The 72089-nt window shown below is 42.2% G+C and overlaps 2 protein-coding genes across 2 annotated transcripts in view; one reads left to right on the top strand and one right to left on the bottom strand.

Moving 5' to 3' along the window:
- The window catches only part of LOC139727736 (spermatogenesis-associated protein 17-like), an 8335-nt gene extending 2559 nt beyond the window's left edge, over positions 1-5776 (top strand). Inside the window, 6 exon segments of the mRNA XM_071638714.1 lie at positions 346-449; positions 1982-2105; positions 3092-3280; positions 4044-4192; positions 4990-5119; positions 5693-5776. Coding sequence (XP_071494815.1) covers positions 346-449; positions 1982-2105; positions 3092-3280; positions 4044-4192; positions 4990-5119; positions 5693-5776 — 780 coding nt within the window.
- Positions 5777-39131: 33355 nt separating this feature from the next.
- Positions 39132-39860, bottom strand: LOC139727735 (craniofacial development protein 2-like). The gene has a single exon (XM_071638713.1). The coding sequence runs from the start codon at positions 39858-39860 to the stop codon at positions 39132-39134; it is 729 nt and encodes a 242-aa protein (XP_071494814.1).
- Positions 39861-72089: the final 32229 nt, after the last annotated feature.

The raw sequence follows: 72089 nt of genomic DNA, 5'->3' as shown, positions 1-72089 counted from the left end.
TTTTTACCCCATAGAGATAATAACTGTGGAGTGTCTTTCATTTTGTACGTGGAGAAAGAGATGTGCATGTGACTTTGAAGGCTGAATTTACATTGAGAGAATGTTTGCAATTGTACAGCAATATAACATTGTGTAAAGACAACCAAAGAAATGAGAAGTGAGAGAAACAGCAAAAGTGTCTTTTTAGTCATACAAATGATATCAAGTGCCATCTACTGACAGATATTTGGATGTTGTTATTATTTTTTTTTTATGACATGGTGAAAATGACCCATTTCTGGAGTTGTTGGATATCCTGGCATCCCTTTATTCTATAAGCTGCATTTCCTCTTGGTTTCAAATTAGATTCAAAAGATGTGGAAAGGCTATTACACCAGGAAATATGTGGCAAACTACTATAGCAGAAAGAGATACCTTGAAGGCCTTATCATCAAGAATGAAATCATAAGGTAAGTGCACACATATTAATGTAACATAACAGGGTATGATCCATTTCTTGTTTCTTGTCCATAATGTTCCACTCTTATACTTTAAGTTCTGCTGCAAGCCAACTTTCATCGAAACTTATCTTGCTTGCTTATTCAATTGTAATCAATTATCTTCAGAAAGTAGCTGCCTTCTAAGCTCTTTGATGGAGTAAATTAAAGGGATGGTAATGTATGCACATGAGAAGTGATAATATTCTCAATTGTACTACACTTGATTTAAGAAATCCTTAGTATCCATGTACATGTACAACGTGTAATGAACACATGTATGCACTTAACCAAATTATAATTTTGTAAGCTGTGAAAACTTTAAATCATGCCAAGTGTATGAATCAATATGCAGGGAATGCGATAGACAAAAAGGTTTGTGGAGCAAATACCAAATATGGGTCTATTCCAGATATTGTTAATCATAATCTACATCAACATGTCATGGCATGACATTAACTGGCAAACCAAAGTGACTTTTCAAAGCTTTGACATGTTTGTGACTCATCAAAGGACATCATTGAGCAAGGCTGACATATGACCTTTATATAGGCAATTCTACCACCCATGTGCAAAAATTCTTTACTGTCTGCCACTTGGACAGTCACACAACACAACTTACTAGCACTATGATCATAGAGCTATAAACTAGAGCAATGAAAATGTCAACTCCACATTACCCTCCCTTGCAAATGCTCTGTGAACACATGGAACACAATTGGCCATTTCTGAGGCAAAAAACATCCAGACCTCTCATGCAATGCTGAGATATTGATACAATGTGCTGCTCATTTTGTGCATTAATTTAACCACTTCTTCCATGTGAAAATATTGTGTCAGTGATTCCAGATATAAAGCTAAGAAAAAAAAATGTATTTGTATTTGTTTTGCTGTGTTTTGTATGAGTTCATCATCAATTCACTATGTGTTGTGTACAAAATCCTCTCAGTTAGGCAGATCAAATACCTATTTTATTAAAGGGACTGTCCAGTACTGGTTGAGATGGGGATTCATGTTTAGAACATTCCTATGTGAGATCATGAGAAACCTCTTATGAAATATGAAAGAGCATGTAATTTTAAGAAGGATTCAACGTTTATTTGATGAAAATTGGTTTTCAAATGGCTGAGATATCCAAAATAGTGGTAATAATAAAAGGGGACAGGCCACTCCTTTTATTAGGATCTCTATGTTTCACCTTGTTTTTGGATATCTCAGCCATTTCAAAACTGATTTTCATCAAATGAACTTTTAATACCCCCTAGAATTGCATGCTCTTTGACATCTCATAGAGTGGTTTCTGAATATCTTGCAAAACGTTAAAAGCTAAATCCTCACCTCAACAAGAACTGTACACACCCTTTAATGGTGTCTACTATGATGGCAGAGCAATTTGATGAAGTCTGTCCTCTACAAGTGATATATCTCTGTGACTATGATCCGTCTGTCGATTCAGCTACACTGACTCTATGTTTTTTCCCCTCTTCATATATGTGTTTATGTAGGAGGGAGCTGGAGGAGTACAAAGAGCAGCAAGATGCTGAGAGTGCCCAAAGATTGCAAGCTGAAGCTAAGGAGAAGGTTATTGAAGAGGCCAGGCGGAATCACTATCTCCTCAGTACAGAAGTGGTAAGATTTCACTCAAAAGAAAATAAATAGATAAATAAAAGAAGACATAAAGAGAAAGAAAATTATAACAGCTTTACACTTCTCAGTGACGGGCTATGCCAGTGATATCAAGAAAGAAGAAAAAAAAAATTGTGTGGTTAGCTGAGACCAAGCACTGGCAAACAAAATTAGATAGGTCCTCAATCAAAGTGAGAACATATCATGCAAGGCATTACAGAATGCAAAGGACTTATCACTGTTCTGGCTCATTAATACTTAAAGGGCAAACCTGGACCAGTGAACAGTTAGTCTGAAAATAGAGAGTAAAGTTTTATAAGCAGAACAGTAAAATTTGATCAAAATCAGATAAAAAGTAGGAAAGTTGTGAAATTGTGAAGTTTTGCTAATTCTTACCAAATAGTTCTCAAACAGGGGATGAGAGTAAATGTGAGTACGCCTATAGTATCATCACCTTGCACTTTTTTGATTGATCATGTACAAAAAAAAAGAAAAAAAAATAACCCTGACAAAAATGTTAATTTTCTACCACAGAGGTGTAATATCGGTCATACCAGGCTGAATATACTTCAAATCAATGAGCAGTCAGATATATCAAGATTGAGATAGGGGCATAATTGCATTTGAACACAAAACTGAAAGTTTGATTTTGTGTACAAACTAAATGGCAAGTTGTGAGGTGATGACATTGCCAACTCGCTCATTTGCATGTATTCATATTGACTGTTTATTAATTTCTTTGCAAAAATTACGAAACTTCACAATTTTATAACTTACCAAATTTTCTCAAATTTTGATCAGATTTTCTCTGTTGTGCTTCTCAAATTTTACTCTTTCTTTTCAAACTAACTTTTAAGTGCTTCGGAATTGCCCTTTAACACCATGTATTTATCTATGTCTGCTGTATATAAAGATCCATTCTTTGTAGGGCTTTTGAATCAGTATGATCATGTCGTGTTTGCTTGTGCACTCCTTCGTTATGTCTCCAGCTACCAGGGATATACAACTCTCCCTTCAAGCCATACCCTGATGAAATGGAATTCCTTCTGAGGAGTGTCAAGCCTCGCCCACCACCTGGTCCAAAGCAGAAGCGAGAGAACAGATCAGGGAGAGTGGTAGCTCCAAGCCCACCTCTTCCAACCACAGTGCCCTTGCCACCCATCGGTCAAAAACCACAGGTATATTTTGACCCTCCGTTGGCAAAGCAACTTAATTGGAAATCTAAAGCGTCAGTCCTTTTAATCACGTCCATAGAATTGTGCATTACCTTCACAGAAACAATACAAAGAGTGTTCAAGAATTTGCTATTGCACCTTCAATTGTTTTATAAGTACATGTATTCCCTAAATATTTGTTCATTCCTGCAATTTGTTGAAATTATGGAGATTTGGCAAGTTATTTTGTCTATTCTTCCAAATAGTCTTGTGGTTGATCGTCTCTCTGGAAATTACGTCTATTCGCTCAAAATGTGCGATGATGCATAATGTGATGGACACTGTTTAACCTTTTATCTTGACTTTTTCCAAATTTTCAGAATAAATGACCTTTGACTATAATCCTATGGGTTTTTCCCAAGCAACCATTTGAGAACCATTGTAGTACTCCTGAAGATATCCTGACTTGTAATACAGTGTGTTCCCATTATAGCAAACATGATTATAACAAAATTTTGGATACAAGGAAGTAAATTTTAAGTCCCAAATTATTCATTTGGTTGTAATGAAATTTTGATATAACGAAAGAAAACTGACAGTACCAAGGACTTATAACGGGAGTTGCCTGTACATAATTACGGCAGACTGACCACTAACATCAATGACATATGACCCTTTTCCACTGGGACGAGCTCAGAGGAATTCATAAGTTTGAGATAAAGGGAAACTTCTCTTCCTTTACTTTCCAGGGACTTTGTTGTAATGACTTCTGACTTCTTTCTTGTAGGGTCCATTTCGAGAACCTGTGGAGGTTCAGATGCAGCGTTACAAGCCACTGCAGCCCACGCTTAGAGTGGCGACATCATACACATCAGTGGAGGAGGCCAGGGCAGCCATGAGGTCCAAGGAATGGATCATGAGGGTGAATGACAACATGTAAGTTTCCATACAATATAATCTAATGTTTGACTTGTCTATCAATCACTTGCCTATGGGTAAATCTGTCTGTGTGCATCCGTGTGCTTGTCTGAAGGTGTATGTGTGTAGTTAGTTCATTATCAGCACAAAATACCATCATCTCTTCTTTAAATTTATTTATTTAAATACTGTAAAAGTGGTTTCTTTCGCGTACAGATACTTTCGCAGTTTCCATCGGTGCCGACTTTTTCGCGTGTGTTTAAATTCACGGTCGGCAAAATCTGTGAATTCACAGTCAGGAAAAACTGTTTTATTTTGCACATGAAAACCCAAACTATAATCCAATTATTCTTTTATTTATAAAATAGAAATTAAAATCAAATGCAGGCTTACCTGAAATCCTGTCTCTCAAGTACTTTATAACATGCTTGTACCTACATTGCACAGTATCGCTGTGTGTGTGTTGACCATCAATACACTCAATGCGCGGAATCTTCGTGTGTGCATGTGCGCCATAGCGTTGTAACAAGCGGCGAGTTCAAAACATTTTAATGTGATATTAGATTTGCGGTTCAACCTCAAAGCGCGAAAATAAAACCACCGCGAAAGAAACCACTTTTACAGTACATCTTTTTTTTTTACTAGCTGAGTGATAGTTCAGTTGAAGACTAGATTTTCTCATTGTAGTTCAGATAGCAAAAACATGTGCATATTGAGCTTGTTTCGCCATGCATTTCTATTGATTCGTCTTTATGCTACCTTTCTCAGAAATGTATGTCATTTTTTCATTGTGTCATTTTCTTCCTCATACTCAGCTTTGTTCCATTTACAAGGAGAGACCGTGCCTATGAGCCACTGCTGCACACCACCTCTCAGTATGGCCACCTACCATATGGGACACACTTTTACCGCGAGTCAGACGAAAATAAACACATCACCGTTGAGGTTAGCTATTTTCTCAGGAATATGTTGTGCATTGAAACAAAAACTGATGCAAAGATGTACATTCATTATAGAAGGGACCCTCTCTCACAGAATAAAATAAGCACTGCATCTCAAATGCTGAAGTATGATACAATATGACAGTATAATCATAAGCATCAGACTTCATAAAAAAGACCTTGTAGGAAATGTTGAAATTGATGCTTTTGAAGAAATTTAGCAATATGATATTTTTTCATGAAAGTAATGAAGCCAAATCATAAAGTCCCTAAAAAATTCATGTATAACTGAATCCACCTTCTAAATGAATTTTCTGTAAATTTTGCTGAGGTAAGTTCAGATGTGAGGAAGAGTTTGTTTGTTTGTTTGTTTGTTTGCTTGTGTGTTTGTTTTCTTGTGTCAGCCAGTTACATGACATATAATCGTATCAGATGCTTTCATCAAGTTGTAAAGTTGCATCTTATGCAGTGGAATTTTAAAGGTTCTTGCTGTGTAAACTTTTTTGTTTTGGTTTTTGATAATCTCCCTCTCCGTGGTGACTAATGGATTTGCTTCTCTTGTTTCGATTTCCAACAGAGATTTCAGCCAGTGGTTTCACCCATTCCAGTTTTCGAGAAGTTGAATGACGCCTATTCAAAAGGCACTGAGACTGTGCCTTAGCGATGGAACTCAACTATATCCTCTGTGCTGAATATTTAAAAGGACTGCAATACCTAGAAAGCAGAGTGACTGTTTTCACATTGTGCTTTTCCTGCACAACCATCTCTCAAGAGTTGCATAAACAACAATGGAATCATCATTTGTTTGCATTGCATATTCTTCAAAGTGTTATATTTAATGTGATGTACATATGTACATATGAGATATATCTTTTTTTTTTTTTTAATCCGACTTTGAGATAAAGAGAATGTTAGCTGAAGGCTAGCTGAAGGCTATCCTATGATGATACCCAGTGTGAATTGGTGTATTCCAAAAATGAACCTTTCACAATGTCGCACATATTATTATACCATCCTTGAAAACATGTTGATCATGCCCAAACCGTCATTTTGAATTGATTTGCTTTGCTGTCTGTCTGTTCTCATCTGTAGAAAAGTTCAGAGGCAAAGCCGATACTGCTTCCCAATGAGAAACCTAATCTAAGTTTCACACTGTCACATGATATAACAGTTTGTTGCTGTTATCTTTATTCTTTTTTATTTTATGTCAAAAAAGTGTATTGAGCTCATGTATACTATCATTTGGCAAAATCTCTAAGCTTATTTGTGTAATGTTTCCAATTGTAATTGTAAAACATGACATTTTCAAGACATAAACAGGGAAACCCCATGAATATAAGCTCACTTACAACAAGGTACCACTTCTTACAAGGTGAATTCAATGATCCTTATTTTCCATTTCTGTATTTAGCTGATGTGTTTGTTTGCAATGATGTACCCATTATATTGAAGTAAAAGTGGTGGTCCCAGCCGCCACTGCATAATGAGGATTCCATGTACACACAAAAACCTGTTCACTGAGATGCTCATTTAGATGTTCTGCTGATCAGACAGGATGTTACCAGAAGAGCAATATCCGAAGACAGGCAGGATATACAATTATAAGAACAAGCTACTGTTTGCCATCATTTTAGAGTGCATGACGGCAGTCACTGCACGCTCAACTTAGTTTATATCACATGTCCATACCTCATAGTTTTCGTTGGCAACTGCTATGTGTGAATATTACTCATTTGCCGTGCTTGATTCAGTGCAGGATCTCAAACTGAGCTGCAATCATATTTCTTTAATAACCACTCAAAACAAAATATATATATTCTTTTAGAGGGCATCATGTAGTGATAAGTCAGATCCTGCCATACAAAGCCTGTGAAACAGTTTTTCCTAGAGAGGGATTTGATTGAAAAATTGTGGTGAAATAAAAGCAACAGATCAGTTAAGAATTTGAGCAACATTTAAGCAAGTAAGAAATGTCTGACCTTTTTGATTTCAGTTTATCTGCTAGCACAAATCTGTGTGCAATTTTAAGTAGCTGTCTACGCGACGTTGCTGTTGCTGCGGTACTTCTTTGTATTTGTGAAAAGACCAAACTATTAGCATTGCTGGAATTAGGAATTTACATACAATGTCTTTAGATTTGTCTTTACACATTGTTTGGCAAGAAACATTTGTGAGAGTTGTTGTTATTACACCTTGAAAGTGTTGACACAAAGCATGTCAGTAAATAAACATTAAGTAAGGGTTTGAATCAAGGGATATCGTTGACATTGTGACCATACTGGCTTTGTCAAATTGAGTTCAGGATGTCATACTATTAGGCTTGTTGACCTTCCATTGCTTTAATGTGTTGTTCAAGTTCACTCTGACTTACCTGCTGTTTCCTTTATATCACTGCTTTAACTCTGAAAATCAGTGTAGAAGACTTAACCTAATCCATAATAATCCTCATTATCTGTATGCAGTTTTGGTTCAATCTTCAGCATTTTTCTTATAAATACTGTATCAATTACATGAAATGAGATACAATGACATAATGGATGGGGGTGTATGCAGAACTACAGTATGGCATGTGATGATACATTTGAAGCATGGGGGGGGGGGGACATTGTTATTCTTCCTTGAGAATTCGCATCTGTTGTCAGTATGTCATGGTAGAAGAAATAAAGGTGATTGTGTACATTCAATATAATGTTGTTGTGCCCGGTGTGATGTTAGCCAAGCAGCTGTTCTCCTTTTTTTTATGATGGTGAAATCCAGAACACTCCATGTACAAATGCAACCTTGGCCAATTTGATGATTCACAAATGTCTTCAAATGTAAGAATATTTTTCTTCTAGAGACATTGTAACAAACTATTTCATTCACCTGAACAGGCAAGCTTTCTGGCTGCCATGACTAATCACAAACAACCTTCATTATTTAATTATTAAGGCCTGTATATATGCAGATAGTTATGCAGATAGTGAAGTGATGATGTCATCCCCTCACAACTTGCCCCATAGTTTGTAAAATGTTGAACTTTCCTGTTTTTCATTCAAACGCAATTAAGATACATATGTGTGTCTATCTGGGGGGTGTTTCATCAACGTTTGTCGGCGCTGACAACTTGAATCACCATAGTAACAGTCAGTCACCAGAGCATCTCGGCCAATCAAAACCAAGGATTTTGCTGAAATTGGTCAGCGCTGACAAGCATTGATGAAACACCCCCCCCCCGATCTTTATTCTAAAGTTATTCAACCAGGAATAACATCATGTTTTACAAGAACAGAAACATTGAATTTTTATCATTTTTGTTTACACTATCAATGGAAAATTGTGAGGATTGACATTAGCTCATTCATATGCATATTCATATCAACTGTACGAGAACTGTTTTGCAGAAATTAGTGAAAAATTCATAATTCCGTTAACATGATTTTTATCCGATTGTTATCAAATTTTCATTGTTGTACTCGTAAGATTTTACTGTTTCTTATCAGACTAACTTATGGCTGGACTGAAATTCCTCTTTAAAAAGCATTTTACAACTAAGCTGCTATGGTTAGGACCTAGGCTATACTATATCCCTCAATAATTATTTTCTTACTTTTTGAATTAAAATTCCACCAAAAGTGTGCACCAGAACGTTGAATTTCAATTAAAAAATAATAATAATAATCCTTCCACCTCCATAAACGTATACAGTGAAAAGACGCACACGAAGAATACCACAATTTGGCCTTTCACCTTGTCCTGAATATTAATTCCTCGCTGTTTTTGATTAAAAATTGTCTGAATATTTTCTAAAAAGTATGCTCCAGATCGTTGAATTTCAAATCTTATATGCAAAAGTCCCCTCTGGTGGTATTCCCCGTCACACATCCTCCCTTTTCTGTCTATCTCCGAAAACTTAAAGGAGCGGCCTACACAGAGACGTGGAAAAGTAGCCATTCACAGTGTCTTAAATGCTAATTTTTCTTTCTTTTTGATTGGCAATTTTCGAAATACTCCCCTAAAAGCATGCACCAGATCTTTGAATTTTAGTTCTAAAAATGCCAACTCCCTCCCCCTTCTGTCCATTTACGTAGATGTAGTACACAGTAAGGAAGACGCACACGAGGAAAAGAGATGATAGATACCACACTTTAGCCATCTGCTATGTCCTTGAATATAAATTTCCTACTTTTTGATCGAAAATTGTCCAAATATTTTTCCCAAGACATCGTAGCACACCACACTGTTGATTATCAGTTCTAAAATGCAAAATCTCCTCAGTGTGATACCCCCTCTCACACCCTCCACCCCCCCCCCCAAAAAAAATACATACGCGATATATATTTCTGCCACTTTTCCTGCGTACATTCATGTGTATGCGTGTGTGTGTGTGTGTGTGTGTGTGTGTGTGTGTTTGTTTGTTTGGGGGGGGGGGGTTATTACATTATACATACATGATTGCCTTTCTCGGACGCAAATCATACCCCCCCCCCCCCCTCCCCCAGGTGTGAGGACTTGTCTACGCCACTGTAGCGTATACCCGATATTTTAATTTCTATATTTCTACAGTTTCTTTTTAAAATCGCCTTGAACAAGAATGTACTTTAATTCATGTCATTATATAGCCTGTAATCATTATCTTCGTGGCTGTAATTTTCTTTATGCTTTAAAAGAGTGGCAGAGATCGGGGATAGGTATGCCCTATATACGTATTAGACGGGTCAGCATTAAACAGGTCATCAGGTCAGCATCTTGACGTAAGCAATTCGGTTTAGGTACTGTTTTTTGATGATTATTTCTTATAACTGGGGGATTCAAGTATGTCTAACAAAGATAATTTTTACGCACTGACCTGGCTCATTGAATAATCCATTGAAAGTGCCTTTGTTCTTTGGAAGTCAACAAATTATGGCCGCCATAAGTTACATTGCTCTGAAGTCGGATTCATCTATGGGTCGACAGTATCCCGTGAGGATATGACACATTTTGTAATAAACTTTCACACTTGCATGTATGGAACAAGCTCCCCTTCACATCATAATCGCTAGATACAATACATGTACGTTTAAGACCATGCTGAAGGCACATTACTGAAGTCAATATAAATTGATAGGCCCCTATGATCTTATGTTTTATACGTTTTCTTCTTTTTGTGCGCAATTAAGCATGCTAATTTACTATTTGATTATTGCTATAAAGCATATTGAGCAACGTGAATAATCGTAGAGTTTGTTGTTATGTTTAAAAGATTATATATGTTTTGGTGTAATCATGATACATGACGTATAAGACGCTTAAACACTTTGTATCAAGCGCGGTGAAAATCTTACTTATTACAATAAATCATTATTATTGTCATATTTCGTGGGAAACGTATATGTTTTACATTAAGCAATGGCTCGTCATTCCTGTCCGTTATTCCGAAGTTTCGTTCGTGAACGTATCCTACTTCCTTGGGGATATGTTAATTTTGAAAGATCTGCATGCTCTCCCGCTGATACAGGAACGACGCGATGTGCTCGATGCCACTGCGATAATTTCTCGGTTTCCGCCAGATTGATCTCCAATAAGCCATTTCGGAGTTTGTATAATAACCAACTGGTTGTTTTTTTAATTCACTGAGATAAGCATCTATTAGGTAATGATTACTTATGTCATCCTTTTTAGGACTCCCAGCACGCAGCCACCTGACAGCAAGCCATGTGTTTGGCAATGTTGATATAAAAAGTTTGTTAGAATAGGCCTACCACATTCAATACAGCCGCATTCACATAAAATTACAATAAAGCGGGATGTCGATCGCGATCTAAGCCTTGAGATTAATTTACTTATTTATTCATTTATGTTTTGGCAAACGTTAACACGGTCTGAAACGGCGGGATAATGATCGCGATCCAAATCTCAAGAATTTTCCCCCTTTTTCAAGCGTTCAGACGGTCAGAAATAGTGGGATTAACGATCGCGATGAAAATTTCGAGATTCGTGTACGTGTTTATCCCACTGTTATGTCGCTTTGTAAACGAGTGAAGTGACTAACCAATTCAGAAAAAAGGAAGACAATTTCTGTATACCAATGTGTATATGAGCTAACCACGAATTGGCTTATTCATATTATTCAACCGATAATTTTGGCCTGTTCATGGCCTCGTAATCTAAAGAGGATCATAGCAACAGATTGTCGAAGGTGATAAAGAAAAGGACCTCAAAGCGTGAAACAAATCACACCTTCTCATTGAACAGGGCCTTGAAGTGTTTGTTGGAAGTATAGCATCAACTTGATGTCATGGTCAATGATAGTTACTGAACGCATATGACCATTCAACTCTAAGATTCATTTATTCAAAGCCACACCGTGCGTGTAATGGTGCTTCAATGAAGTGTACAAAACAGTGTTAATGATTCCATCAATTAGTGATGAAAATAATTGTGGTAAGTTTACATAAGAGGAGGGCTTGGCGGTGCTTTGGAGATTAGGTTCAGTGAAAATTATTTGGATTTCAAAGAGATCAATGAGTTGATGACATCATCACTTATTCATCTGATTTGCATATGCGCCGGTTACGACTGATCCCACTGTTTCTTGAAAACGTGTGATTTTTCAAAGTCCCATTCACACTTTATGTTAAAAAATTTCATGAGACATTATCATGAGAAGATTATCATATCTTCTCGAATTTAGTGAAACCAACTTAAACATGAGGGGAATCGCAAACCTCGTCATTGTGAATTCAAGTGTGTATAGGCCTACCCAGTGAACTTTCTACCTATATAGCTCTAATCTGCATGAGGCTATTACGCATCGTTTATTAATTATATATTTTTATCGATTACTTTTACTGAATTATGTATGCGCTTTTTATGTACGCGCTTTTTATGTACGCGCTTTTTATGTACGCGTTTTAAACATTTCCTTTAAACGAGTGGATGACCCTATAGCGCGAAATTTTCATAATTATCTTTTTTTTAATAAGATTTCTTATACATAGGTTATAGGCCCACAAACAAAATGTTTAACGGTAACAATAAAAGAATCATAAAAACGAGATTACGTATATTTCGAAGTATCATGATTTGATTACATGGGTCATAAGATGGGGTGTTTTTTTAATATAAGGTGAAATAGAAATGGAATAACCAATTGAGGTGATATGAAGCCAGAGATGATAACGCGCACGGGTGGGATAAACAGGATGTGCATAATGTTGTGTAAGTGCGTGTGTATTTGTGCGTACAGGGGGTGTGAGAGACACACCTCCTTGGTGTGTGTATTTGATGTCATGCGCTCACCTGTTAGTGTGTATCGCTTATCGTTGATAATCGTTAATGTTATGAGCTCATGATAAGACTTCAAGAGCGGAAAGATTAGCAACGGGGACGCGGCTTCGGTATATAGAAGTGGGGGGGGGGGGGGGGGGGGGGGGGGGCACACAGTGCATAGCAGCGAATTCAGGATTTAGACAAGATATTTCCTCACCTTCTCCTTGGGCCCGAGAAGTCAAGAAGGCGAGATCCGTCTTTTCAGAACCATGAAGAGGTCGACTTGCGAGGTCTCGTCTTCTCTCCGGTCCGAGGAAGCAAGATGTGAGACGTCTGTCCGAGGTCACGAGGCTTAAACGATATTTCTGGTGCTACTTCCGGGTTTCATCTCTTTTTTTCTTTTTATTTCTTTTGTTTTAACAACAAATAAAAGGGGCGCTCGGTGCGCCCCCCCCCCCCCCCCGAGGGAGATGTGAATATACTTCCAGAAATGTTATCTCCCCCATCATGCCCATCACACGTACGTTTTCCTTGGCGAAAGCAAAATTCTTCGACACACTCGTCATTCTCAACAAGTTTCATGAAGTTTCGACCTTGAAGAGAGATGAACGTCCGAATTGCTGAGTTGGTAGAAACACGCCGGGTATGTCATCAATGAAACAAATTAGTTATGTGGCTAAAGATAACGATTCTATATGCTCTAACTGATAAGGACGAATGTTTGTGAACGTAGCGAATTTTAAGCTTGGTTTTGGTCCGTGTAACTTTAAACAGTATCTGTTCAGCAATCAAGTTCGTTAACAATATTTTTATGAAAATTTTAATGTGCAAGCAGATTTCATTGTATAGACGTAAAAAATTATTCCGTGTAATTTTTGCCGCAAAAAAGAAAAATGTAACTAAGGGGATATCTCACTGAATGCTTACGAACGTTGTGAATTTTGGATTCGCTAATTATTTTGACGAATGCTCGCGAAAATCAGGTTTCGCTTCTGCCATTAACGAAATTTAGCGACGTTTAGCGCAGTTCAATAACATAGCAACATACTATGAGCAAATGCTTGCGAAGCTGACGTTTGCGAAAGGCAGTTGGCGACTATAAAGCGACCGTATATAAGCAAAGGTTAGATACAGTTTTTGCGAAGATTAGCAACTATTTGCCTTTGTGAATATTCGGGAACTTTTGCTAACTACTGGAAAAAACAAAAACCCGACCCTATAAAAAGGGTGAGCAAACCTTCCCCAGCACTCCGATTTCTTCCGACCCCAATCGAAGAATATTTTCGAGATGGATATCCAGAATGAAATGTATTTCTACCAGGGAAAGGCCCAAAAAGTGATGCTGCCCTTGAAGAACTGCTTTGCCTTGCTGCTGCTACAGCTATCGTGCAAAGACGATGAAGAGAAGGAAGAAAGGACGAAGAAAAGAAAGACTGTTTGGGTTAGAGAGTGGTTGCTGCTTGCAGAGAACAGATTTCGGTCAATATAAAATGCTCCTTTTAGTAACTTGTTTCTTCGACATGGCGAGGTACATGGCAAATTTCTCTCAATGGGTCGATTTTATGTTTTTGATGATGATCCATAACATTTGTATAGCGCCATATATCTGTTGTAGAAACATTCAAAGGCGCAGACTCCTCCAAGATTACAGGAGTTGGCAATATTGAATGTCAGATGAATTATATGAATCTTGAGTGAGGCCTTGAATATTTCATGCAGTAACCTGTATGATGGTCACGTGCCAGGTTGTAGCATTGAAGAACTTGTCTTAAGCGATCATACCGTACACATACAGCCGTTTCAAAGACTCGAACCAAGTTACCACTATTTTGCAAATGCTTGCAACTGTTCGATTTTTTTTTGAATATGTTCAAAAATTATTTACGACAATAAAAACTGTTTGCGATAGGGGAGACTGTTTACAAATTTTCTTACAACCTTTAGTGAACCATATAAGGCAAAATTCCAAACTCAGTCGTTATGTTCACAAGCATTTGCTGCTCAGTGAGATACCCCTATAAAAATGTCTTTGCGACACAACACTGTCATTTACAAGTTTTTCCAATTAAAATAAAGTAAGGAAATAATTATTAACCAATAAGAGGGGAATATAAACGTAATTGGATTTGTCCTTGATATTGATCTAATGATAATTGTTCGGCTTCCCGATGAAATACTGATCTCTCATAGTGTATAGAGATTAGTGCTCCGTGGCCAATTATACTTAAGTAACTTTTATTAATTGTACTCGAAAATGCAATGCATTTAATATGCAGTTGACATTTATGGTGCCTTTTAGCCCTTTCCCCCTGGATATATACACAGAGCGCTGAGATGTCATCCCAGGGTCGCCAGAGATAAAACACAATATGTATACAAATTACCAGGCAGTGACATGCAGTACGAATCCAGTGCATGGAGATTTCAGAATAAATGGGTCTTCAAAATTTTGTTTGTGGATTTGAAGCCATATACATAGCCATGTGCCCTTGTAAATCTGCATACATTCATTAGGATTTGAATGTTCTGATAATTATCATTGACGATCTATGAAAATAACCTACAGAGAGAAAGAGAAAAAATAAACAAGTGCGCATAACTGAATACAGGACATGCCACGGATGCGCATTCGTCGAGCACAGAAAAATGCAGTGAAACCTGTCTATAGCGGCCATCCAAGGGAAACGTATAAGTTACCGCGATAGACAGGTGGCCTACTGCACAAGAGAATACTCACTTGTAACTAGAAATATCACTGAAGGTGATTAATACCCCCGCCCCGTGACGACAGTCTTACCCAAGGAAATTACAGCACTTGGTGAAAACATGCATTGAAGACAGTATATGACATGGCATAACACACACTGAGATAACTTATTTCAAAAACAGAATACATGCAATAACAGAGGTTAATGTGTATTGGTAGCCTGCTACGCAAGATTTTTCCAAGATTTACTGCAATAATTTGATGTCACGATGGAAGTAGTTCAATCTGCAAGGGTTTTTCCAGATTTATTGCTATTAAAATGTTGTCACCATTGCAACACAGTTTCTGACACGTCGAAAAATATGCGTTGCACTTCTTCGCTCCAAGACCAATGTGTGTGCCACATTTCATGAGCTTCAGTTGAATACAGAGGAAGTAGTTCAATCCGCAAGATCTTTCCTTGATCTTCTGCCATTTAAATGCCGTTACCATGGCAACGCAGCTTCCGACACGTCCGAAAAATATGTCTTGCACATCTTCCCACCAAGACTATTGTGTGTGCCACATTTCATAAGCTTTTGTCAAAAACTGAGGAAGTAGTTCAATCCACAAGATCTTTCCTTGATCTTCCGCCATTAATATGCCGTTACCATGGCAACGCAGCTTCCGACACGTCCAAAAAATATGTCTTGCACATCTTCCCACCAAGACCAATGTGTGTGCCACATTTCATGAGCTTCAGTCGAATACAGAGGAAGTAGTTCAATCCACAAGATCTTTCCTTGATCTTCTGCCATTTATATGCCGTTACCATGGCAACGCAGCTTCCGACACGTCCGAAAAATATGTCTTCCACATCTTCCCACCAAGATCAAGGTGTGTGCCACATTTCATAAGCTTTGGTCAAAAAACTGAGGAAGTAGTTAAATTCGCAAGATCTTTCCTTGATCTTCTGCCATTAATATGCCGTTACCATGGCAACGTACTTTCGGGTACTGTCGAAAAATGCGTCTTGCACATCTACAACCAAAGGCACACATCTGTACCAAGTTTCATGGAAATTGGGCAAAAACTGAGGAAGTAGTTTGCAACACAAAATTTTCCATCATTTTGGCTCATAATATGTGAGCTGTTACCATGGCAACATACTTTTTGTCACTGTCAAGAAATGTGTCATGCTGACCTATATCCTAAGACAAACATTCAATATGAATTCCATGAGAATTGGAAGAACACTGATGAAGCAGTTTTGCCATGAAGCATTTTGCCCTATATTTTACCAATAACATGCCGTTACCATGGCAACGCACTTTTTGCCACTGCGGAAATATGTGTCTTGCACATTAACATATTCAGATGAACATCTGTACCTAATTTCATAAAAATTGATCAAAAACTGTGGGAGGAGTTCGCGACGCAAGATTTGTACCCATTTTTGCCCATAATATGCCGTTACCATGGCAACGTACTTTTGGGTACTGTCAAAAAATATGTCTTGCACATCTACAACCCAAGGCACACATTTGTGCCAAGTTTTATGGGAATCGGTTGAAAACTGAGGAAGTAGTTCGCGACGCAAGATTTGCAACGGACCGACCGCCCGACCGACCGCCCGACCGACCGCCCGACCGACCCCCCAACCGACCGCCCGACCGTTCGCTGATTCCTATATACCCCGCCCTTCAAACTTCGTTTGGCGGGGGTATAAAAACTAAAAAAAAATGGCGCCAAAAAGAATTTAGACGAACAACCCCCACCCTCACACACACACACACACACACACACGCACACACGCACACACACACACCATGACACACACACATACACACACACACACACACATACACACACACACACACACACACACACACACACACACACACACACACACACACACACACACACACACACGAGTCAGGGATCACATACTATTCGTGGAGTCCACACTTCCGAAATGTAGGTGAACTTTGTGCCTCCTGACAGTTGAGAGCGGGTTGGTGTCTGCCCCGTCTTTCACCTATTTCTATGCATCAGACACTGCACTGAAATGCCACCACATAGACAAATTTAGTGTGACACAGCTAGCTTTCGTGCACTTATTTCTTTTATATGGCGCTTCATATCCATGGGCGTCACCAGGGGGGGGTGCGTTGGGTGCGAACGCACCCCCCTTCAGATCCTTAAAAAAAAAAAAAAAAAAAAAAAAAAAAAAAAAAATCAGTCTGCGAGCGACCTCAACGCCGGACGCTAAATAATTATTCTTTTCTATTTTTTTTTATATTTGACATCAGGGACACACACACACACACACACACACACAAAATCGTCGGCAAAAACAATTCGCACCCCTGGTTCTGGCAGCACTGATTTTATACATATCTATTAGTATTCTACAGTGTTTACTATTTATCGACCGCACTGTACATCCGTGCGATACGGAGCACTTATACACGTTTGCACGTACGTGTGCTACTTACAAGTATGTAGGGTCTATGTACGTTACTTCTGACCAATCCATATTGCCAGCCCAAGAGCGAGCCTTAGCCTCATAAAAAAAAATGGAAAAAAAAAATGGAGGGGCAAGCATATCATTTTGCCCACCCCCCCCCCCCTCCATAATTCCAGAGACGAGAAGATTTTCTTCTTTTTTTTTGACAGAAAAACAAAATGTTACCCCCATAAAAATATTGGAGGGGCAAGCATATTTTAATTTTGCCTCCCCCCCCCATAATTGATAATTCCCGTAATGAGAAGATTTTCTTGCTTTTGAAAGAAAACAAAAATGTTGCCCCCATAAAAATATTGGAAGGCAAGCGCACCATTTGTCCCACCCCACATAATCATAATTCCCGCGATGAAAAGATTTTCTTGTTTTTTTTGTTAGAATTTAAGAAATCTGTCCAATTATTTCACCCAAAAGCAGTGGCGTAACTACGGAGGGGGGGGGGTGCGCTCCCTCCCAATCCGCTGGTTAAAAAAAAAAAAAAAAAAAAAAAAAAAAAAAAAAAAAAAAAAAAAAAAAAAAAAAACCTACCGAAATAGTAGTTCAAGTGTTGAATGAAAGGGTGATCAAGAAATAAGATATTTTTTCTATGATTTCTTTTAACCATAATTAAATAGGTATATAGTGTGAAACATTGTTCAAAAAACCCGAACCCGATAAAAGATTGTGATTTAGCGTGATTCCTGGTTGGCATTCTGCATATTATAAGCAGGATGTGCGCAGTGTACTCAGTACATCCGAACGAAGAGTCGCTACAATGTCGCGCAATGTGATGTAGAATGTACACCTTTGTACCTCACGCTTCGTTATATCAAAGCTAGACCATTGATTTTGCAGTGTTGCTTTACATACTAAATGTCTTGCATTGCCAATAAAAAGACGACCTGGGCTAATTCCTAACTTTCCCATGTATATAATACACACACACAAACAAACACGCACAATTAGTTTAGGGAATGCTCTAAAGTGCAGATTTTGGACATCCTTTCCACGACGCCACCTCGCTGGTCATAGCTCCCCCAGTCATGAACATAAACCCACACCCTTGACTACAGTGGCGGATGCGGGGGGAGGGGCGCACCGGGCGTCCTCCCCCCCCCCCCTTTAATTTCCCAAAGCGAAAAAAAATAACATAGCTTAAAACGACAGTTTTTGGACAGTAAAATGTCAAAGTTTTCAAGCTCGCTCGCTCCGTTCGCTCGCATTTAATGTTTATGCCATTCTTCTGATGTTGCTGCCAGTAATTGCCTGCAGTTGCGCCCGGTGCGCCCCCTTAATTTCTAAAGCGAAAAAATATGGCTAAGAACGGCAGTTTTTGGACTGTAAAATGTCAAAATTTTCAAGCTCGCTCTCTTCGCTCGCTCGCATTTAATCTTTATGTAATTCACCTGATGTTGCTGCCAGTAATTGCCGGCAGTTCCGCCCGGTGCCCCTCCCCCTTAATTTCCAAGACAAAAAAAAAAAAAAAAAAAAAAAAATATGGCTAAGAACGGCAGTTTTTTGACTGTAAAATGTTAAATTTTCAAGCTCGCTCGTTCCACTCGCTCGAATGTAATCATTATGCTCTCCTGATATTGCTGCCATTATTTGCCAGCAGTTGCGCCCGATGCGCCCCCTTAAATTCTAAAGCGAAGAAATATAGCTAAAAACGGCAGTTTGTTTGTTTTTTTACTGTAAAATGTCAAAATTTTCAAGCTCGCTCGCTCGCTCGCATTTGATTGTTACGCAATTCTCCTGATGTTGCTGCCAGTAATTGCCAGCAGTTGGGCCCGGTGCCCCCCCCCCCCCTTCTTTATTTCCAAAGCGAAAAAAATATGGCTACAAATGGCAGTTTTGGGACTGTAAAATGTCAAAATTTTCAAGCTCGCTCTCTTCGCTCGCTCGCATTTAATTGTTATGCCATTCACCTGATGTTGCTGCCAGTAATTGCCAGCAGTTGCGCCCGGTGCGCCCCCCCCCCCCTTAATTTCCAAAGCAAAAAAATATGGCTACAAACGGCAGTTTTTGGCCTGTAAAATGTCAAAATTTTCAAGCTCGCTCGCTCTCTCGCTCGCATTTAATTGTTATGCAATTCTCCTGATGTTGCTGCCAGTAATTACCGGCAGTTGCGCCCGTTGCGCCCCCACCCTTCCTTTATTTCCAAAGCGAAAAAATATGGCTCAAAATGGCAGTTTTAAGACTGTAAAATGTCAAAATTTTCAAGCTCGCTCTCTTCGCCCGCTCGCATTTAATTGTTATGCCATTCACCTGATGTTGCTGCCAGTAATTGCTAGCAGTTGCGCCCGGTGCGCCCCCCCCCCCCTTAATTTCCAAAGCAAAAAAATATGGCTATACAAACGGCAGTTTTTGGACTGTAAAATGTCAAAATTTTCAAGCTCGCTTTCTTCGCTCGCTCGCATTTAATTGTTATGCCATTCACCTGATGTTGCTGTAAGTAATTGCCAGCAGTTGCGCCCGGTGCGTCCCCCTTGATTTCCAAGGCAAAAAAAAAAAAAATATGGCTATACAAACGGCAGTTTTTGGAATGTAAAATGTCAAAATTTTCAAGCTCGCATTTAATTGTTATGCAATGCTCCTGATGTTGCTGCCAGTAATTACCGGCAGTTGCGCCCGTTGCGCCCCCCCCCCCCCCACCCCTCCTTTATTTCCAAAGCGAAAAAATATGGCACCAAATGGCAGTTTTTTGGACTGTAAAATGTCAAAATTTCCAAGCTCGCTCTCTTTGCTCGCTCGCATCTAATTATTATGCCATTCTCCTGATGTTTCTGCCAGTAATTGCCAGCAGTTGCGCCCGGTAGGCCCCCCCCCCCCCCTTAATTTACAAAGCACAAAAATATGGCTACAAACGGCAGTTTTTGCACTGTAAAATGACAAAATTTTCAAGCTCGCTCGCTCCGCTCGCTCGCATGTAGTCGTTATGCTATTCTCCTGATATCGTTGCCAGTAATTTGTCGTTTCACACCGTCATTCCATAATCCATTTATAGGGGGTACAACCCCCTCCGGCACGTCCACACCCTCCCCCCACTCCCCCCCCCCCCCCCCCCCCCCCCCCAAGATGAAATCCTAGCTACGCCGGTGCCCTTTCCCCGCTTGGTTTCCCTAAAAAAACAGTGAAAGTCTCGGGATTGAGAGCTTCCTATATTCCAAATATCTGTCCAAAAAAATCTCGTAAACATTTTAGTGTCAAAACGCACCCCCCTTGAAAAAATGCTGGTGACGCCCCTGGCTCCCAACCCAATATGGACGCGTCTGTTAGTAGTGATCGACGGAGAGGGGAGTATAGGGCTGGAAAAGGGCTTGGCTAGAAGCATGAATTCGTGATGTCCCTATGAGGAACATAGGGGTCTGACCTGCGGGAACATTGGGGTGAGTTGGGGGCGGGAGTTCAACTGGGGATGAAAAAAAAAAAAACTAAAATAGTGTAGCTGCAGTGGCCGCACGAGGCTGCGACAGTCTGCTGCTGGGTCTTCGAAGCTTGCCAGATGGCTCCAGAAGTTGCTGTCATGACATTGTCTTCGAAGAAGCGAACCAGCGCGCGCGTTCCGTACTGCTCCAAGGCCGCTCGCTATTCGACGCTCCACTGGCTGATGGGCATGGAGGGATGGGATCTAAAGGGAGGCCCACTAATACACCGACAAACGAGATGCCACTATTGGCGACCCTCTCGTGCATTGAGGTGTCTGTCCGCTGACTGCCCCGTGAATAAACATAATGTATGACCGGTAAAGTGGTGAAGCTTGAGCGTCAAAACTGCCCGTGTGCGCTTCCCAGAGTAGAGAGCGCCACCCTGCGCCGCTGCTGGAACGCGAATGGGGACGTGCGGGCGACCTGCCCAAACAACGCTTTGGAGACTGAAATAAGAGGACTGATCAGTGTGCAGTCCTCCTGGGCACGTTCGAATCGTCTGCTCGGAGTGACGGATAGAGGAGCGCCAACAAGGGCTGCGTTAATTGACATTCCCATTTCTGGAACGCGTTTTAATACCCACTAATGAAAACGCGTTTGCAAGCACCTTTCATATCGAATTTGTCGAGTTGTTGCTTTAATCAACTCTGTCGTGAGTCGATTGGGAAGCCTTGTCACTGTGCAGCTCCCTTGTGCACTTTGACTCCCAAGGAGGGGAGATGTGCAGTTACAGTGGTTTGCGTGGGCAGGACCGACCTATAAACGCATTTCAAACCAATTTTATTACGTTTATCAACTCTGCAGAAACGCGTTTCTGGTCGCACCTCTTTCGTTGTTTCAGAACGCGTTTTTAACCCCATAATTGAAACAGCTTTGCGTTTATCAACTGCCCAAAACTCCCTGAGAGTTGTTTGGAAACTATAATTCTTCGCCAGAAGTGAGTTGATAAACGAACAAAAAAAAAAAAAAAAAAGACAGCTAGCCGTTACCCTAACCCTAACCCTACCCTATCCCTAACCCTAGCCGATGCCTCTCGAGCCGCGTTCACAATGGCAAAAGATCGCGAAGTCTAAGATCGCGATCATAAAGATCTCAAAGTGTTGCCAGTGTGACTGCAAACTTCTCCCGAAACTCCAGCTAAGAATATTTGCCGGACTCCCGGACCGGACCCCCGCCAATCCTCTCGATATTTGGGCTGTGTAATTACTAGCAACTAAATCTTCGCGAAGCCTAGTTTGTCGCCTGACCAGTCCACCGGTGCTATGTTTGCGGGCAGTGCCTCCGAAGCGCGCTGTCATTGTGATATACACCCCACGTTCACATTGGTCCCCGCGATGCGGGGAAAGTCCCACGCTGTGGGACTTGTCCCCTCGTCCCCGCGAGGCAAGTCGGGTACGGGGACAAGATTTGGAGGGGAGAGTGACCTTGGGGCGAAATTGATAGCGTCCAGCTGTGGTCATCAAATGTGCGCATGCGCTATGCCTAGTTTCAAGTGACAGAGCTCGCCTCAAGCCCCAAATGCCCCCACAGCTCGGGGGCAGATGAGATAGCAGTGTGGACGGTCGGTCGTAAAAAAGATAAGATCTCTTGTGGCTGTCCCCGCGTCGCGGGGACTAATCGTCGTGCGCATGGCAGATTGTTGTTAGCGCACTTCCGTGCGCATGGCAGATTGTTGTTAGCGCACTTCCGTGCGCATGGCAGAATGTTGTTAACCCTACGCGCACTCCCACACCCTAACGACATGTCGTTAGGGTGTGGGAGTGCGCGTAGGGTTAACAACATGCGCATGACGTAATGTGATGTGCATTTTACGTATTCACCAGCTGACGGACGGGACGCTCTTTCTTCTTCCTTGCGCACGCGCGCACCACTGGCCCAAATTTCGAAACATTGAGAAGTGTGGCTGCCAGTGTGGACGGACGACCAAAGATCGCAAAGACTTCGCGATCTATTGCCAGTGTGACCGCCAGCTTCAGCAGACAATGCGCCACCGCTCATCTTCGGGCCAACTTGCGTTATTGACGACATTAGGTTAGATAACGAGTCCCCAAGAGCTATATAAGTTTTCAGGATTTCTTCTCCCCTGCTTTGTATATCTCTTGTTTGCATTCTCTTTAGGAAGAATAGACATCCGCGATGTGGTAACGAGGGGGATGCTCTTACTGGCCTATAGGCAATCCAACTTGTATGAGAATTCAGCAGCTCCATGCAGTGATAACCGTGCTGTCCATCTCGTCAGCTTTCCTGAAAGGGGGAGAGCGCAGCAATTCCGATATGAGACGCCTATTCCCCCATCAGTAGAATGTCGGCCACGGCATAGATGCTAAACAAGCAAGTAACAGCATAGAAGCATCTCTACCTTCGATGCCCCACTGTGTGTAGGCAGAGCGGTTAATTCTTTAGCTCTTCAGCAGCGGAGGCAGACGTATCCAGACATCTCAGACCGTGTCTCAAGTATTTCGGTGAGTGGGATGTCGGCTTGAGGGGTGAGATTTTGTCGACGCTGAGAGTTGGATGCCACAATTTCGTCCGAAAAGGGAAGCGTGGGGAAAGCCAGAATGGAATGGGGCGTCGGTTAGTTCAGTGAGTGCTCACCACAGAATGAACTCTAATACACGTGTTTAGAGTTCTGTGGTGGGCAAGCGCACATCCGCTATTAGTCTGTTTCAAGACCCCTTTTGAAGAAATGCCCCAATCTGTGCCGTCTAAAAAAAACACGCCGTCGGGAGGGCAGCCTAGCTGCTACTGTAACGGAAATGTTATATAACATGTTACAGCCCAGGTCGAAACATCAGTTGGCAACTGGTACCTATAGCTATAACCAATTAAGACAACTGGTTTCAATATGGAAATTGGAATGTGTGGCTAGAATCAACTGGTATCTACTGGTATCTACTGGTATCCATTCAACTGGTATTCGTCCAACTGGAATCAACTGGTATGGTAGGTGTTCAACACACCGACCGGGTCCATATCTACCGACTGCGCATTATAATGGCATTGCGCGTACAGAAAGAAAATGTACGCATGGGACTACGCGCAACGGTGTTCGATTCTTCACTAGGCTACGCTACCGAGTAAAATGAGGCGAAAACAAATAAGTATTCCCTCTAAGTCCATTTAACGAAATTTAGCAAAATCGAATAAGATACGTATTATCAGGGTGGTCGGTTGAAATGAACAGGGCAACTGAGTGCGGAAAAAATGACACCCCACGCGTTCGAAGCGCCATCTAGAGCGCGTACCTCAGATCGCTTTTCAGTGCGCGCTTGTGAATCAGGAGTATTTTCTCCACACGTGAGTAAATTTCAGGCAAATTGTGAGATTTTTCACGTTTCTATTGATAGAAAAACGTTAGGTGGCCGGTATTATGAACACCCAACCATACCAGTTGATACCAGTTGGAATTGAATCAACTGGGATCCAGTTGACAAAATTAATTTTGTGTTGAATTATATTGATGTATAGGACCTGTTGGTGTTTACCAGAACCAGGGAGGTGTTACAGAGATGGAGTGGCAACTCTTCGTAATTCATGCAAACACATGTTTGGGTTCAAGGCGTTACAATGGGATGTCTAGCATTCCACTACGCTTTTAAAGGGGCATTCCAGGCGATTTTCATAATTTCACATCGTGTAGTACATAAATCGACAGCTCCATATGTAGATTTGTGGAATTTATTGTGGTCCTTGAGCAGAGAAACAATACTTTGAAAAACCTTAAACAAATTACACTGAACAATGATGATGACATAGGAGCCTCACATATTTCAGAAATGCAGCATTTTCACTCATTTTGGAGTGACGTCAAGGATCACTCCAAAATCTTCGAGTGATCCCTGACGTCACTCCCAAATGAGTGAAAATGAGTATTTTCACTCAAAATTCACTCCCATTTCACTCGAAATTCACTCTTTTTTGTATTCACTCTTTTTAGAGTGAAAATTTTCACTCGATTTTATTTTAGAGAGTATGACTCAAACTGGTATCAACTGGTGAACAATGAGACTTGAACTGGTATCAACTGGTCAGCTGGTATCAACTTGTACCAGTAGATTGCAATTGGTATCAAGTGGTACCGTGATATACATTGAGGCTTGGACTGGTATCAACTGGGGACTTCACTCCCAAATGAGTGAAAATGAGTATTTTCACTCAAAATTCACTCCCATTTCACTCGAAATTCACTCTTTTTTGTATTCACTCTTTTTAGAGTGACTGGGAGTGACTGGGGACTGGTATCAACTGGGGACTTCAACTGGTATCAATTTATAGACCAGTAGACTTCAATTGGTATCAACTGGTACACTAATGAGACTTGAACTGGTATCAACTGGTAACAGTAAGATTTCAACCGGCAGGAACTGTTACCAACTGGTACAGAGTGATACTTGAACTGGTATCAACTGGCCACCATAAGACTTTTACTGGTTTCAACTGGTAAGCAGTGCAACCTCAACTGGTATAAACTGGTACCAGTAAGACTTCAACTGGTATCAACTTGTACCAGTAGATTGCAATTGGTATCAAGTGGTACCGTGGTACAAATTGAGACTTGATCTGCTGGTATCAACTTATATAAATAGACACATTGACAAGTTGTTGGAATTTGGGTCGAGACCCCCAATTTCGCGCCTCTCAGCTGCCTAACCCAGGCTGGGCGTGCTGGGGGGGGGGGGGGGGGGGGTAGCACGGCATCAAGTGGGGAGAAGAAACTCCTGAGTTGATGTCCACGTATAAGAACAAAATGTACCATGATTAATTCTCGTCACAGCGCGAGCATTAACGGGAGGAGTGAACAAAGACTGACGTACAGGACTATTATAGATCCCATAGCTGAGGTCTATCAACAGAACAAATGTAAGTGAATTTATGTGTTACAATCTTAACGCGCACAAACACACACACATACACACACACAGGTAATACCTTTCACAATGACGGAAAGAACGCTTGGGTTAGAGACGTCAGAGTTCAGAAAAAACAAAACTCGTAAATATAATTTTGGTATTCTGAAGGCTGAAAGGCGTATTTTAGGTGCTAAGACCATATTTTTAACTTTCCTGCAACAGACATGTGTTGTAATTCAATTTGGGAAAAATAGTATTTTCCATGAACCCTGCAGTATTTTTGGCAAAAACAAAAAGTACGAAATAATTAGGCATGGGATGGCAATGATTTCTGTCCATGGTCCGCAACTCAAAACATCAAGAGCGCCATCTACGAATATCTTGCTCATTCTTACTATTAAGCCTCATCGTTGTCCTCCGAGGGGTACTGCACGGCAACATGCTCTTCTGAATGCTAATTGCGGGGAGGGCACGATAATACGCTGTGTGTGTACATGTGCATATGTATCAAGTTTTATTCCCCCACTTCTCTCTGTCACTCTCTGTCAGTGCCGTATATTCAATACGGCACTGCTCTCTACGGCACTGCTCTCTACGGCACTGCTCTCTGTCATGTAACAGCGCCACCACAGCTTAGCCATCTGCTGTCAGCTGACCAAGTTCTATGCGCATGCTGTCCTACAAAACTGTTCCGGAGTTTGCATGATAACTTGTTTGCCATTGCGAGGCTAGCAGTTTTGGCGTGTTTACTTTTGTGACTATGGGTATAATGATTCTAGCTTTTATTAGCAGTGCTTTTCTGCTTGTTTGGGTTGTTAGGGGTTTTTGGTTTTGCTGTTATGAAAAGTAGGACCCCCTACAATTATTAAAACCACAAGGGAACGTGTGAGACGTAACCGCATGATTGGATTTGTTCGACAGAGATTGTCGGGTCTTGTAATAACAGATGAAGGACAGATGCATATATTCGCAGAATGTCGTGACAAAAAGTATCTAAAGGGTATAAAGCGAACAAAATGTAGATCCTCTTCCATAATAATAATCATCTAGCGTACACTTGCGTCGATATACCGCAGCTGGAATGGAAAGAAAAAGGTAGTACAGAGTTATAAAGGTTTCTGGCTGGTTTATATTTGCCCCACGAGTGTTATTTATTTAGTATTATTATTTATTTAGTCATAGATCAGCCCTGCATGCATGCCCACGCTCACCCACTACTGGTAGGCCTAAGAATCGCACCACAATGAAGACATCTTTTTTTTCTCTCGCCTGCACTCAGTTCTGACGGTGGCAGGTTGGTACTAGTATAGGCCTACTGCAGGTCTGCCAACATTCCCACATCAAAATCTGCGAAATTTTCCCACGGAGATACAAGTTTCCAGGGAGATACGAGTATGTTTGTGACCTACATCCCATGGGCAATGTCATCATTGATGATGTTTGTATTCTTTTGCCATCAGGACTCGGGGGAAATAGTTTTATGCATATAGAACAGCGCGAAACTCGTTATAATTCATGGATTGGTAACGATACTCAGTATGCTTCACTTGACGATAACACTCTTAGAACATCCGAGTCAGAACCGAGTCAGAACTGGGTCCGTTGGGGTCACACACCGTTCCGGGTCAGAAATGACAAGGAATGGGGTCAGATATGACCCATTCAGAGTCATGAATTGGGTCAGGGTGACCCCATTCGGGGTCTTCATGACCAAATTCCAAGTCATTTCTAACCCGGAACGGTGTATGACCCCAACGGACCCAGTTCCAGGTCAGTTCTGACTCGGGTTTTTTTTTTAGAGTGTACCACAATGAAAACAGTCTCAAGGTGAATTTACCGCAGCCGTGCCATTTATCATTACAAATGTGGCGCATGATAACAACGAAGGGTACACGTGTGTCGCAGGGAAGGACCAGGTTGCTATTTAGGTTGTTCAGGGAGGTCCTCGATCCTCTCTCCCACGTTCATGGTTGGTTTTACCTTCTGCTTTTACACTTGGCCCTCACAAAAGCTCGACCGCATGTTAATTGTATTTGAGCAAGCAAGCTAGGTGACACCTCCCTGATTTGAGCAACTTTGTCATCGAACCATCGCGCCCGACCGACTAATCTAGCTACAGTAGGTATACCATGGGTTTTTGGGCAGGACTAAGGGTATAGTGCCATAGTGCACCATGTCACGCTTTTGATATGACCCATAAGACCGATTGTACCATACCACATGCAGGGGCGGATCCAGGGATTCTAAGGTTTGGCGCCTTAACAAAAGTAAAGGGGGAGGCACACGAGCCCCCCCCCCCCCCATTTTTCCTTTTTATTTCTTTTGTTTTAGCAAAAAAGAAAAAAAAAATAGGGTGCGCGCGCCCGGTGCGCCCCTCTCTGGATCCACCACTGACATGGTTCCACACCCGGAGAATATAAGAGGCATGGGTTATGGGGGAAATGTGAGGAAATAGTTGAATTTACGCCCTTGAGTGGTAACAATATTAGGCCTACCACTTAATAGGAGCACTTGCTTATTATATAGGCACCTACAGTTTCGTTATACATGTATTTATTTCGTCGTGTACGTGCACGTACTAGTCTTTTCATCAAGCGATGGTTTCACTTAAACTTCAAAATTCCATAACCTTTGTCCGATTTTCCTCAAACTGCGCTAGCGTGCATGTTCTCATATACATTTACTAAATCCATATGTAGGGTCTATATTTGGATTTGATTCCCTTAAAATAATCTGTGAGATCGTCACGATGGGAATGATCAGACCCGCTCCTTCAAGTATACTGCAAAAGAGGCGCGTTTTTCGGTCAGACTTCTGCCCGCCATCGCACACCCGTACATTATTATTGTTACACACACACACACGCATACAGCAGACATTGTGCTTTGAACAGTACGGCCGCACCGCATCATTATGCCCGCACCATTCACCTCGCGAGTACCAACACCTTTTGAAAAAGCAAAGTCGTTGTTACACGTAGGGCTTAATAACCGAAGGCCTACCATGAACGGATCGAGCTGCAGCGCCTTGGTTTTCTGTACCTGTCGCTGCATATAGGGTGCGTGTAGTATTTCATCATAGGTCTATTGCAAAGACCAGGGAGGTGATACGTATAAGACCGACGCACCGCTATGGAACAAGATTATGAAAGTCTTTAAGGAAAATGAAACCCGAAAGTGCAGTTGATGGATCCAGGCGGGGGTGCACCGGGCGCCCCCCCCCCCCCTTCTTATTTTTTGTTAAAACAAATAAAGAAAAAAATGGGTGGTGGAGTGGCCTGCACCCCCTTTAATTTTGTATAGGCGCGCCCCGGCCCTCTTTGCGGGATCCGCCCTTGAAGTAAATTGAGTGGATACAGCAATACATGCAGTGAAGTTTGAGAATTTTAAATGTTAGTGCTTGATTTATAGGTCCTATATACTTATCAACATAGCATTTTCAAATAATACGGGGGGTTTATGCTATTTACAAGTCAAGAGAATGTACTCTTCGTTAAAATTTTGTGGAATTGTCCACTCGATCCATGCATGGCCTCGTTGTCGGGCGTCCTCGTGTGGCCTGATATACAGCCGCCAAGGATTTCCCCCTATATTTGCATTAGATGCACGACATACCTACTACCACAGCTGTTTCCGTCTCAAAATGGACCGACGGACAATGCAGGACCTATATGCATATCACAAACGCTCAGACGAAATCAACTCCATGGGAGTACATGTATATGTGACAGGTTTTATTATATTCGATAATTTCGTCAAAAACGCCAATTGATGAGATTTTCCTTCACAGAAGTCATTGTCGTGCTATATTTTCAAAACGAAATCAAGAAAAGTCTCCGTTAGTCCGGCGGTTCCCTCTAACTATAACAGCTAGCCGTCTTCACACTGACAAAACATCGCCATAAGTTCAATTTTGCGATGGTTAAGTTCTCGAGGTTTTGCCAGTGTGACCGTGCAAACTTCCCCAAAACTTCCCATTCAAGCTATGGAAATTGTAACTGTCGCAATGAAACTTTGCGAAATTTGTCATGTGACCGGATTTTTGCGGCATGTATCGATGGTTTGCGGGCTTTATGGGAGGGGGGGGGGGGTTGGGGTGGGAGGTTTGTGTCAATACACTGTTAGATCACGTCACACCGACAAAAGATCAAGATATTTAAGATCGCGAGCGACGATCTTCGCGAAATTACATTGGCAGCCAAACTACTCGATCTTTGATCACCCAGGTCATAAGTGCACCTGCGCAAAGAAGACAAAAAAGTACGCCGTCTGATGGCTAGTGACTGTGACGTAACAATGAACACCTGTACATCGGCGGCGCACTTCGGAGGGACAGTTCGCAAACAGTTGGTGGATTAAACGTCACGTGACAAACTTCGCAAAGTTTTGGTTTCTGGCGTTAACACTGGCAAAAATGTAGAAGTTTTGGGGGGTAAGAAAAATATCCCTAGTTTGAGTGGAAAGGCGCGCGGGAAGTTTCGCGAGAAGTTTCTCGGGATGTTTGCGGTCACACCGGCAAAAGATCGAGATTTTGAAGATCGCGATCTTAAACTTAGCGATCTTTTGCCAGTGTGACTGCGGCTTCTCATTAGCTGTCATACTTCCTTACTTTTATTTTCGCATACGTACCAGTTCCCCCCCCCCCGAAAAAAAAGAAGGACAAAAAAAAAAGCGAGAACTGAAACTTCAACAAATTTGGCCGCCGTCGTGAACGGACGAGTAAATTTCGCGATGTCTTGCCAGTGTGACCGCGGCCATCAAAATTTCACTAATCTTGCTGGATGTGTTTTACGTGGTCGCAAAATACCGTAGATGAAGCAATGAGTCTTCTCTCTGTACCTTGGTTATTTGAAAAGAATTTGCGTCATAGCAGCTAATTAATGTGAGGTGTTGTTCATAGGGAATCCCTATAGAGTTTAGACCGACTGCAAACAGCATATTTCATTGATGAATTATTTTGATGAGTGCCATCCAATTTTGTATTCGTTGTATTTACATCATTTTGTGATGGTTTTTGTGTTTTTTGTTTTTGTTTTTGATGGGGCGGTGGCATTGCCCTTTTATATAATGACAGATGTGTATGTCTACCTCAGGGTTTATGAAGCAATTTATTGCGAAAGATTTCTTTGTCTGGAACTGTGCAATTATTATGTGGTCCAACGATATACTCGTAGCACAAAACCTATATAATTGTCCACTGTATTACACAGTCAAATCTGTCTTAGCGGCCACCTGCATACAGCGGCCACTGAAAAATCTCCCGCACGAAATTGTTGTACTGTAGACCCTTTATATAGCGGTCACCTGTCTAACGCGGCCAGCGGACACTCATATATCCCGTGGTGAATATCTGCCTGCGTATAGCGGCCACAAAAAAAAAAAAAAAAAATGAAAATAAGTTGAACTTTTAATCAGCCATGAATACGTCGGCTTTTACTTCTCGCTCAGTCACAATCACACAGACATGAATGACAAAATTAATGCAGCTCTTCCCCGTGAAAAGCCGTCTAACCGCTAACTTGACTATCTAGATGTAGGCTTCAGTAATGCCGCCCTGAATAGATGCTACAAAGGCAACGACATGCAGCTCCTGATAACATCTTACAATCTAACCTAAATAATTCGTGATTAAAATCCCATTAACATCTTCTTCTTCTTGATTACTTGTCTCTCGAATCCGAGGAAGACTATATGTTGTGCCCTCGTTGACATGTCCGCATGTGACTGCGTAGGCCATGGAGGCACACGTGCGATTACGGGTAGGACATGGAATGCCAGACGGCGGAACACAGGTAGATTCAGCTTGATGCCGTCTGTCCCGAGCAGCTGACAGACGTTGGCGGCGATCATCTTCACAGACAGTTAGAGCCTTCTTTGTAAGGGTTCGCCAGTCATATATCTGTCTACAGAAGCAGTCTCGAGTTCACGGGGCTGTATAGATGCGCCCATTTAAAGTTGGTCTTGAGATTGTCTTCATAACATTTCTTGGGACGGCCTTGCTTGCGACTTCCGTGTGACAGCTCGCTATAGAAGAACTGACTAGGGATCCTCGACTCTTCCATGCGGATGTCATGGCCGGACCATCTAAGTTGAGCTTGGAGGATTTTGCCTTGAATGCTTGAAGTCCTGGCTCTGTCCAGGAACTCTTGACTTGTCTCGAGTGAAGAGGGTGGACAGGACACTCATCCCTGGGAATGCGAAGGTGTGGTGCTGCCAGTTTGGCTTGCTACCACGGATCATGTGGCAACTGCAGGTGTACGAGGTGGCAGTGTTCAGGGTTGAGAGGATGCGGCAGAAGATGAACTCGTACTACCGGAAGTGGTTAGGCGTTCCAAGAATGCTTACAGATCTGGCATTCTTTTGCAGATCAGGCAGGTTGCAATTGCCTATGACGTCAGTGGTGGAGGAGTTTAAAGCTGGCAAGGTTAGGCTAGTGATGATGATGACGGAGTCAAAGGACCAGGCAATAGCAGGAGTTAGGCCACCGATCCGCACAGGGAGGAAGTGGAGGGCGGAGGAGGCTGCGGACGAGGCAGTGGCAATGGCAAAGTGGAAGGAGATGCAGGGTGCGGTTCAGGTGGGTCGGAAAGGGGTCGGGTTTCATCAGGGTGTTAGATGGTACAGCAAGCAAGGCAGGAAGGGTAGGAGGGAGTTGGTGGTGGAGGCGGTTAAGGAGAAGGAGGAGGAGTATCGCTTTGCCAAGGCTGTACAGCAGGGAGTGCAGGGAGCATGGACTCGATGGGAAGAGGTGGAGCAGAGGAAGGTATCATGGAATGACCTTTGGTCAATGTCCTCTGGAGCTGTGCGCTTCATGATCAGTTCCACCTGTGATGTTTTGCCATCTCCAGTAAATCTTCAGAGATGGGGCATTGTGGAGGATGGTGGATGCAGGGTTTGCAACAAGGCGAAGGGCTCACTAGAGCACATTTTGTCAGCATGTGGAGGTCTATTACAGGCCTATACATGGAGGCATAACCAGGTGTTGAAGGAGATGGCAGAGGTGCCGAGGGTGGCAGTGGAGGCAAGGAAGAAGAATGGGCCTCCTAGGGTGAAGGGAATCCGGTTCGTGAAGGAGGGGGTGAGATGCAGTGTGAGAAGGTAGGGTCAGAGGGATGATGGTGGGGGGATCTTAGCAGCGGGGGATGATTGGGAGGTGCGGGTGGATGAGGGAAACTGTACAGTGCCAGAGGAGGTGGTATAACTGCCCTTCGGCCGGACATGGTGCTGGTGGCTAGGTCTGTGCGAAGGTTAGCAATGGTGGAGCTGACTGTGCCATGGGAGATAAGGATGGATAAGGCAAGGGAAAGAAAGCTGGATAGGTATGCTGAGTTGAGGGAGGAGTGTGAGAAAAGGGGGTGGAGAGCGGAGGTGCATACTGTGGAGGTGGGGTGCAGGGGATATGCTGGCCGATCGGTAAGGAGGTGGGTCAGAGGGATGGGAATAGGTGGTAGGGACGAGGAAAGGTGGATCAGGAGAATTTGTGGGGCAGCAGAGACAGGATCTGCATGGATAGTAGGGGGGTGGGAATAGGGGGTGTAGAGAGAGTGTGTCTGGAGTGAGGAGAGGTGATTGATGCCAAGCGTTTTCCTTTTTTTGTCTTGTTTGTGATGTTTTGCTTTGTTTTGTTTTGTTTTATTTTGTTCTTCTTTGAAATGCCATGGGGGTGCTGTCAAGGGGATTCTAACGCAGCACCGGCCAGCCAGGGGGAGGTGTACAGCACTTAAATGGCCGAAACACTGGTGATCCCTGGTGTGCTGCTGACAACATGGCATTTGGGGAGTTAACATCTTTCCGTTTATTATCTTGCTTTTGAGACGCTTCGGAGAGGCCAGGTGACGACTGCGAATAGAGCAGTGACACACCCCGGATAGGTGGGGCATCAGGGAAGGCTACCCTGATGGCTATGGCAAGCAAATGACCGGCCCCTCAGAGTTACCGGTTTTAAGTGTGGCCCATTTGCAGCATAGGGCTGTGCGCCAGGGCTGAGGGGTGGCAGTGGGAGGGGTTTTCACCCCTATTGGTGAGTGTGTGCCCACTTGACTGAAAGGCTACTCACCCACCTCATCCGCTTTTTCGCATTGAGTCGTGCTGAATAAGAATCCATATTGGATTCTGAAAGGGCGGGTACTTTGACTCACGACAATGAACAAAGATCAAGAGGGTGTGTGTGCGGGAAGCGGGAGGAGGTTCAAGGGTAAGAGAGGTGTGGCAGTTCACAGAGCAAGAACGAGCTGTGGAAGAGTGGCAGTAGGGCATGACTGCACCAGCACTGAGCTGGGTGAGACAGTGGGAGGTCCCAGTCAGGTTTCAAACCACAGAGCCGGAGACCCTCAGCATGCTCTACATGCTGTGTTTGAGCGGAAGGAGCCGATTGCATGGCCACCGGCGAGAAGTGATAAGTGGGAGCTTTTTGACATCAAGCTTGCGGGAGTTTTGAAAGTGGAATTGGCTGGGAGTGTTGAAAAGAGGATGCGTATGTTTGAGGGGTTGTGTTATGGGGCTTGTGCAGAAGAGTTTGGGATAAAGCCTGTGGGTAGTGGAGGTGGGGAGAATGTGGAGGGGGATTTTGGAAAGTCAGGGTCGAGGAGACAGCGGTTGATGGCCCAATTGAGGGCGGAGAAGAAGAGCGTGCGGCGTAGGTGGAGGCAGGCAGACGGAGAAAGGGCTAGTCTGAAGGGTTTGTATGAGGACCTGAAGAAGAGGTATGCGGATGGTAGGAGGGCTGAATATCAGTGTAGGAAGCGGAGGAGGAGGAGGAGGGAGAGGAGGGAGTTCTATAAGAATCCGCACAGGTTCACAAAGAGGTTGTTTGAGGAAGGGGTTTCAGGAAGTTTAGAGGTGTCGAAGGAAGAGCTCGAGAGGCATCTGAAGGCCACATACTGTGATGGGAGGAGAGAGGAGCCTTTTACTGGGGTGGCAGGGCTATTGAGGCCACAGGAGCCAGAGGTCAGCTTTGACTTGAGTGAGTTGAAGTTGTGGGAGATTGAAGCCGTGGTTAAAAAGGCCCGAGCTGGTAGTACAGCTGGGCAGAATGGCTTGTCCTACAAGCTGTTCAAGTACTGTCCTCGTGTCCGAAGGGTGCTGTGGCGGATCCTAAGGGTACTATGGCGGGAGCGAATTGTTCCAGTCAGCTGGTGTGTGGCAGAAGGGGTATATATCCCAAAGGAGAGGGATGCCAAAGGCATTGGCCAGTTTAGGCCGATTTCGCTTCTCAACGTGGATGGTAAGATCCTCTTTAGTGTCTTAGCGAGGCGGTTGTCAGAATTTGTCATGAAGAACAAGTTTGTGGACACCTCTATACAGAAGGCATAGATCCCGGGTTTCCCTGGGTGCACGGAGCATGTCCAGATGATTTGGGAGTCAATCCAGAGGTGCAAATGTGAGAAGGAGGATGTGGATGTCATCTGGTTGGATCTTGCAAATGCATATGGATCAGTTCCTCACAGGTATCTCAGCTTTGCTCTTGAGTTTTTCTAGGTCCCTAGGGTGATCCGCGAGATGGTGCAGAGCTACTACAGCCAGTTCAGGATGAGATTCACGACCCAGACTTACACAACAGAATGGCAAGCGCTAGAAATTGGCATCCCCATGGGGTGTCCAGTCTCGCCGCTGCTGTTTGTCCTTGGGATGGAAGTGTTAACCTGGTGTGTGGCCCCGAGAATTGAAGGGTTGATGCTGGCTGCGGATGTGGTTGTGCCTTCGATTAGGGCTTTCATGGATGATCTCACAATCGTGTCTGGCAACGAAACCCAGGTCAAAGATGGCCTCCATAGGTTAGAGGAGTTGGTGGCCTGGACACGGATGAAGTTCAAGGCCAAGAAGAGCCGCTCAGTGTCAGTGCGGAAGGGGAAGGTGGTCGCAAGGAGATTTCAGATTGGGGGAGAAGATATCCCTCAGGTCACTGAGCAGGGTGTAAAGAGCCTTGGGCGGTGGTATGAGGGCAAGTTGAATGACAGGCACCGAGGAGTTCAGATCTATGAGAAAGTGGTGGAGTGGTTGAAGAGGGTGGACAGGACACTGGGAATGCAAAGGTGTGGTGCTGCCAGTTTGGCTTGCTACCACGGATCATGTGGCAACTGCAGGTGTACGAGGTGGCAGTGTCCAGGGTTGAGAGGATGCAGCAGAAGATGAACTCGTACTACCGGAAGTGGTTAGGCGTTCCAAGAATGCTTACAGATCTGGCATTCTTTTGCAGATCAGGCAGGTTGCAATTGCCTATGACGTCAGTGGTGGAGGAGTTTAAAGCTGGCAAGGTTAGGCTAGTGATAATGATGAGGGAGTCAAAGGACCAGGCAATAGCAGGAGTTAGGCCACCGATCCGCACAGGGAGGAAGTGGAGGGCGGAGGAGGCTGCAGACGAGGCAGTGGCAATGGCAAAGTGGAAGGAGATGCAGGGTGTGTTTCAGGTGGGTCGGAAAGGGGTCGGGTTTCATCAGGGTGTTAGATGGTACAGCAAGCAAGGCAGGAAGGGTAGGAGGGAGTTGGTGGTGGAGGCGATTAAGGAGAAGGAGGAGGAGTATCGCTTTGCCAAGGCTGTACAGCAGGGAGTGCAGGGAGCATGGACTCGATGGGAAGGGGTGGAGCAGAGGAAGGTGTCATGGAATGACCTTTGGTCAATGTCCTCTGGAGCTGTGCGCTTCATGATCAGTTCCACCTTTGATGTTTTGCCATCTCCAGTAAATCTTCAGAGATGGGGCATTGTGGAGGATGGTGGATGCAGGGTTTGCAACAAAGCGAAGGGCTCACTAGAGCACATTTTGTCAGCATGTGGAGGTCTATTACAGGCCTATACATGGAGGCATAACCAGGTGTTGAAGGAGATGGCAGAGGTGGCGAGGGTGGCAGTGGAGGCAAGGAAGAAGAATGGGCCTCCTAGGGTGAGGGGAATCCGGTTTGTGAAGGAGGGGGTGAGATGCAGTGTGAGAAGGTAGGGTCAGAGGGATGATGGTGGGGGGATCTTAGCAGCGGGGGATGATTGGGAGGTGCGGGTGGATGAGGGAAACTGTACAGTGCCAGAGGAGGTGGTATAACTGCCCTTCGGCCGGACATGGTGCTGGTGGCTAGGTCTGTGCACAGGTTAGCAATGGTGGAGCTGACTGTGCCATGGGAGATAAGGATGGATGAGGCAAGGGAAAGAAAGCTGGATAGGTATGCTGAGTTGAGGGAGGAGTGTGAGAAAAGGGGGTGGAGAGCGGAGGTGCATACTGTGGAGGTGGGGTGCAGGGGATATGCTGGCCGATCGGTAAGGAGGTGGGTCAGAGGGATGGGAATAGGTGGTAGGGACGGGAAAAGGTGGATCAGGAGAATTTGTGGAGCAGCAGAGACAGGATCTGCATGGATAGTAGGGAAGGCCTGGGGGTGGTGGGAATAGGGGGTGTAGAGAGAGTACGTGTGTCTGGAGTGAGGAGAGGTGATTGATGCCAAGCGTTTTCCCTTTTTTTGTCTTGTTTTGTGATGTTTTGCTTTGTTTTGTTTTGTTTTGTTTTGTTCTTCTTTGAAATGCCATGGGGGTGCTGTCATGGGGATCCTAACGCAGCACCGGCCAGCCAGGGGGAGGTGTACAGCACTTAAATGGCAGAAACACTGGTGATCCCGGGTGTGCTGCTGACGACCCATGGCATTTGCGGAGTTAACATCTTTCCGTTTATTATCTTGCGATCTTGCCATCGATTATGCATGATAGACCGCAGAGAGCACATGTGGACCTGTTCCAACTTTTTGGTATATAATGCCTTACGGTACACAGGATTCATGTTTCGCACCCGAAGAGCAGAGATGAGAGGACTACTAAAAATGTGTTGTACACCTTAATTTTTTTTTGAAAGGCGGACGTTCTTGTGCTGTAGGACTTTCATGCATAGTCTTCCAAGTGCCAGACTGGCCATCTGTATTCTTGCTGCGATTTTATTGTCCAGGGTACCGTCGCTGGAGAGCGTACTGGCCAGGTATTTGAAGGTGTTGACATTCTTGAGCTGTGTGCCATAAATAGTGATGCTTGGCTGGCAGGGGTCACTGTTTGGTGCTGGCTGGAGGAGGACTTCTGTCTTTCCGAGACTGATCGTCAGGCCAAACATCTTCGACGCCTCCGAGAACTTGTTGACGAATTCCTGAAGGTCGTTCTCTTCATGTGCCATCAAGGCACAATCGTCTGCGAACAGAGCTTGAAGAATGAACCTCTTCCAGCACCTTTGTCTTCACAGTAAGGCGTCTCAGATCAAACAGTTATCCATCTAACCTATATCTAATGTAGATACCGAGCTCAAGGACTCTGACAGCATGGAACAGGACTTATTGTATGAAGAAGAGGTCGAACAACACAGTGGCAGTTTTACGCCGTTGGGGGGGGGGGGCAAATTTTTCAGATATGGTTTGACAGAACTTCACCAGTCATATTTTCATGGAACAGCCTGATGAGTGTGGTGACCTTTGCTGAGCAGCCAAGTTTCTCAAGAATTATTCAGGGAGCTTCCCTGTTGACACTGTCGAATGCCTTCGTTAGATCTGGGAAGACAACATATTATTCTGCTCCATGCATTTTTCCTGAAACTGTCTCATAACGAAGACCATGTCGACTACACTCCCATTGCGTCGAAATCCACAGTGTCTCAGATAGTTACTTCTCTGCAATTGTGGCGATCAACCTATTCAGCATGACACGGGAAAGAATCTGTCCAGCAATGGACAGGAGGTATATGACTCTATAATTCCCGCAGTCTGCTATCGTGGCATCACGGAAGTCAACTGGCATTTTTTCTTCATCCCAGATACTAGTGAGAACAATGCGGAATACCTCAAGGACCTGCATGGTTGCTGAGTGCATTGAACGTCTGTGCAGCAATACCGTCCTGGCCAGATGCCTTTCCTGAATTCATCTGCTTGATGGCGTTCTTGACTTCGGCTGGGGGGGGGGGGGGCATCAAGTTCCTCTTTCACTGTTTGCACAGGGACCTGATCAAGCGCCGGCGGCCTGCTCAAGTGCACATGGGTGATTCAGGAGTTGGCTGAGGTGCTCCTTCCATCTCTGATTTATGCCAGTCCTGTCTCTGATGATGATGATTCCATCTGATGACAACGATGGACAGAAACAAAGTTTTGCAGGGCCAGAGACTGTTTTAATGGAGCTGTAGAACTCTTTAGATTGGTTCAAGTCAGCATAGCTTTAGATCTCTTCATTTTTTTCTCCCACCACTGATCTTGGATGTTGCGTAATTTTGTTGGGCCTTTCTCTGCAAAGACTTGAATTTGTTCCTCTTAGAGGTGGACTTTGTGTCATTCTGCCATTCCATGAAAGCCTTGTTCTTTTTGGCAAACAGCTCATCAATGGCAGTACGTGTTGGTTTCCTCGAACCATTCCTGGTGGTGCCGCTTCTTGGGGCCAAGCTCTAACTTTGGAGCATCTGTCAACACTTCTCTGAACTGGTTCCACTTCTGCACTGGGTCTCCAGTCAGTGGTCCAGTGACAGACAGCTTCTCATTGAGCTTAGACTGGAACTTTTGCAGGACAGAAGGATACCTGAGTCTGGCTGTGTTGAAGGCAGTATGAACAAGCTTTGGTTGACAATGGTGATGTGGGACAATGTGCAAGTTCAAGATGGTGCGGACAAGGCTGTGATCTGTCCAGGATTCTGCTTCTCGCATGACCCTGGTAACATTGACCTCCCTGAGATCTCTCTGACGAACAATGACATAGTCAATCAGGTGCCATTGTTTGGATTTGGGATGAATCCAGTTATTCTTATACTTGTTTGTCAATCGAAACACTGTGTTCGCGATGACGAGAACAAACTCCGCGCACTTACTCAACAGCAGGAGGCTGTTGCTGTTCACCTTGCCAACACCGTGTCTGCCGAGAACCCCGTCCCATCGACCATGGGTGCTGCATACTCGAGCACTGAAGTCTTCTAGGATGGCCGGGATTGTACTGAATATGGAACTGAGGTCGGCATAGAACTGTTCAAATGCTTCCTCTGAGCTTATTAATGTCGGCGTATATGCACTTATGATTGTTGCGTGTCGCTTGTGACTGAGGGGCAGACGTAGCGTCATGAGTCATTCACTGATGATAGTGGATAGGTCTAAAAATTTGTCTCAGCACACTGGTCTTTATAGCCAAGCCAACTCCATGGATCCTATCTTTCCTTTAGACTTTGCCTTTCCAGAAGAAAATGTTGTCAATTGTGGACTCTGCGAGTTCATGAGCCTTCCTCTGCAATCCGGGTCTCACTGAGGACCGCAACATCAATGTTGCAGCGAGACAACTCTTTGGTAATTGGGGCTGTTCTCCGTTGCGGCCTTTCTACATCGTCTCTGTCCATGAGAGTACGAGCAGTCCATGCTCCTAAAAGAAGTTTTCTTTTTCTTTTTGATTGTAGGGTATCTTGGTATCGACTGCAAAATTGGATGATCTTGTCAGCCATGGTAAACTGACCAGATGTTGCAGGGCAGGCAATGTTTACGCCACCTTTTCCAGGCCTCTACCTTACTAGGGTGGGCAGCGCTATCCTAAAGAGGGCTGCTCAGTCGCCCTGGATGCTGCCGAACTTCTCTGCTACCCTGGGTACATAGAAGAGCAACCACTTGTCCAGAGCCGCCTACGTGTGGGATTGCGACTCAACTGCCAGTGGTCACCTCCACCTGTTGCTTCACCGCTCCTCCATCGCCGCAGGACTTTTACAGAAGATTGGTTACGGGAGAAATAGAGAGCACAACGTAACCTGTGCGTGAATGGGTTTTGAGCGGAAGAACTGTTGCGCTGGAGTAAACCCACAATCTCGGCCTCAGAAGTCAGGTTCCAGTGGTACGAATATATCATTACGTCTGGGGGCTTGGCTGCAGTGGATGACCAGATGTTCTCTCGTGCTCTGACGTGCACTTCGCACTAACAGTGCTTTTGCTGAGTCGCCTTCAAGGGGCGCCTCATGCATGCTGGCACATGGTCGGTCTTCACCATGAGGGAAGCTGATGTTTGAAGACTAGGTCCCATGTATTGCCCTGCTCATGGTGATGGGTATGGGAAGACCAGTTTAGGATGCCTGAGGAACATTTAGTAGAGGTACTATTCCAGTGATCCTAACCCTCAAAAATGCCTTTGAATAAGGTCAAAGGGGTACTTGTCTGGGCATTGCTTGTTTTTGTTCTTTACGTCAGCTTCCCACATTATCACTTGAATTCCTTCGAACTCACTCGTGAACCCTTTTCATGCAAACTGGTACGAATCAGTGCAGTTCCTCAGGCCCGAAATGTATCATGTATTTTAGAAATCGGAAGAACAGAAGTAGTCAAAAAATAAATAGAATTAAGTAAATTGTTCTAGGTGTTAAAAAAAATCTCACGTTTGATCCATAATAGTTCAGTAACTATGTATCAGAGAACACGGCATTGATATGAGTAGGCCTAATAGATGAATAGTGCAGGCCTACAATTTGTTGGGGGGTAGTCAAAAAATGAAAGCATAATGATTTTCATTGAATTCAAGATTAATTTTCAAGTTAGGGTTCAGATGTTGCTCTATTTTCAACCTCTGTACTAAACTTTCACTTTGCACAGGGGTCAATCGGTGTGTATTGGAGTGTGTGGTTAACATCCGGACTATGGTCCTGGAGATGCAATGACCAGGGTTTGAATGCTTGTTTCATATATTCAAGAGGAATTCCTATTTTACATCTAGTCCTTATTCATCCTGAAATGTATAGAGTATGCAAGCGCATGGAAACATACAGTGCTTTCTTTTTTCATGTGCATGCATTTCACCCTTTACCATTAATTCAGACTAGCAGTGCCCAGGCAATCCATCGTGAATTATTAATGAATTATTAGTGTGCCCTGGAGCAAGAGACCATGCAGAAATTGAGCTCTGAACAGGTGATATCCATGTCCATTGTTCAGGGTCATTGTGAGCACACACTCACATACACATCATTGGTTCCTGTGTAAAGTTCAAGTTTTGTACAGAGGATTCAATTTTGACCAAAATCTGGAACCTAACTTTAAAATTAATCATGGATTTCACGAAACTAATTCACGCTTTCATATTTAAATCACATCCAACTAAATTGTACACTATTCAGCTATTACTCATATCAATGACAAAGGAAATTTTTTTGTAACATCTAGTCAAAAAAAAAAACCAACACCCATATTAGAGCTGCACATGTAAATCTATTTGCTTTTTTTTTTCATGAATAGGGCCTAACATGTGGTATTTTATGTCATTATTGTTACAATGCAAGTGTTGAACAATGGTCACCGACCTGTCTATGGTGGCCACAGTTATTGTTTCACTTGGATGGCCGCTATATACAGACAGCTGGTTCTACAATTCAGCTACTCAGTAGGTCGTAGCCTTTAGCCAACGCGGTACAACAACGATCACATTCCGAGGCCCAGCTGACGCGGCTCGGTCCAGTGTTATCACGAAGAACCTTGCGGTGCCGCTGTTTGCTCCTCCCTTGCCTAGTCCTTTGACTTGATCCATTACCGCGTCCAGACATGATGATGCGAGTTGTTGTTGTGTAGCTGATGAGAAACCCAAAAGCCAAATGGCTAGCTGGGTCGTAGCAGACCTGCGAGTCTTTTGTCTGGTCTCGAGATTGTGGCTCACTATCAAGTTTTGCATTGCGCGACTTTAGTTGAGACTATTGTCACCAGTATCGAGCGGTCCGGAGGTGATGTCATAAACCCACGCTGAGCTGCGAGGCTTGAGGTGAACGCAACGGATTGTAAAGTGGCTCAGCCAGTGCAAATCTCTCGCACTGTCCAAGGAGGTGTGACTCTCTGCCCTGTCATCTGTGGCCTTTGTGGTGTGATCGAAGGAAAACTCTAAGCCACATGGTCTTTACTTACAGCTTGACATGGTGCTGCAGAGCTTGCAACATTGCATACGTGGTCGGAGTATACAGTACCGTACCGAAGAGTGACGACATACTAGTAGCTCATTGCCATGGAATATTAATGGTATACCGTCCCGTGTACATACTGTGCACACAACGGTTGTCATATGGCCATGGCATGCTCGAACTATTCTCTGTTAGTAGCTCCATGCTCGAACAAAAGACTGTGTGCACAGTACTATAAGTATTATGTGACATCACTTCGCAACTCTTCAGGCCTGCTATCGGTTAAACTCTGTACAGGCTTACTTTACCTATTTGTCTGCCATATCTGGGGGACTTCCAGTAAAATGAGAATAATATGATTCAACGGCGATCTACGTAATGAGTCGACAGCTCGTGCATTGCTATAGGTCTGTGCGCCGTTAATATGATTGAATAAACATTCTATAAAAATAGTTCCCAACCGAACAACAGGTCTCGAGGAATTGCGTGCATGAGAAACATAACTAGCCAGAGTGCTAGAGAGAGAGAGAGAGAGATCAAGAGGGGGGTTGAAAGCCCTGCATGCTGTCGTTATTCTTTTGACAATAGGCTGATACGTTTACGTGCATTTACTGAAATAAACCGTTATTTCAATAGAGGTATAAACACTCACACAACTATTATCTGTTTTGCTCCCCCCCCCCCCCCCCCTGTATAGGCCTTCAAAGTTCCCGAAACTAACCGAGCGGAAAAGTCATGCATGACTAATTCTCAATTTAAAGTGTTGAGGCAAGATTCCGGTAACGTTTTCTATATATCCTCAACAAAAGACTCATTAATTGTATAGTAATTAAATGCATCACAATAAGAAGATTTCAGCCTTATTGGCCCGTGATCTTAGTTTTACGTAATCTTGGCCCCCTTTGCAAAATATTCATAACAGAGAATAAATATTCCATGCACGAAGGGCCTACAGTAGCATGAACGGCGCAGGGTTATTTTAAGCGAAATTGACTTTGTCTCGCGGCTGAAGATGAGGGGCAATATACTCCAGTATAGATAGCGACTCTCACCACAAACTCGGCAAACCGTATGCAGGCATTGCAGGAGAACGAGTGAAGATGGCTGCCTTGAGCAGTGCAATTTTACTCTTCAAGCACCGCGAAAACAGTGTCGAGTGACGTACCGTCCAACCACTCCGACGGAAATGAGATCCGCACCAAACCGGTTTGAGGCAGTTTAGATCTTGGCTCACGCACGTCGATCATTCGTGCTTGAGGAGGTTGGCGCGCCGTTTGGCAATCAGTCTTTACCTATCCGTAGGTTACTCATAAAACAGTAAAAAAACTAAACATTATTTCAATCAACTTCTTTAATTGTCGCGGTAGCTCAAGAAATAACGATTATTCTTTCTGTGTATAGGCCTATGGTAAATTAACCAATCATATATACTTGTATAGTATAGTGCTATCGATGTTGTTGTTGTTGTTTTGGTTTTAATGGCGTGTAGCCTATCACTCAAAATTGAGTACATGTATTTACGCCAGATCGTGGTTGTTGTTGTTATTTTGATTTTAAGGCGTGTATCATGAATTCAGTTATGAATATTTGCGCCTTCGAATGACACGCTTAGTCTACATTCAAGGCAAAAGGTATAGTCACGATGGGCTGCTATTATGACTCGTGGGCTGTAATTCGATCGATCGTGGGATGTACAACTCGTGGATGTCGTACTCGTGATTCTCACATAAATAGAGGCACCCATGAGATGGCAGGGGAATTATCAGAAAGCAACTCCGGCTTGAAAATTTCCGAGCAGATGCGCCTCCCGAGGACAACTGGAAGCGATTTTGAGCAAAATACATGTACGTAGTTTCATTTAAATTGCTCGTTTTCTTTTTTTCTCTATGTCTCTCTTTCATTCGTTTTTTTTTTTGCAATACATTTGTTTTAAATTGATTTGTTGCAATTGTTGCATCTGAAATGATTATAGTGATACTGGAAATAAAATTTGATTTCAATTGCATGCATTGATGTGAAATCCGAGCGGGGGGAGGGGGAGGGGGTAGGGGTAGGGGGAGGGGGGAGGGGGAGTAGGCCTAGAGGGTGTGTGGAGGACCCCTCCCTCAGCAAGGAACTTAAATCGTGCAATCTCATTATAGTGCATAGTTTTCCAATGTGCATTTTGGCTTAATGTATAGTCCTAGGGGAAAAAATTGTCTGAAAATGTGACTTATGATTTAACTTGGCAGTTGGAAATCCATTGAATGTGTATGTGTGTTATGTGTGTATGCATGTGTTGGTTTTGCTTTGTGAATGAATTGTACTTTTTATAAGGCGTGATAAAAAGAAATTCGATAAAACTTGCGCGTGAAAGACCCCTAGCTAATGATGTGTGATGGAGTCTCGTAAATTACGCGCCTTGAATGAGACTCGGTGTAGGGCCCTTTAGGTATGGTCATGCTAAAAAGCACAACGTGACAGGTCCAGTTGAACGACCATAGGAATTTTATGAATTAAAATATGGAGATAAATACTTAATTTGCCCATACATGCATGTTCATGATATTAATTACTTACAAATATTTCTATATATCGCATTATCTCTACTTCCGAGTAGGCCGAAAATGTCACTGCATCTGCCAGCAGGAAGCGCGTTGGAGAAGTTAAGTTGTACCAAGGAGGTACTATAGGTGCAGTAGTAACTCCTTGGTCGTACCATGGAGCTACATGTATGTTCTCTGTTAGTAGCTCCATGGTTTGGTACCAGAAACGTAGACTGCAATGCACGGTATGCAAATAATAGTGGACATAAAAGGATTTGGGGGGGGGGGCGGTCCACTTTCCACCTCCCTGGATCGAGTGGACGGACAGACCTCCCGCCACTCCCCTATATAGTCTGGTTTTCGAGACCCTTTTCCCACCTGTAGGCCTACTCCTTTTTTTACAAAATGCCCCCCTCCGCGGCAAAGGCAGCCCATCCTGTTGAACCTGCTACTTAAATCTTTTTGTCGTAAGAGGGCGTTAATATTCTGAGGTGAAAATTACTACGAGCGACGGTCTGGAAGCTAGACTACCACTCTACAGACAGTCACGTGTACATTAAGGGACTTCCTCTTCACACTGATGTTGTTACAGTTATTTTACAGTGCATGGTTGATTGTTGCTGCGCGAAACTGAAAGAAAGGAATTGATTACACCCCAAAGTGCGTCACTGTTTTGTTAGTTACCCTGTTTACATGAAAGCGGTATAAAAGACAAATTAGCCACGTGTGGTTGTTATGACAGAATTCATTCAGGCTGTATAAGACCCTGCTTGGTTAGATAAGAAATAAAAATTAATTACAACAAAAACTCCGAAGTGCAAAGAATTTCATTTTCCTTAGAGATGCCGCGTTCACGCAATGAGATTTTGTATGAAAGTGAAGGGCATAAACACACACACACACACACACACACACACACACACACACACACACACACACGTGCACACAGATAAAAATAAGTAGCGTGCATGAGGAACATGGATCGCCCACCTGGCGGGGTCGAGACGAAACCATGAATAGTCCACTCATCGGTAAACGGTCGACTTTAGTCAAGATTCTTCGGAGCAGCGTGTTTGCTTACACAGACATCATTGATCGATTGATTGATTAATTGATTGATTCATTAATCGATTGATAAATTGAAACAGATTTTGTTTAAAATCATGTCTGTCAGCAAAAGGCTGAATTGCACATGTTTTTATATAATCAATCATAAAAGATAGTTTTTACACTACTCTGAATGAGTAATGATATAGGACATGATAACAAACAAACAAGCATATCTTTCTTGGCAAAGCTAAAAAAATATAAAACTAAAGCAAAGATACATACAAAATGATGCCTTTTTGATCATATCATAAGCACTAAGTCACGTTTGTCACAGTCATAATGTGCAAAATCTCAAGTCAAATGCTCAATCAGTGACTGCATGGAACCAGCCCAATCCATATCAAGCATCAAGCTTGCTTTAACGAAAATGAAAAGAAGTATGCTGTCAATATAATGGCAAAACACACTGCTCGACGCTGGTAAAACAAGATAAAAAAGGAAAAATAAATTACCATTAAAACACATACATGTATAATGCAAACATTAACAAAAAGTAAAATTTACACAACACCCCACACATCACAGCGGTCACATTTGCCAAACGTCAAATAAAACACTTGAAAACTAAATGAGTTGGCTCTGTCCACATATATGTTTGCCTCAAGTTTTCAAGAAATATTGTCACATACATGGCGCAGCCCGTCGTTGAACATATCTTTTGCATACTCTCTAAAAAAATCGAGTGAAAAATATTCACTCTTAAAGGAGTGAATACAAAAAAAGAGTGAATTTCGAGTGAATTTTGAGTGAAAATGTTCATTTTCACTCGTTTTGGAGTGACCTCAGGGATCACTCCAAAATCTTCGAGTGATCCCTGAGGTCACTCCAAAATGAGTGAAAATGAAAATTTTCACTCAAAATTCACTCCAATTTCACTCTAAATTCGCTCTTTTTTGTATTCACTCCTTTAGGAGTGAATATTTTTCACTCGATTTTTTTTAGAGAGTAATATCTGAAATATATATATATATATATATATCACAAATGCTCATTAAATCTCTCATGCAATTAAAAAAAAACTTAAAAACTAATCGAGTTGCTCAATCCACAATATTTTGTACGATTTTTCTTACGAAACCTTACCATGGCAAACACAGTTATCAACATTTAAAAAAAAGAATTGAATTTACCGACTTGCACTATACCGGTTATAAATGTCAAATATCCCGGAGTCAATTACATTATGGAAGATTAAGAGGCTTCTAAACCTTTAGTGATTTTGCTGGCTGTTATAGGCCCCAACCTAGCTTTTATATCCACTCCCGTGGACTTCGTCAGGCCAAGTGATTGCAAATCACTAACGGTTCAAGTTGGTAGATGCCTGAATCTCCTAGGATCTTCCCAACTGACGAACGTTTTCTGCATCAAGTCAATTATACTCAGAAATTGATGTCGAGTCAGCTAAATCCATAGTATTTTTGTGTGCTCTTATTTGCAAAATATGCTGCAGCCATTAGCAATGCTTTGTACAATCTGTACGAAACGGAATGCGAATTCTCACGCTATTTGATTATAAATAAGGCCATCTTTGGAGATGAGGGGAAAATGGAAACGTTTATTCACCCTTCTAGATTTCCTCCTCCCATGGTTTTCTTCACTTCGACATATATTCCCCTCCACTGATCGGTATGACACCGTATTACCAGGGAAGTGGTCTTCCCCACCTCCCTGGTATTATTACCAAACCAAATCAACACTACATGGGACCCATATCTACACTAATTGAAGGCACATAGGAGCCTACCCCCTCTCCCAGTACCACGAAACTGCGGGGGGGGGGGGGGGGGGTGTGCAAGTTCTCCGCCCCATTTTTAATTACTAGCACACTAAGATACAGAACCTTCCGCAGCCCTTGCAAAATTACATATTATGACACAGCAATTAAAGTAGGAACCTAATCAAGTTTAGCCTATACAATATGTATACTCATTATGATTAAGTGCGATAGTACGTGAAACAGTAATAGGCTATTATGGGTTAAAGGACTTGCATCTGATAATTCGAGATCTTGTTTTCTGGGTCTTGCCCATATTGGAAAAATAATGCAAGCATCCGGGATATCGTAGTAACTTGATTTGCTTTCCTGAAATAGTAAACGAATTATGCGGATTCAAGCCGGTACCGGGATTTGAGCGTGATGGAAAATTCCGTTCGAGCTATATGCACAGGGCAGACACGATCATAGAATAGCTGCGGCGTGGGTTACCCGCCAAGCTACAGCTTATCCGTAAAAAGGCATTCACTCCGTCGCGTCGAGATCCTTCCCGAGCGTACTGAGTAAGGGTTTATTCATCATGTCGTCAGCGAACAAGGTCGTGGGTGGATAGGTCTGCATACCTTACCTTTGTGGGTCTTGGTGCGTGTGAATATAACTGATAAATGTTTTGATCGATTGGGATCAATACACGTCAATTTTCGTTCGAAACTCTAATTCTTCCCCCCCCCCCCCCCGCCCCGACCCCCCACTGAAAGTTCTTGCCTTGATGCGGATTAAGTGGAGACTACGTGCCGAAAAGGCAGCGCCAAGTGGATTTAGTGGATTTAGATACACAGACCTTTTATCAACCCATTGTTCATAGTGCAAATGTAGGGCCCTGCACATACAGATATAGAAGCACAAGGGCAATATGTAAAAGTAGGGCCTAATTGATCGTGTTTCGATTGTGTGCCTGCAGGGCTTATTCACTGTTCCGAAAGATTGTAATGATGCATGAAGCCCCTTGCCCGCGATGCACTTGGAAGTACGATAGCTATAGCCTACAGACCAAAGGCCATGCAAGTTTAATAGGCCTATCATACAGATATCGTGTAGTAGTGACTGGATAAATATTATGACGTGATACAGGATATAATGATCGTCATACGTGGCACACTAACATATGTTTGTAGTATATGGAGCGGTGCGAAAATGGGTGTACGTAAGCTTGAAGTATTTATGCTAGTACTCCCACTGTGATGAGACTTGACGATATTTCTTACCCGACGTAATTGTTGCCCTATATGAACAATCTATTTCTTCCGAAAAGGCAAAACGTAATAAAATAAACTCAAACCCAAACTGACAACAAATAACATGTGGTCATTATGCTGTACCAGGGTCTAAAATCTCTTATTGCCTAATTGCTGATGTTCATTTGTGTTTTATTCAAAATTAAGCTCGGTCAGTCAAAGAGAAATTAGATCTCATTATAATGATTCTCATTTTTCTAAATTCAATCCAATGCTATACAACGAATGACCTATAAAAACTGATTAGCGCCTCATTGATGACTGCTCGATTCTGATTGGTTGATATCGGGGGCAGAATTAGGCCTATTCAATAACATTGCCTGCAGCTTCGTATAGTTAACAAACAACTAGTTTGTATTATATACTCAGGCCCACGGCACTATAATCGCCCTTTTTTATCTTTCCTTTTTTTTCTTCAAGCGGACGTGTGCACATAAAGTGTTTTTGCAAGTACTTGGCTTCCTTATGGCGTGAGAAGTAGTCTGGCTTCCAGACCCTCTGCCTGAATAGGCACCTACTAATTAGTTTCGTTGATATTAACGCCCTCTAACGACGAAAGAAGTAGCAGGTTGAGCTTTGTGATGGAGACTCCGTCTTCACGGAGGAATTAATATTTTGTGGAAGGGACCAAAGAGTCTAGAAATAAGACTGTATACGCGAGAGAAGATCCCTGTCCGATACGATCGCAATAATAGCAGCAACTGGCATGTTGGATGGCTATAGTGATCGACATACCACATTTTCTTTAAATCATGCAGGTTTATAAAACAGAATAAGGCTACTTTATTCGTGCATGAAATTGTTGATATCATTGGCCCTCGGTGTCTCAACCAGTAAAGTACGTAATCCATATAGGTATAGTATGCTGACTACACTCTTGGAAATGAACTACTATAGTAATGAAGTTTGAGTAATAATCATTTCTGATGGCGGCCTATGTTATTATATAACAAGGTTTCTCTTCACAATCTGATCATTTTTTTTCTTTGAATGGATTCTCTTTGTATATCACTAGATCTTTAACATATTTGACAAGAATCTAGGCCTGTAGGGCCTACCTAAAATTTGTGCAGATTTTACCAAGAAATCTTGTAAGCTTCATTTTAACGGTGTTCTTCTACGAAGTGCTATTCGTTTTAGATTGTAAAACTTTATATTTTAAATTCCATCTTATATTTCAAGTTCTATCTTTCCAAAAGGTGCTAAATCTACTTCTGATGGTATAGAGAAAATACTTGATTTGTATTTCAGTTGTTTCTAACTGTTTTCGTGATGCAATATGACTTTATGTCCCATTGGAGTACCCCATAATCATGGGATAAAGAACGGTGACTTGGAAAATCTATTCGTGCTCACGTTGATTTCTACAAAATTGATAATTGGGGGCATTTCAGGGATTTAGCACCTTTTGGCACAAAATTTTTAGCACGGTTATGTAAAATATGTAAATGTGGTTTTAGTGTCTTCTTTCGTTGATTTCTTTTTTGTGTTATTTTCTAGGATGATTCGTTATCTCTAGACATTTTCCTCCTGTTTTCTCCATCTCTCAAAAGAATTAAATTTGCATAAAAATTTACCAAGTTATATGAAGTATACACAATACATGTGTGTCATTCGTAAAAGCTATACATAGAAGTCTAGAGCCAGCCTGGCCTTCTCTTTAAAAAAAAATCGAGTGAAAATATTCACTTTTAAAAAAGAGTGAATTTAGTGTGAATTTTGAGCGAAAATATTCATTTTCACTCATTTTGGAGTGACCTCAAGGATCTCTCCAAAATCTTCGAGTGATCCCTGAGGTCACTCCAAAATGAGTGAAAATGAACATTTTTACTCAAAATTCACTCTTTTTTTGTATTCACTCCTTTAAGAGTGAATATTTTCACTCGATTTTTTTTAGAGAGTAATACTATCGGGTCAAATGCAGTTCAGCATGCACATGGGTTTCTGATTATATCCAGGTGTATTTAGCACCTTTTGGAACAAATCAGAAATGGATTTCTCCGTTTTCTCAAAAGAATTTCAATGCTTTGGACAATTTACTGTCTGGGACTGCCAAGAGTGAATGCATTTTTTTAAAGTCAATTTCATGAAGAATGGATTTAGCACTTTTTGGAAAGGCATTTTTCACAGGATTGCACGATTAATATCACAATTAAGATTTGATCTAAGACTAAATTTACACAATTCCTCTGAGCAAAGCTACATGAGACACTGAGGCAGGATCACAATATAGCTAGGTCTACTTCTCATCGGACACTCGACTGAGAGTATAATCATTGACAATATAGACATCACGTTCCTATGGAAAGTGAACAAAAAGTCACTTTAAGAAATTATAGGTACAGATCTTATACAACAGGAAGTTTAGAACCACTTCAACCCTGATGCGGGTGATGTTCGTTATTCCGAAGGTTCGTTATTCCGAAGGTTCGTTATTCCGAAGGTTCGTTAATCCGAAAATGAGACGAAGGTATCCGTTCTAACAGATCTAGCACTTATCATGACCAATTGGACCATAGACCTGAATATTGTCTGTACCCATGCACTTGTCCTAGCTTGTATACACTCATAATACTGTATATACCGTATGTCCCAAAAAAAAATTACAACGGGGCCCTACGCATTGATATCTTTAAAAAATATTACATCAATCTAAATACAAATTCAGGGTATGAAACTATAACTCATTGCCCACATCTTACAGAAAACCCCATTCGATTTGCTTCAGTGGTCAAAGAGAAATGAGGAATTTTGTAGGGGATGTCGGGAATCTCTTTTGTCCAAGTTCTGTCAATTGTTCACACACAAAATCATCGAAGTGCTAAACTTGGAAGAATCAGACTCATGACATGCTTTACTATAATCCCCATTTCTCTGTGACCGCTTAACCAAATCGAATGGGGATTTCTGCAAAATAGAGCTAAGATGTTATGTTTTAAAATCTGATGTAATTTTTGTGGGAGATACTGCAGTATGTCCCTCAAAAATTACAATCAAATTTTCGAATTGATAACATCCAAAATGATCAACCTGTCTAAGTGCTACTTCGGGGCCTTAAAATATAACATCTTAGCTCTATTTTGCAGAAAACCTCATTCAATTTGGTTAAGCGGTCACAGAGAAATGCAGATTGTTGTAAAGCATGTCATGAGTCTAATTTTTCCAATTTTAGCAATTCAATGCTCTAGTGCGTGAATAATAGACAGAACTTGGACAAAAGAGATTCCCGACATCCTCCACAAAATTCCTCATTTCTCTTTGACCACTGAAGCAAATCGAATGGGGTTTTCTGTAAGATGTGGGCAATGAGTTATAGTTTCATACCCTGAATTTGTATTTCGATTGATTCACTACTAGTATTTCTAAAGATATCATTGCGGGGGGTCCCGTTGTAATTTTTTTTTTGGGGACATACTGTAGTTACACTTCTTTGCGAGTCTGTCACCAGCGTACAAGACTTGATGATTTTCTGACAAACATTTCTTGGGTAAGGAACAAACACTTAACAATAATAATAGTAGCAGTAATAAGAATAATAATAATAATAATAATAATAGTAATAATTATAATAATGATGTACAACTTAACACTGTCCTTTGGGACATTATTCATGATTGGTTATCGTCCGAAAGGGTACATATAGCTTTGGTTGAAATGAAGCTTCAGGTTTAGAGATTTTTCAATTAAGTAGCTTTGAATGCCTCTTATAGAAATTAATGCACTTTCATATTAGACGTTTCTAATTGCATCTCGCAAAAAATAAAAACTAAATCCTTCCCACCTCAACCAAAACTCTACCACAAATTTTATTCTGTTATCAACTGTGTGTGACTGAATCAACAGTTAATATGACAGAAAGGGGGAAATTACCGCAGGGAATATAGATATAGCTCCGGTTCAGAAGGGCATTTTGACCACTGAAACAAGTGGGTGTGTGATAAATCGGTTCAGGGTCAAAGGGTTAAGACAAGCCATCCACAGTAATTTGGAGCGGGACTCAGGAATGAACTGACCACCGTCCATGCATGCTTTCTGTCGAAAAAAAAAGACTTATTTTAATTTAATGAATTCTCTACATTTTTTTTTTAACCCGGGGAAGCAAAATCTTACAAAAAAGGACAGTCCGGGAATAAAAAGATGGAAGGGCTGGGTAAAATAAAGTCAAAGGACCAAAACAGATGTGTCAATTAATCAATCTGTGAGTTGCCACCTAGGACACCTTAATTGCATTTTTGCATAAAATGCATTTTTGAATGCAATTTTCTCAATAAAAATGCGTAACTTACCCGTCAGAATTTTTTGATCGATCAAAAACTATTCCTAGCACCAATTCAGCGTTTGTTCTCTAATGCATTTGTAACTGTTTTCATTGAATCAATTGCCATTTATATTAATTCAACTCATCTTCCCATAGTGTGCGTTAAGAGAGATACAACATGAGGCGTGTCTGGACTTTTTTAAGTACTTAGAGAATATAGACGATAGATTGGTCTTTAAAGGACAAGTTCACCTTCATAAACATAAGGATTGAGAGAATGCAACAATATTAGTAGAACACATCAGTGAAAGTTTGAGGAAAATTGGACAATCGATGCAAAAGTTATGAATTTTTAAAATTTTTGTGTTGGAACAGCTTGTGAGTCATATGCGTACAACAGTATAACGAAAATGTAAAGAAAATTCAACATATTTTCCCTTTTTTTGCATAATAAAAGAGCACTTGACTTGCCACTTTCTAAAGGCAGGGGGAATAATATTACCCATAACATTTGTCGGTAACGAGTCTGGGAAATGTGTATTTTTTTCAAAAGATGAAATTTTGTGAAATTCTCTTTATATTTTCCTTATATTGTACGCATGTGACATCTAAGTTATTCACACACTGTAATAGTCTTCTCATCCAGTGGTTACTGCACAAAAACTTCAAAAATTCATAACTTTTGAACTGATTGTCCGATTTTCCCCAAACATTCAATGATGTGTTCTACTAATATTGCTACATTCTCTCAATCCTTATGTTTATGAAGGTGAACTTGTCCTTTAATTTGTGAACGTATAGGGTATAACACTCCTCTTTCCCTTCTTTTATACATTGGTTTAATGTTATAGCTACTCTAAATGCATACGGAAATATACCCTTTTCAATGGAAAAAATAAGTATTTAACACAAACGTGTGACGAAATACGAAAGAAGATTCTTTACAACGGGGAAATGTCATTAAATGTATTTGAATTGACTGGAATAAAACGTGGTAAAAAAAATGTTAGAACTCGATGCCTTTGCCGTATGGGCAACTGATAAGGGAAAGTTGTACAAATTATATCATTACATGATACAAGGGTTTGAAGATCAGACTGATAAGTAGACATCGTGTTTGATATTCAGGTTTTTAACTTTAGTCCTTTTAGTTTCATTCAACACAAAATTTATCAATGTATATCATGTTGCAGTGCCTTTCATAAGATACAAACTTGTCCACGTGTACAAAGCATGCATGTAAGTACATTTCCCCATTTCTCACATCCGTCCATTAACGTCCTTGAAGCGCTTCATGACACACTTCTGACTTATTTGTTAAGTACGTATAGGACCCAGTCCCCACTGACCGTACCCCACCTACCTCTATAAATTTAATATGTGTCTCTGGGTTCCACCTGCTAAACACTCGACCACCACATGTCATTATTAACACAAGTGCGAGTGCAAAGTGGTCATTCATAAAATCTTCTGACCATATATGGCCTCAGAACTTCCCCTTCCCAAATTTCCATGATAGCGTATATAGAGACTGGTAAGAATTACGTCATTTTGTGTGTGTGTGTGACTTTTTCCACGTCGTTTCAGACGTCACATTGACGTTATATTTTATTTAATCTTTAAGACGGCAGTTCATTGTTACAAAATGACGTCAGTATGACGTCCCTTACGACCAAAAACAAGTATTGAGACTGGTTAAAATCACGTCATATTTACGTCTTTTCAAAGGTTGTGTCGACGTCATGATGACGTCATATATTTACGTCTTTTTAAAGTCATGTAAGACGTCATACTGACGTCATGATTATATTTGCGTATTTTAGACGACAGTTTGCACCAGCGTGTACAGAATAAGACGTCATATATCTATCAGTATGAATTCTTTTATTGTTAACGTTTTTTTTACCTATTTCCACTATTTTTTTTTTTTTGCATTTCTGATTCTCTTTTATGAATATTTATGATCGAGGTATGGATTTTGCCTTCTGGCGTCTTATTGGTTGATTCATGATGTCGTTATATGAGTCTTCACAACCTAACACAATCATTCAGACTGGTAAAAATCATGTCATATCAAAATATGAAAATACGTCACTTCATAGCACAAGCTGTAATTTTGAATGACATAACGGTAATGTTAAATTTTTGAAGTTTAAACTAACAATACTTTAATATTCAATGTATTTTATCTCTTTCCACTAGTTTCCAAATTGTAGATTTCTTCTTACGAAAATTCATAATCGATTTAGAAGCCAATTAAGTTCTGAAATCAACTGATATCAAATGTTTCCGATCAGGTTCATGTGCCTATAGTAAAAACCAACTTTTTATTCACGCACACAAACACACACACACAAGTACACAAATAGAAATTATTTTATATCCGTTGATTTCTCTCATTGGTTTCGAGTGCCAAGACGTTAATCCTGTTATTTAACGCAGAATGAACTGGCATGATGTAGTATTCCAGTTTATACCATAATTTTAAAGTGGAATCAACTGATATATCAAATCTGCCAGTTTTAACCAGTATAAAGATTCCAATAACAGGTATGAATTTGCCCATGCAGTTTGGTCCTTTGTTCCAACTGGAATCAACTGGCCATAGTATGCTTTTCAGTGCGCCAGTTTACTAGTATTCAATTCGTTGTTTTCAAGTGGAGTGAACTATAAAATATAGGGCCTATAGTCAATCTGACAGTTTTGTCCAGTCGAGTCTTGCAGTTTGTAATAAAGGGCCCAGTTGTTTCTACAATCAACTAGTTGATGTTAGTATGTCATTTTGTATCATCGCCTTCAAATAAAATCAATATATCTGCCAGGTGTGATCCCATCACCTCATTACGGTAGATAGACCACGCTCTACTATTCAATTTCAATTCAATTTATTCATTTCATAAAATCACATATAAAATATTTACATAGATGTGTGAGTCAAAGGAGGAAATCACGCAAAAGCCTAGGGCTTGGAAATGGAGATTTCCTTTACAATATAGTTAAAAATCACATTTTTGAATGAAGCATATATATATTAAAACAGAACTTAGATTAGAGGCCGTTACAAAATCAACAATACGTTATGATAGAGACAGGAGACAGGAAACAAAACAACAACTGAACTACTACAATATGATACAATTAATGCAATAAAAAACAAAACAAACATGCAGGGTAATTGTCAAAGGTTTGTATGGGAATTGCACAATATTCATCATTCATTTATAATAAACATTAATCAATACAGATTAAGATGAAGCTGCTTATATTGAGTCATAAAAAGATTCATTGTGTTAACATATTTCAGTTTCATGCTTAACAAATTCCACAATTTAGCCCCTTTGTACTTTATTTAGTTGGACTGACTGATTTTCAGACGATAACTCCTAGTATTGAAAGAATGTTTCCTGGAATTAGAACAAAAATAATCATTGAATATATCTGGCAAGACTGAGCGAACATATTTATTCATAAAAATACCAAGTTTAAATGAAATTCTGTCTCGAAAATTTAACGTTTGCAAGTCCTTGGATAATGGAGGGGTGTGGGCAAGATTGACCGAACGGTGTCTCAAAAGTGGTGGCAGCGGTTATTAAAACCCAAAGAGCAATGTGGTTTGAGTGAAAGCAGCCTAACATTAAAACACATCAGTGAACGAAATCGGACAATCGATACAAAAGTTATGAGTTTTGGAGTTTTGGTGTTGTAATGACTAGATAAGGAGACTACTTCAGTTTATGACATCATGTATGCACAAAAAAAGACAATATAAAGAAAATATACTTTCACTTCTCTAGCTTATTGAAAGAGCACTTGACTAACCTCTTTCAGAAAGCAAGGAGAATGATATTACCCTAAACATAATGTCAATAACAAGTTGATGGAATGTGTAATTTTCATGAAAAAAAAAAATATTTTCTTTATATTTGTGTCCACACATGACGTCATAAACTCAAGTGGTCTCCTTTTCCAGTCATTATTACAACACCAAAATTTTAAAAATTCATAACTTTTCCATCGATTGTCCGATTTTCGTCAAACTTTCACTGATGTGTTCTACTAATGTTGCTGCTTTCACTCAATCCACATTGCTCTTTGGGTTTTGGTTTCCTTTAACCCGTTGAGGACGAGTCCCGAGTATACTCGGGCAAGTGTCTATGGGAAAAATGCGTGTTGTAGCAAAATCAAACCGTCCTCAACGGCTTAAGTGGAGCCATCAATCCGCTCGCTGTGACTTCTCTGTACTGAGATGTTTCCGATAGTTTTATGAAACACTCGAAGTGTATACAACCCGATTATGTGATTATCTACGTAGCCCACCTCTAGTGTTACCCTATGACCAAATCTATGTAAAAGACTTTCCAAAATATTTACGTTCACTTGTGGTTGAATCACGAGATTTGTGTGGGCGCACGCTATAATTAAAACGTGAATCCGGCTCAAGGGCAAAGCGTGATGGGTTGAATTCCAATACCAATTAAGTGGTTGTGTCTCGCGTTTATGGCAGAAAACGGAAAAATTTTGTAACCAATAAAAAAAATCACAAACATGATCATTCGTGATGAAAACTCAACTAGCCCGATTTATAGTCAGGTCATATTAAGTCTCAATGTTATACACGAAAAGAAAAAAAAAAGCCACGAGGCATCAATCTAGACGAAGCATGCAGGATATTGCAGATAAAGTTGCGACATCAAGGGGTGGAAAAATTACGTTCCGTACTGCTAACACGAAAGAAGAAAAAAGAAAGCAAAACAAAAACCAATTGGAACATCCTTTTACACTCTGCCATGATATTTCTCATTTGTGAAATCATTTGAAAATTCCAATGATTGTAGAATTTGTCTGCAAGATAGTATTGATTGAAACCAAACACCATAAGAATAAGATTGATCTCTACCAAGAAATGATGTTTTTTTAATTTTTTTTTTTTTTTTTTTGTACTGCGAGATATAACAAACACACTTATATATTAAACGACATGTTTATTTTTTTGGTCTCGTGAACAGAAAAATACATGGCGATGCGTTTCTGGCAAAAGTTTGTCAGCTGACTAAATTGGTATTCCAGTATGTATAGTGGAATCTCGATTGCCACTTTTATGACGGATCCATACAGTCTGATATGAAAATGAGGTCATTATTTATCAGAAAATCAAAACGTTTTCCACAAACATGGCTAATAATGATTACTTTACAGTATTTCTATGACGGCTATATATTGATAGCAGTTTGGCAAAATATTAAGTGACTGCCATAGCAACGCGGGATAGAACTAACGATAAGTGTATGCACATAATAGGCCTATAGGCCCTTTGTAAATGTACAGCGAGTGTTTTATTTGCTGCCATTGTCCAGCAATACTGACTCGCATAGTGAAATTCATTTCATATCCTTCGAAATGAACCATGGTACCGACAACACCGGCACCTGCAAATTGAGACGAATTGGTAAGCAACCGTATGCCATTCCGTTATGTCAGAAGAGTACACTCAGTACTTGGCAGAGTGCCACAACGACGAAAAAAAAAAAGGTCTAATGGCGGGCGAACGTGCGTTGCCTGGCAACCTATCCATTGACGTCACTAGATTAAAATATGATGACAGTGTAACTTCGAATAGAATTGCAAAATATGCGCCGGAAATTTTGTGGGATTGGCCAATACGTCAACCGATTTATCCGGCACCCGGTCGTTCGCATTTCATCAATAGGGCCTACTCCCTCATCATGCCTTAGCCACGACACCAAAATAATTGTTATCTTACATATTTTATATGCTTATATATAAGAACACGGAATTGCCGTTTAAAGGAGCATGTGTGTTGAGCAAATCATGGCTTCACAAAAACAGTAGGTGCATTTCGGCAATAATTCAGTGGTGGATCCAGAGGGTGCGCAACGGGTGCGCGCCCCCTCTTTATTTTTGGTTAAGACAAAAGAAATAAAGAGAAAAAATGGGGGAGGGGTGCGTGCACATTCCCTTTGCGGAATTCCTGGATCCGTCCCTGTAATTGATAATACCGAGACTTTCGGAAATTTGTATTTTCATGGAAGAAGTGCATAAGTGAAGAAAACAAAATCACTCCTTTAATGTTTTTACTCTGTCCTCAACTCTATAATAATAAATAATGATTCAGAATGTTAGTTCATAACCTCTATGCAAATTAATGAGCATGACATTGTATGCCTACTAAACACGGGCGCATTACAGACCACGTGGAGCGATGTGTCGAATCTGTCACGTGATAGGGAACAATGATGTGTCATCAAATCTGTAAGACGTTCGCACGTATCTAATTACACTTTCGATTCTATAAGTTTATGGGATTGTCAACATATGCAGCACTTCGTGTGGTACCGTATATTAAAGTCAATGAGGTTCCAAATGCGCATGACATTTCGTCCTTTGGATTTTTGTTGGCGCATCCATCTTGAAAATGCAGAATATGTGGATTACCAACGGTTCCGGTTGATAGGCCTATATACAGATCGAACATTATTCCACATTTCGTTAGCGCGATTTTGACATTAACTTCCCTCAAGTAGGCGTATACGTGCAATCCTGAGCATTACGGGAATTGCACAGAGAACTCGATCATGCGTGGAGGTCTAACAGACACATTTATTTTAACAGAATGGTCTCATATTCAAGCAATGTGCAATTTAATGTCTCCAGGTTAGCATGCCTGTACAGTGACGGGGCGATTAAACTGCACATTACTTGAATATGAGACAATTCTGAAGCAAATAATTTTTCACACAACAATATATAAATGTACTCTTAAATGAATCCCTCAAGGATTGGAACAATCATATCCCCCAGCATTCCCACTGATTCCCACTGATCAGTTACTATAGCCATCCCCATGAGGCCTACATACAGGCCTATGCAGAGTTTGGGGGATTTACCCGAACTGGAAGGTTGAGGTTTAACGTATATAAGGATGATACATCAAGTATTACGTCAACATTTTACAATAAACATTTAGATATTTTGTGTGTGGTACTGATTGTGTTGATATCATGGGCCTGTAACGGAGCCCGATCTCGAGTCACTGATCCTTAACCCCACCTATATAGTCCTCGCGGTAAATGCGATAGGTCTTCGGCTTGATCAGCAAGTCTTTCGAGACAGGCTGTTGCATGACCCAGAAGCAACCCTTGATGCGTGTCAGAACAGTCTTTGCGTTAACCGGTCACAACCGCTTCAAACCGGTCTGAGCGAGTTCGATCTCCCTCTCCGTCAATTGCAGCGTTTTTAAAAACGCTATGTGCAAAAGTATTGTTCATTCTTGGCGTAGATGTTCGGGAAGCAGCACCTCATCATTCTTGACCGTTGCAGCCAAGCCAGTGCACACTTCACAAGCAATAAATTGACACACTACACATACGCACACCCACACCCACACTAAGCCTACACCTACACATGTATTTACATTAACCCAATACACACAAGGAGACACACATGTAACGCAAATCCACAATTACGCACGCACACACACACACACACACACACACACATCAGCAACCCGGGACAGCAACAAAGCAGGTGTTGCGCACGCGCCCATTCGCTGACATTGCGATTGTCTGCTAGCTTTCATCAGAAGATTATCATTGAAAGGCCTTCATGTGTACCACAGCGTCTGACAGCTAGCGAAAAGCCAGTTCATTTTCTGTGAGTATTCCTCTCTCGATCGTCCTTTGTTGATCAAACCCGCCAAGTGACGAGGGAAGATAGCTGCCTCGTGGGCTCTCGTGATACACTTGTCATCATGCGTACAGTATGTGTGTGTGTGTGTGTGTGTGTGTAAGCTAGTCGTGGGTGTAAAATCGTGAGTGTGTGTTGTGTTCGTTGCCTGACGACCGATAATGAGTCATAAAGATCCTGTACTCGATTTTGTCGTGTGGGTTTAATTGGCGCGTGTAACGATATACGGGTACTGTAGTGGCTCAGAAGTTGTGAGTATCGTCCCCAGATCACACCACGTGTGGGGTGGAAAGTCCTAATTGGTTTGGCAATACATTGTACCATCCATGCAGTCACACCGTTTATCGAATAGACTGGCGTATACGTTGTGGAGAGGTGCCTATTATAGCGCGTGACGGCCGTTCATGGCCACGTGTGCATGGATATGATCTATTCTATATCATGCATATCCATATAGGCCTATAATACACCCGATGGACCATGTACGTCGAATTCAGGGTTCTCTGACATTATGGCACCTTCCAGATACAAAGGTCATCCGAAGGTCCCTTTTGTCGATCCGCATGGCGATGAGGCGCGTATTTTTTTCACAATTATTTGTATATATTGTTTATGTTTTTTGTATCTTTTATTTATTCATTTATTCACTTATTTATTATTTCTCTCTTCTTCATTTTTTTTTTTTTTGGGGGGGGGGGGCGGGGTAATGATACCTAGTGGAAGATATTGATGCCAGCATTGACCTTCAAGTTGACAAATGCTGCCGAATTTGTTGTTTCGGGAAGTATATAGGCTCTATTGTACGTTGCAAAATTGTGCAATTTTCCTTGTTGATAACGCGGTGCACGCTACAAGGAATAATGGCTCACGGCTTCCTATTATATGGCAACTCAAGGTCGAACGGCTGTAGATAGGAGTCTATATCATGGCAAAATGCCAAACCATATTAGGTGTCAGATGAGAGTCTGTGTACCAGTTAAAATTCAACACGACGTCGTCGTGCGTGTGGTAGAGTCAGCGGGCGGCCTATGACGATTTTCATGGTTTGTCTTTTTTTTTTAAAGTCGATCGATTACTCGATCTTTAGAAGTAACATGTTCATTAGTTTTCTTTGTTTTGTTTTTGTTGTGTCGTGCTTTGTTTTGTTATTAGCTCACCTGAGCCAAAATAAGGCGGGGAGTCGTCCGCCGGGCGTCGAAAACTGTACATAATTATAGACAGCCTAGGCCTATGATTATAACTTCCTGAAACCCCCATGACACATTTTCACCAAACGTGGCAGGTAATATCCCTAGGATAATACAGGATTTCGATTGTTCAAATGGGCGTATGCCGGCCCCTAGTCCTGATAAGGGCCCCGCAGGAGGGCCCAGAGCCCTCTATAATTACCATAGGGAATAGTTTATCTCCTCTTCAGAACCAGGAGTGATAGAGTAAATTCAATGCTTAAATGATGGAGTAAGTATAGGTCATACATTGGTAACTGTTAGATAAATTCAGGTTTGTTCACGGCAGATCCAGGGAGCCCCCCCCCCCCCCCCCCCCCCCCCCACTTGGTCCTCTATGAGGTTGGCACCAAATTGGGGCTTAAAGTTCTTTTTGACATAATTTCCATCACACCTTGTCTTGAAAACGCGCATGGAGATGTTTTTTTACGAAATTACTATAAACAGAATATCATATTCATACAAATACGCACCGATTCCCCTCTTTTTGACCTCGGGACACAACAGGGGTGAATAAGGAATCTTTAAAAAATAATGGATCTCTCGAACCTAGCTGGAGTGATGTAAGGCTGCGTTTATACCATGCGCGGCAACCACGACAGCCCCGTTTCAGGCCACCGTGGAAAAGAGGGGATGAACATTCCAACAGCGCGATGAGACGGGATAGGCAAACGTGCCAGGCCGTGATTGTCGTTGATGCCGGTACAGATTTTTTACTGTCAAAAAATTTGCCACGACAGGCCCGGTGCTAATGAGGGATCGTGTGTGCAGTAATGAAACAGGGTGAACGCAACGAAACTCGACGGCACGTAATAGACCGTAACAAAACACGGAGGCGGGCCGTAGCGGGACGTGAGAGAAAATTTGATAGTCTAACCTGACCAGACGCCGTGAGAATAGCTTCTGATAGCTATAATTTTGGGGCGAGGACTGGAACGATCACGAAGAAGACTACTCTCTAAAAAGAATCGAGTGAAAATTTTCACTCTTGAAGGAGTGAATACAAAAAAGAGTGAATTTAGAGTGAAATTGGAGTGAATTTCGAGTGAAAATGTTCGTTTTCACTCGTTTTAGAGTGACGTCAGGGATCACTCCAAAATCTTCGAGTGATCCCCGAGGTCACTCCAAAATGAGTGAAAATGAACATTTTCACTCGTAATTCACTCCAATTTAACTCAATATTCACTCTTTTTTGTATTCACTCCTTTAAGAGTGAAAATTTTCACTCGATTTTTTTTAGAGAGTAGGATTCGAAGGGGGGGGGGGCAGTAGGAGAATGTCTCATCAATACCACGGCGCACTACGTTTCTGGCAAATGGGGCTGCCGTGGCCGCCAGGAACATGGTGTATAACGCAGCTTAAAGCAAAGTCAATGCTTTCAGTGAGCACATCGTTGACTGTGTTGTTAAGTTGTTCATAGCAGCTGTAGATCCGGGATGGGCACCATAATAGTGATGCTAACTAGGGCTCATTTAAAAATGTGTATTTTCTTCTTGAAATCCCTTGTCTTATATAGGGATTTTCACCAAACTTGGCGTGTATTATCGCCAGGGTGATAAAATGACCTAGGCTATGTATATCTATAAAAATGGGCACCGTCCCGGCCACATGGGTGCCCCCAGGGGCGCAATTCCACGGGGTTTGGGGAAGCATGCATAGAGACCCTCATGGCACCCCATCAACCTTTGAATAAATTTAGAGAAAATGAAGTTTATTTTAAGATACATAAAACCAGGAATATTCGGAGTAAACACATCAGTGAGTGTACTATCAAGCTTGTGCACGGCAGATCCGGGTTCATTAAGGCCGAGACCGAATGGGGGGGGGGGGGGTAGCTTTCTTCATTATCTTATTCATTTCTTTTTCTTTAATGGACCAATCGGAGACTCGCTGCCATAAACGGCAAATCAAAAATCATGGAAAATGTATTGCCCGATACTATACCCGGCTATGCGGGGACAACTGTACAAAGCAGGAGCCGGTCTGCATCCCGGCACCACCACCACTTCTTTGTGTTATCAAAAATTCGAAAACGAAAAAAAAAAAAATAGAAAATAATCTGAAACAATCATGACTTTCCAATGGTTCCGTTCTTCCCGCCTAAGCGGGAGCATAACCCTTAATTGACCCCTTTTTTTAAATTGTTCAGTCGATTCCTGCCTACATGTTAGCATGCATTTCGGTGCGAGAAAGCCTGCGTGTTTTGTTTTTGTTTTTTCAAGTTTGCATATACCGGGTGTCCCCAAAAAAAAGCGGAACGGTGGATTTTCAGTACCTTGCGTTCTAAAAGTGATATGTTTTTTAACATCATTAGAAAGAGAATCTTCCACAGAAGACAATGATACCAAAATCATAAAATTTGGTTCAGTACTTTTTAATGAAAATGCAGTCATTTTCAAATTTCGCCGGATTTCTGCGTCTTATGAGATAATAATTTGAGTGCTACACGCGATCCATACGGTGAATATTGTGTAAGCTCAGTGATCCATGTCAACAAAAGATACAGCTTTCACATTGGGCACGGGCCAGAAAAAAAAAACAAAAAAAAAAAACCACTGTGTATGTGTCTGTGTCTGTGTCTGTGTGTGTGTACGCGCCCAATAGAAAGCGTTATCTTTTGTTGACATGGATCAACGAGCGTACACAATTCACCGTATGGAACGCGTGTCGCGCCCAAATTATTATCTCATAAGTCGCAAAAAATTGAAAATGACTGCATTTACAGAAATTGGCGTAGAATAAAAAGTACTGAACCAAATTTAATGATTTTGGTATCATAGTCTTCTGCGGAAGATGCTCTTACTAATGATGTCAAAAAATATATCACTTTTAGACCGCAAGGTACTGAAAATCCACCGTTCCGCTTTTTTTGGGACACCCGGTATATTACAACTCATGTGTGTCCTTAATAATTCACTGTGCAGTATAGGCCTACAACGTAGGCCCTATCCCTACACCCCACTATAAGTAGTTCATGGACGGTGATTATGACTGATAAAAGTCGCTCATGAATACAGTTGCAGCAATTTTCTCTCACATGCACGCGGTATAAGTGTATAGAATTTGGAACAGAATAGCTGGTCAATAGTCGCACATAGACACGTGCCAATATTAACTGTAAACTGTATGCACTTTGTTGTGAACTGTGGAAACTATATACATGTTTCGCTGGATAGCATATAATGCGAGTGGCGTATCTATTAATGACAGGGATATAAAGCACATGATTGTATGTACATCATGTAGGCCTAATAATGTATATATTATAATCCTTTGTTATATGGCAACTTAATTGTCATTAAAACTAATCGTCCACGCTGACATGCATGTTGGATTCCATTGGGAGGTGGATACAAAATGAAGACCAGTATTACAGCGCCTTTCAAGAACCATAATAGTTTATTGTAGCAGGAATGTCCGAATAGACGATCTTCCTGGAATATTTCAAGGGATCGTCGTGGGCATGGGATGAAGTTGTTCTCCAAACTATACGGCGTGCCGGATTATGTCTGGGAGAAAAGCATTTCGCTATGCTGCCTCCACACTATACTGAAGGACACATTGAAGCCTATAGGTGGGCTCATGTCTCGCAACTATGATCGACTCTACCGAGGATCATAATTCTTGGAAGATATTTGGTCTCCTCCATTTTTCATAAAGCATTGTGCAATCACACACAGGAGCAAAATGGCGCACACTTTTTCACATACTATGCAGCGTGCGTAATCCACCAGAACATCCAGATCAACAAATTTAATTTACAATCTAATCACGTTCAAAAAAGTCAATCCATTCCTTCATGTTCGTCGGCATTGACAGAGAAAGTGATTCTATGATCTTATTAATAGTTTCCAACAGATGCGCGTTCCCGCTTGGTAGCTCGACAAGAGGGTACATGACATTGTATTTGTGACTTTTTCCCTTTGTTTCGAGTCCACGTCACGAGTCTTACAGCCCACGAGTCATACAGCCCACGAGCTAGATGTGAACAAGGCCAACTAGCTCGACATCAAATAAAATAGGCTCCGGAGCTAATGGTCCACCAGCTCGACATTATCCGAAGATGGGCCACGAGTCCGACACTAGGCATAAGAAAGGGCCCAAGAGACCGCGCGCCGTTACATCAAGGGGCTTAATGTACGCAGTGTCGGACTCGTGGGCCTTGCTTGCCCAACCAGTGTCGGACTCATGGGCCTTATTTGTCCCGATAACTATGCCTATACTTGACCGGCCGCGGGAAACAATGGCCTTGAGTCCATGTGCCGATCAGTTCTGAAGAAGAATTTTTGACACCATAAGGGAGGTCCCGTGTAGACAACATGCTGTGCGCCCACCCCCCCCCCCCTCCATGCACTGATCCCTTTCCATCGGAGACTCTTCTAATGCCAAAATGCAAAAATTTCAGTGTTCCGATGAGTTCCGATGAAATCTGAACCCTCGAGCGGCAAACGCACTGACACCACCAAGGGTCCACCAAGGGTGATGCAAATGCCAGAAGAGCCTCAGAACCAGGGCTCAAGTTAAACCTGTCCGATGACTGTTTAATCATCGGACAACTCACAAGTACCCAATAGTCTGGGCTGTCATAAGACGTCGGCTGCAACACGTCTGGTAGGCGCACAACACCAAGCTGACCCACATACTTACTTGACACTTATTGGATTGACACAACACTTGTCCGACACTGGCTGCGTTTATCAACTTTCCCTGTTTAAACGACTTTCGAAAGCCCTTTCGATAGCCCTTTCGATAGCCCTTTCGATAGCCCTTTCGAAAGCCCTTTCCATATCCCTTTCGAAAGCCCTGTCCACTCCCTGCACTATTAACGTGCCGCTTGTTTTCGTCGGCTGCGTTTATCAACTTTCCCCTGTTTAAACGGCTTTCGATAGCCCTTTCCATAGCCCTTTCGAGAGCCCATTCCAAAGCCCTGACTGCCTGTACTATTAATGTGCCGCTTGTTTTCTGAGAAGGGACGGCGAAAAGCAATTACCATCATAAAGACATATCTTCCTTTGAGAGTGACGAGTCATGATACAATGCCACATGAATCAATTGTCTTCCTATCTGTGAGGCAGCTCCAGTTTAGCACATACTTCAAATATTTCTGAGTGGCGGCATGAGACATGGGATCAAAGGGAATGAGACTGTTGTTACTCTATTTCTCAAACCTAGTTGGTGAAAGAAACACCTCCTTGTTCCAAGCATATGTGTGCATAAGGCTGCGTTCGCATAGAAGTATTCGATATTCGGTATTCGGGCACCGGATACACCATCACCCGCACCGTCAACTCACCATCCCATGCAGTGAAGATTTCTTCCTCCTACATCCCAGCAAATCTTATTAACAATTTCTAAACTGCATCAAAATGTCAGTCTACATGCTTATTTTTGGTGAAGGGCAGATCCAGACCAAAAGTGTCATTATTTCATAAACAAGAGATGGTATACGCTGCAAGAAAATCGAACAAGCTCGATTCCCACTTTGCTATACTTTTCGCAGCTATTCGGTACTTTCGAATAGTGCCCTCCTATGTGAACCGGTGTGAGGAAATCCTATCGTTCGATTCAAGCTATTCGCGTGCCCTCGAAAAACGAGCCCGAATACCCGAATAGTATACTTCTATGTGAACGCAGCCTTACACACAGCTGTATGTATACACCTGTGTACACGTACTCGTGTGCACTTTACGTGGCGCGCGTCTTTTCAGAAACCGGAAACGCATGGTTGCGTAACCGCAGTAGGGCGACCTAAAGGGCTTTCAAAACAGCTTTGCGTGTATCAACTTCGAAAGGCTTTTACAAACAGGTTTCTTATAACCTGTTAAGGAAACCTGTTCGGATCGTCACAAATTTGGGGCTTTCGAAAAGGCTTTCCTAAAGGGCTTTCAAAACAGCTTTGCGTTTATCAACTCGTGAAAATTCCTTGAAAGCTGTTTGGATAACCTGCGTTTCTGCCGAGAAAGGAGAGTTGATAAACGCACCCTTTCGTAAAAGAATCTGGAGTCTATTTGCGGAATATTCGGAAGTTTGTCGATCCCCAAAGTGTACTGAGTCCATGGAGGGGGCAGCGAGCAATTAGAAATTCCAAGGGGTGGGGGCGCATCCTATTCGAGGGAGCTTTTACAATATTTAACGATATGACGGACACTCTATTGTGAAATAATAGATCTCAATCAGAGAAGTGTGGAAGTCTGGGGGGGGGGACCAAGCGAGGAAGAATGTGACAGGGTGTCTCCCCACACCAACACACACAAGCTCGTGCATTTTTATGTTTGCCATTTAACGATACGGCGCACACTTTTCGTTAGTGGGAGAAAAATGATATCAGTTCTCGGATAGGTTAGACAATTCATAGTAAATGTATATCGTCGAAAACCTCCGAAACGACGAAGTTTTTGCATCTTAAAAATCGAAATGAAAATATACCGAAGAGACATTTCAAAAGAAACAAATCAAAAAGTGTATAAATATATGGAGGGCAACCGAGCAGCGGAAGCGTTAACCGGAATGGGATATCACCCTCACGTTTGACGGAACTTTTGCATTTTTCGATTGACAGATCTGGTGCACGAATTTTGATATTTGGAAATTTGTCTGTCTCGAAGTGCTCACAGTATATGGAAAGGGACAAGAGCGGCCAGGGGAGCTGTGGCATTTTTATGATTGCAAATCAACGATCTGGTGCACACTTTTGGTGGAATGTTTGGAAAATTTTTCACAGAAAAGTTAGAAATTTCTTCTCCACCTCCCCAGAATCGACGTCCCTGATAATCCATGTGTCTGCATACCCCCGCATATCTGTGACAGTGTGTCGTTTGCTGGATGATTCCAGAAATAAAAGACATACACACCCCTTCTCGGGCAGATCCGAGAAAGATCCGTTATTGATCAGGGTATTATATCGGATTAAAGACAGGTAGCCCTCCGATATATTCTATCAGCCGTTTTCCTTGGCGGCGTCCCATGCTGATTGCGATTGCATATCAAGAGGGTAATTTGAGGTTGATGTGACACTCCATTCCACTGGCAATCGGAGGCTCATCTGATCCCCGAAATACCAAAATTTCGGCATTCCGATGAGTTCCGATGAAATCTGAGTCGACAAGTGGAATTTCTAGCAAATCCGACAAAGATCTGACGTTGATCGGAATGATCGAATCGAAGGCTGGTATAGTCGCCCGATATCGGTCATCTGTTCAACTGATTGTGATTGGAGGGTGATTTGACACTTATCCAACACTTCCAACAATTGCAGGACACCAGTCCAACTATATAATCGGTCAGTAATTGCATAGTAATCAGACTCAGACTAGACACTGGGCTGATTTTTTCTATAAACTCGGAAACTGGTCAAACGGACTCTCCAAAACAGTACGCCTCCTGACGATAGTTGAATGTATCCCTGGAGTCATTAGATAAGAATGACCTAAAAAAAAAATCAAAACAATACTTGTATCATAAACAGATATTCTATTCCTTCTTTTTTTAGTCTGGTAAACTCAACTGTACTTCCCAATTATGAGAGAGCCCTGGGTTTCAACAGTAGCATTAGGGGTGACGGTGACCAGAGTATCCTCTGTCGCTGAATCCTCGGGAGCCGTTGGCGTAAAATTGCATAAGTACGATAGTCCACTGGCATTTAGGTTTTATAGGGGCACAGGAGAGTGTGATGTACGCATGGATGAAGTACATGCATCAATATTATTAGAACACGTCAGTGACATAATTTTGAGAGAGAAAAAAAACCCTGTCAATCCGTTGAAAAGTTATGAATCCTACAGTTTCGGTGTGCCATCGCAGGATGAGAGGTCTACAATTAATGGAAAAGGCCGTAAGGAAAATATAAAAAAAAAACCCAAACAAGCATATTAGTTGCTTAACTTTTCTGTCATCTATAACAATATACTTTTATTTACCTTACTCAGAAATGGGGGGGGGGGGGATTTTCTCTTACCATTTATCAGTACCAAGTCGAGGGAATGTGAACTTTTCACGGAGAAAAAAAAAAGTTCAATTTTGTGGAATTCGTTATCGTTTTCCATACGTGACGTCACAAATGCTGTAGTCCTTTCATCCAGCAGCTACATTTACTCAATCCACATTTTTATTTACTGAAGGTCTCATTCCATTTGGTATGCAAAAGTGTACTTGGTCGTCGACTCCCAATCTTCACAATCAGAATGTAGCTAACGGTTATTGTCCGATAAAAGTCTGTCAAGGAGCCCGTGCTGACTGATCGTCGGATCACCCTCCTTTTAAAGACCATTGGCCATCGGATGTCACTAGGTAATTTATACGACGTGTGTACGATATGTGTCAGGTGGCTGTTGAGTTAATGAGCTATTTACCCGTAGATCTCGCAACGGATAGTAATCGGACAGTGCAAAATATCACTAACCCTCCGATGAGTGTTGTACCTACTTGTGCTGGGCGGCTCTCGAACACGTTGGGTAGACACCAGACTGGAATCAGATGAGCGTCCGATTACAGTTAATCATCGGACACTCACCAGATTGTTGTCGGACTTCGGCCAGACACGCCCCGTAGCTGACCAATACAAATTTTACACACAACTGAATGGGTCGACACTCATCCGACACTTTTAATTCGACTGCGATCGGGAAAGGCGTCGGATGACGAACTACGATCTGAGCTTCATCGGACGATTTTGCTTCACCGGTTCACGCCCAACATGTCTGACACTGACCTGATAGTCGCCCAACACAAGCAGGATTCAAAATCCAATACACTTCGGTAAGTGCATGGCCGGAAGCAACAAACCTTGCTTCCGCTGAGTGATCGATGAGAAAAAAACTCGGAATGGGGGTAGAAGGGACAGTTAAATCCCTATTCCACAGAGATTTCTTCCAACGGGCACTCGTCGGAAACAGAGTTTGTGGCTTTGGGCCACCCACCGAAGTGTGTCAGGTTATGGGTAAAAAGGATTTGCGTGCGCACCTCCGGGCGACTTATAGTGAGATACGTGGTAGGCACTGTTATGTGCAGGTCATCTGTGGGGACCTCCGGGTAGTAAAAATTGTTCTTCGCAAGTCGCACGCAAGGCTTTCCCGGAAAGATGTGACGGCCGTGTCACACATTTCCGGCAAGCTACGTGGGCTTGTTGCGAGTAGGGATTTTCCAGCGCGCAAGAAAATTTTCTGCGGGCGGACAAGAATGTTTGCGAGTTTCGCGCTTGTGTCTTACCTGCTAGACGCGTGCTACTTACCTTCTACTTGCGGGTATGCCGTGTGACTTGCGTGAGAGCTTTGAAACCAATCGGTTTTCTGTTACGAGCGACTTACGGGCACTGCGAAGTACCTGCGTGGAGTTGCCTGCAAGGTGCTGTCGGTAAGGGTCTCCTCCTGGTGTTCTGCGCGTATTCCCCGCGACTCACTCGGACAAATAATGCTCAAGGCCTTGTCATACCGTATTTGGGAAAGTTTTGCGGGTTGACTTGCGGGGAAGTAAATTTGCTACCCGGGGCTCTCCGCAGTTGGTCCGCACCTGACAGTATCTAGCGCGTATCTGGCCCGTATTTGCCCGGAGGTGCGCACGCAAGTCAAATTTACCCGCAGCCAAGTTTAGAGCATGACCAAAACGCAGAGGTA

This window comes from Diadema antillarum, unplaced genomic scaffold (assembly GCF_040938485.1).
Source record: "Diadema antillarum isolate AM-2024a unplaced genomic scaffold, OU_Dant_1.0 seq00000149_RagTag, whole genome shotgun sequence".
NCBI classification, from domain to species: domain Eukaryota; kingdom Metazoa; phylum Echinodermata; class Echinoidea; order Diadematoida; family Diadematidae; genus Diadema; species Diadema antillarum.
The sequence above is the reverse complement of the archived record's forward strand: the minus strand, read 5'-3'. Positions and strand labels throughout refer to the sequence as shown.

What these genes read in the sequence shown, in the direction of transcription:
- LOC139727735 (XM_071638713.1), bottom strand. Translation starts at nt 39,860, where the DNA reads ATGACGCTACGTCTGCCCCTCAGTCACAAGCGACACGCAACAATCATA.